Raw genomic sequence first — 72,089 nt, 5'->3', positions numbered from 1 at the left:
ACGCAGCTGTGGTGTGGAGTGTGTCGAGTTTGGTGGCAGGAGAATCTCGTCTCTGCATTTTGCGGATGATGTGGTCCTCCTAGCTTCATCCAGCTCTGACCTTCAGCTCTTGCTGGGTAGGTTCGCGGCCGAATGTGAAGTGGCTGGGATGAGGATCAGCACCTCCAAATCTGAGACCATGGTTCTCGACCGGAAAAGGGTGGCTTGCCACCTCCGGGTCGGGGGAGAGGTCCTACCTCAAGTGGAGGAGTTTAAGTATCTCGGGGTCTTGTTCACGAGTGAGGGTAGGAGGGATCGGGAGATCGACAGGCGGATTGGTTCGGCGTCTGCAGTGATGCGGACGCTGAGCCGATCTGTCGTGGGGAAGAGGGAGCTGAGCCAGAAAGCCAGGCACTCGATTTACCGGACGATCTACGTCCCAATCCTCACCTATGGTCATGAGCTTTGGGTAATGACCGAAAGAACGAGATCGCGGATACAAGCGGCCGAAATGAGTTTCCTCCGTAGGGTGGCCGGGCTCAGCCTTAGAGATAGGGTGAGGAGCTCGGACATTCGGGAGGGACTCGGAGTAGAACCGCTGCTCCTCCGGATCGAAAGGAGCCAGTTGAGGTGGTTTGGGCATCTGGTCAGGATGCCTCCTGGACGCCTCCCCGGGGAGGTGTTTCGGGCATGTCCTGCCGGCAGAAGGCCCCCGGGTCGACCCAGGACACGTTGGAGAGGTTACATCTCCAATCTGGTCCGGGAACGCCTTGGGGTCCTGCCGGAGGAGCTGGTGGACAAGGCCGGGGAGAGGACGGCCTGGAGCTCCCTAATTGGGATGCTGCCCCCGCGACCCGGACCCGGATAAGCGGAGGAAGACGACGACGATGTAGCTTCAGATTAAAAATTATGTGGTACAAGACATATATATATATGATGTTGACTAGTGCGTGTCACGTGTGTGTGCGCGCGCGCGTGTGTGTGTATGTGCGTGTGCACGCGCACGTGTGAGCATGCGTGTGTGTGTGTTAAGCCCCGGATCTTCTTCAGTCCTAAATCTGCCCCTGCAATCAATTATTTATTTTTGTGTATTGCATTGTTTTCTTTTGCCTCTTCCTTTCTTTTTCACCTCTGTCTCCGTGTCTTGTCAGAATTAAGAAGCATCCAAAAACAATGACATTAAAGTTTTAAGTATCAGGCATGACATTAAAGCAGCAGCAGCTTTGATGCCCAAACTGAGAGTAAATCTGTAAGGCTTGTCACCAGCATTCAGACATTAATTCCGTTTGCTCCACAGCCAGGCATGACACGGGGAAAACAAGAAAATAATAAAAAAAAAAGAAAACAGACGGTGAAACTCTAGGATTAGAAAAGCCTGTCAGAAATGTCACACTGTCACTTAACATTCATGTGCTCACCCACCTTAACTCACGACCGGGAAGGCTGTTGTTGGTTTAGTGTCCAGGAAATAGCATTTCTCAGTTAGTAGAAGCTAATCATTAGCATTAATATTAGCATTTTTTTTCTTGCACAATTTCCAATTTCCAGATATTGTGATTCACGCATATATGGCAATAAAACCCTTCTGATTCTCATTCTAACAACTCATCCACACAGCAGAACTCCTTCAGGCTTGAGTTATTTGTGGAGATAAAACATAAACATTGCAGAGCAATCAGAGTGAGTAGAAGAGTTGTGTTGCTGTTAGCCAATCAGAGGAGAGATGTCCAAATATCAGGAAATAAGACTCCAGATCTTGCCTTGTTCAGCACTCCTCTGATGTGTATCTGAGCATTTTTCCACCAGAGTACGACTGCCGAAGCTCTCATTCCTAGTAGAGACCACTGCAGATGTATTGAATAAACAAGTGTCCCACACCAGTAATATATTTTCTAATGGATTTGTGTTTTTGCTGATGGAAAAGGTTTGAAACCAGCGACAAGACAAAAACCCTTGCCCGTGTTAAATTGAGTTTAGTTGGAAACATGTAAAAAACATTATTTGGTTTTAAAGGAACATGATGAAGGGATTTTTTTCTTCTCACATCAAACATTGTGTAAGACGGCTTGGAAATCATGCCATGCTGTTTTATTTACGTTTCCAGCAGCAATCCCAACTTGTTCTGAAACAAGGGCTGTATCAATGTCTCTGCAGGGATACATTTAAAAATCTAGAGTCATTTACTGAAACATAACATTTTTAAGTGTTGACATCATTTTTTTTCCATATTTTGCATGGAGATATTGTTTCTTTCCATGCTCATGTGTCAGTGTCAGAATCCATTTGGATGCACTGACTGACAGCACATCTGCACTTGAGTGTTATGGAGCCCGGCTCAGTATGGGCCTTGGATCTAAAATGTGAAGCAAGTGTGCACACTAAGCCAGCCATGAGTGGCGTAAACTGTCTTCCTCCAAGATCTTTGCCTCTCTTTATCTCTGCCTCCCTCCCCCATCTCTAACACTCTCCCCCTTTTCTCTCGTTGTCTGTTGTTGTGATGAGCCACTGCAGTGGGAAAAGGACTTTGATCCAGTGGCTTGACAGCAGCCTGCCAAATTCCTTTTCCCCACGCAAAAATGCACAGATCCTGCCTTCCAGCAGCAAGGCCCACTTATTTGTAATCCCACAGATTACTGTCCCCAGGCTTAAGTGTAATGAGCCACATGCATCCAGGAAAAGCACATTATTTATTTTTTTCTTTTAACTTGAAGGTAGAGTACAAAAATGCTCTCTAGTCACAATTTTGCTCACTAGCAAAGTACATCTTTTGAAAAGTGGAAACAAAACCAAGCTGAATCAAAGACTTTGTGCATTCACGTGTTTGGAGCAAAAACGTGAGGCTCTATGGCGTTGCCTGAGATTGACAGATTGTACAAAGTTGTTCCCAAAGTCCAAAACAGAAACAAACCTTCAAAGGAAAACTTACAAACACTGTAGTGGACTTCCTGAGAGATGAGACCGGGGTTAACTCTTCTTCAGGGATTATTTTTCATCCTTAACCCTCCCACTGCCTTTGTGAGTGACCCCGCGAGGAAAGTTGAGCATTGAGCAGGATTGATGGTGTATCCCTTGAGGTCCACGTGACAGGGGTGAGGAGGTGCTCACTCCTCACCCCTGTCACGTGGACCCAATGGATAAACCATCAATCCTGCTCAATGGTCAACTTTCCTCGTGGGGTCACACCCATTAGAACAGTGGGAGGGAGGGTTAAAAGGATATTCCACCCCTAAGTGAAACTGAGACTCCTTCCATCTTCCCCAGAGATAGATTAGTGGGGGAAACACTTTGTAACCAGTCATTCTTCTGATCTGAAGTATTTTGTTAGCTTTAGCTTAGCGTGAACAATGTATGTGAATTTTAACAGCTACCATTTTGTGTGGAAAAATTATGGAAATGACTCAACAGTATTCCTAAGTTTTGGTGACCTCAACAGTCATACTGACAGCAAATGAAAGTAATTACCATTGTGGTGTTTGTTGGTGTTTTAGAAATTTAAAACTGTTTAATTGTACTGTTGCTGTCTCAACAAAAATACCCACAAGAACTTTTGGGATTTATGTTTTTTTATGGTAAACATGTCGTATGTTCCAGACTATAAGGGGCACCTGAATATAAGCTGCACCAGCTAAATTTGGGGGAAATTAAAGATTGTTCCTGTAACGTTGGGAAAGGCCAACAAAGTTATTTGTCCATTTAATTGTCAGAGGTCAAATAGATAGTCGGGTGTCCAGCAGATTTCCTCTGCTAGGAATGTTGTGCTCTTCCCTGTACCAAAACAATTCCATGCTTAAAGAGCAAGTCGCCCCCAAATCAACTTTTTTTCCCTGATAAACTATATAAATGCGTGTCTAATCATGCTGCAGACACGTGCAGTCAATAGTTTTACACTTTAGTGCATTTTAGTAAAAAAATTTATTTTCTGCCTAAAACTGTCAGTGTTGTTCCGTTGTCAGGTAAAAAATCTGCACTGCATTTGAATTTAAATCTGCTATCGCTATTGGCTAAGAGGTACCCTAGAACGTTAGCTGGTACCATATGATGTCACAATGTCATTGTGAGTCTGTGTGTGTGTGTATTTGTTAGCGGCTACGCTCTCTCGGTCTGCTAGGCAACAGCATTTGTTGCATTTTTCCAACAGGAAGTGGGAGTTGAGTAAGAATCTGGTAGGAGGTGACTTGCTCTTTCACCATTCCCAGCAGCACCATCTGGAAACTAAGCCATAAAAAAAATCCCTCTCCTGACTCTCTTGTCTGACCTGCACCTCCAAAGTTTCATGCAGAAAATGAGATTTTTACTCTTTTGAATAAAATAATTCTTGTTTTAGACTCATAAAATTATTTCTTTCAATCTACAGGCGCACAATCATATTCTGTGTTCTCTACAAAGAATGTTTTATCTAAAGTGATTTAATAATTACTTAATCAACATAAAAGTTTCTTTTTTATGACTTCTTTCACTTTTTAAATACACTTGAGAATATAAAAAGGATTCATTATCAGTTGCATTCCCATATTAATATCAGTGTACTAACCAACGAATACATGTAGATTGACTCCACGTACTAAATGAAATGAGCTTTCTAAGCAGCTCAGAAAGGGGAGGGTTTGAGAACGCTTGATATATGCCTATACAAATTTGTCAGATTCGGTTGGTCAAAGTTAATAAACTTTCACTTCTTAAAAGTGAAATCAAATCACTTCCTATATTTTCCAGTTCCAGCCGGAGCTCCGAGCTCAGCAAAAGCTCACAGGTCCTGCTAAATGACCATCCTATGGGGAATCAAACCAGATTTTTATGTGGAATCATTTTAGCGGCATTAAAGAACTGTCCTTTTGAATCAACAATTATTATTTGCTCAGTCCACCACCCACTCATCAGACAAGAAACCGTCCGCCAGAAGCCACCTGGGAAGTAGCTTGACCTTCGTGGGTGCCTCTACAACTTTCTGATTCCTCAGAAGTCCACTCACTCGCTCTGCCAAGACGACTTCGCTGCAGACCGGATCGCCAAGAATGTCCACGATCCTGGTGCTTACGTCATCCAATGGCATCAGAGTGGTTAATATTAATATGATAACTTGTTAAATTACGTCCAACAAACAGCCAAATTTATTTTATAAACCAAGACATCACACCTTTCTGAGTCACTTAATAAAACACCTAAAACATACAAGGTCATGCTTCATCAGAGTTTATTCACTGTCTCATTTGATATCACTTTGAATCACTATTTTTACTCATTAGCCTTTCATCATCATTAATATAGTAATAAATTGATTTTCATAAACTATATTTTTGTCTCTGTGTCAAATTATTATAAAATGTTGTTTTCCTGGCATACCCAAAGTACCTAGTTTCATCATCAATCCAATATTAAAGGCTCAATAATATTGATATTCCATATTTTTGAATATTACATTTTATTGAATACCTTTATATTCTATTGACAATTTATTAAAAGTAACCACTTACATTCCATATAAAAGCCACAGGTGTTTTAAAGTTTAATTAGCATATGTATGGGGTTCCTGCTACCAAAGTCCAGAAATTACGATATATTGGCTTAAACATCTATATCTTGATTAAAGAAGAAACATTTATGATTTGTGTAAACATTATTGTGATTGATCAAGGAGGTGGGGGTGGTCTTCCCTGGAGGGGTGCAGTGAGGTGGTCAACAAATTTTCAAGGGGTGGCTATGGCCCCACAATTGGGAGTGCCACTAACTATTAGTGGTTTCTTTGACTTTCCTCACTTTTTAAACAAATTTCATCCACTTTGAATTTTATTTTGAAATCCAAACAAAACTAAAGTAGCAGAAAAAAGTTGCCTTGAAGTCAAAACTCTCAATCCATCAAACTGTTTCATTTAAAAGTTGCTGTGGATGTCAGATCTCACACAGCCAATAATACATGCTCTCATCGTCTCTTATGCTGAAACCATTACTGTTCCTGTCTTTCATACTAAGAAACATTTAGAACAAGTCACGGGGGCCTGTTACAGAATCAGTTTTCTGTTTTAAACCCCTGAGTTACACCAACCGCTGCAAACAATCAAACTGTCATTCTCAAATGAAGTTGCTGTATGTTTAATTAGAAGTGCTTTAATCAAATCAATTAAGCACAGAGGCTTTGACAGGACAACAAAGAACATGCTGAGAAGAGAGAAAAGCCTTGCCACAGACTGTTCAGCATAGATATGGTAATCACAATGAGTGTGACATTCTACAGAAATGCTCATTAAAATAAAAATAGCTGGGAATTTCTAAAGACCTCTATTGCAGATAAATGAGACAGAAGCCCTGAGTATGAAATCTGCAGCTCATTTCTGTCCTTCTGTCCTGATTATTGTATACGTGTAGACTGGTCCGGGTAGCGGTAGGAGGCGGAGCAGCACAAATGATGCAGAGGAGTCTTAGATAGAGTAGTTTCCCATTTTTATTTACACCAGTGCTCACAAGCTTGCAGAGCTCTGACCAGCAACAACAGTACAGATGTTCAATGGCGCTTTTTGTACTGTGGAACTCAACAGTACTCTGGACTGAAATAGTACATCTTTAATAATTAAACTTCCTTCTAAAAAATCAAATCCTGAATAATTACACTCCCTTCTCCATAATCAAATCCTAAAAACCCATACAAAGCCATCACAACAATACAAATATCTATAATTAACATTTTAACACCATAAACATCCAAAATGCAATTCCCAAACACCCCTTCCTACTCTGCCTCATGGCTCCTCCCAGGACCTTTAAAATGGTGCCCTTGTTTCAGGGGAAGCCCTTAACAGGACACCCTGGAGAAGACAAGACAGGTAAGTTCGGTTCATTTACCTATTTAAAATACAGTCCACACACAGAACACATTACTGTCAAAGAGTTATTGCCCATGGTAAAACTGACTGTTTAGGTGGAACCAAACATTCCTCCCCCCAGCTGGAACCAATCAACCAGACAGACATTTGGACAAAATGACAAAGAAATAAACAGTTTTTAAAATAAGACTTGTATCAATCGTTGCTGCTAGGATTTAAGTTAACACCATGGTGTGAAATGTAAAAATAGCCACTAGTAACAGTGTTTCCTCTGTTACAATACGTGTATGAGTTGTGTATAGTTACCAACATGCAGATGACATATTGCCATGTGGCATTAGTGATATAAGCATTGCCACTGACCTGTTTTATCTCCACTACCACTCATGTGATCTTTATCACTTTTGACTGACAGACATTTCAAAAGCAAAAAGCCTTCTTCTCATTTTTTTTCACTCCCTCTAGCAGTTTTTAGTATGTCTTCTGCTTTGCAAGCAGTCAAGTCTTGGAAAAATGATAAAAATAACTCATTAAATATTGAATGCTTGAGATTTTTTTTCAACACAGTATGTACCTTTTTTCCCAACTGGCAATTTCCCAGAAATCAATAATAATGCTGACTTTACTAAAACCTGGCCCGAACCTGAATCCTCCATTTACCTGCACTCCACTAGCTTTGATGCAAGTGTGACACAGAACGATAATAACTCCTTTGGCATTGCTAACACTGCGTACAATTGCCTCTTTTAAACTATTATTTATGTTTACAGACTCTGCAAAAAGCTGCTTCTCTTACTTTCTTTGGGGAGCAGTGCATTAACCAGGTCAGCAGGATATTTCTGGGCTGTGCGGATGATGGATTTAGTGTGTTTGAGGTGCATTCCACACTACTGGAATATAAAATATAAGAAGTATTTTCTTTAAACACTTAGAAAATGCTCTCTATGAAGACAACAAGAGTAAAAAGACCAATTCTAGTGAAGTAAGCCCGTGAAGTAAGTCTGAGTTTCATATTCAGGCTGAAAGAGAAAACAGATTTCTGCCCGTGTTTTGCGACAGGGGAGGCTGTTGTTGATTTAGCACCCAGGAGAGAGCAGAGCGTGTCTCCGCTAGTAGAAGCTAACCGTTAGCATCATAGCAATAGCAACTTCACAGAATGAAAGAACTCTTTCAGGCTTGTGTAATTTATGGGGAATAAACATCAATGTTGAAAAGCAAACAGGCAGTGGTAGAGTCACATTGCAGTTAGCCAATCATAGGTGAGATGTCTAAATATCAGGAAATAAGATTAGAAAGTCTGCAGTCTTCTGCTCACCCTTGTTCTGGCTCAATTCTAGTTCCTGAACTAGGAGCGTGAGAGCTTTTTTGTCACAGAGAGGGGCTCACAGGACAATTTATACTGGAGACCACTGCAAATGATCTGTGAATGCCTCAGCACAGTGTCTCGGTAAAATTGATGTGGTTTATGATGCCTCACTGAGGCATATTACTAACTGTAGACCACTGACCCATCACTGTGAATTTTACTCTCGAGTGGGATGGCCATCTTTGTCCATCAGGAGATTGGGACATTGGTACACTTTCATTTATAAGACCATGCTTGGATTACTACCCACCTACATGTAACCTCTCACAATCGGCGTTGTTACTTTGGGTTGCATTTGCTCGCACTGAACGGGGCAAAAGGGCTTTAGTTTATTCTGCTTCTTCTGCAACAGGCTGCAGGAAAACTGGAAATAAAACGAGCTTATCTTCTGGAATACATTTAAAACCAGAATGAGAGCCCTTAAAACAAAGTCCCTGTGTTGTAACTGCCTTCTGTAATTTTGTACATAACATGTCTGCGTAACTGAATAAATGAAAACAAGATTTTAAATCTCAATCCTTCCTGGTAAAATAAAGAATAAATAAATAAATGTCATTGAAAAAAATGAGTGAACTTGGTCTTTGCAAAAGATGCAGAATGTAAGAAAGGCTCTATGTGCTTTCAGGGGTGGTCCTAGGGTGATCCAGTGTAGGGTCATGCCTCCCTGACAACAAGCTTGACCCTCTTGTCCTACACCCCACTTGATTTGTTTGAGTTTGGGGATGTTTGTCTTTATGAGGTCCTGTGACTGACTGGAGACTTGTCCAGGGTTTTCCCCGCCTCTCGCATCGTGACTTCTGGAGAAAGGCACCAGCTCTTCAAAACGCAGGATCAGTGGTTAATAAAATGTGTGAGGGAGTAATTTAGATTGTTAGGGCCTCGAATGGTGCTAACATCACCATAGACTTGCTTCAAAGCTATAGTGTGTTAACAAAAAGGTAAAGAGTTCAAGTTGAAGGTTACAACCGCTCTTTTGTGGGGGATGATTCCCCGGTAGTTTGTGTGAAGTTTACGGTTGTGTTTTACTTTTCATGTCACACAACTTGGATCCTCTGAGCCTTTGGGGACAAGGACTCTTTGACTCTGCCAAGGACCAGCAGCCTTGTGTGAACTTTGCCCCAAATAACATCAACGGACAGCTCCAGAGCAGAAGCTGCAGCTGAGGCGGATTGGGACTGATTGCGGTTGCCACATGAGGAGGATAAAACATCGTTGGAACCATTACACGAGGAGCAACTCCTACCCATGGGTTGACTCCACTCCACGCTCCCTTTTCTCTGTTAAATGATGTAGTCTGCTAACATCTTGAGAAAGTGCTATTTTAAATGAGAGTAAATCTCTGCACTTTTCTGGTCCAAACTGTGGAGAGGATCTGTTTTAAACTTAGTGGTATTTTTGTTATTAGCTTTAGGATCTTAGTTGTTTTGTTGGTACCAGTCAAAGATAATTTGTGGGTAAAGAAATGCCACATATTGTGTTTGTTTTGTGTGTAAAACTTCCTGGTCCCAGCTGGGTTGTTTTGTTTGTAAATTCTTGTAATTATAATTGAACGCAAGGAAAGATAAATTGTTATTTTACAACCCGTTTCATTCCCTGATTTTTTTCCCCATAACTAGAGTCGAGAACGTAATAAAATGGGGGCTCGTTAGTCAGTTGCTTTGGCTGGTGTTTTGCTGACATTTGCGAGTTGGTACAGTCTCGCTCTCTTTTTTTTTCTCTCGTTATTTTTCTCAGTTTTGTGCTCTTCCCTGGGTTGTGGCTAATAATTTTTTTTTGTGTGTTTTTGTCATGTCTAGTTTTGATTTGGATGCCTTTCTGCAGGCTCCTTCCCGCGGACAGCTGGACGTGTGTCGTAAGCGAGATCTTCTGGAGGTAGCTGATCACTTCGGTCTCACTGGTGCTCAGTTGATGCTGAAGATGGACCTGAAGGAGAGGGTTGCCTCTGTGTTGGAGGAGCATGGACTACTGTCTCCGTTGGCGGATTCTGCTGTTTTGCCTTGGCAGCCAGGTGCGGGCTGTGTGGACGCTGTGGACGACGGTGTGGTCGCGGGCAGCGCGGCTGCTGGAGCGGCGGTGGAGCAGCTGTCTCCTGAAGGGGGTGCGGGTCGACGATCGCCTCCGTTGCCTCTCCCTGGCTCTGATCCGTCTTTTCCTGAGTCGAGATTTGGTTCTCCTGAACATGCCCGGCTGCAGCTGCGGTTGGCTCGTCTCAAACAGGAGGCTGAGGACAAACAGCGTGACAGAGAATACGAGTTTCGGAAACTGGAACTTGAAGCTGAAACGTCAATAAAACTTAAGCGACTGGAGCTGGAGATGCAGGCCCAGGCGCCGCGCCGATCGTGGAGCCCATCAACAGGCTTGACGGGTGAGACTGAGAAGCTGGACGTGGGGAAGTGCATGATGCTGATGCCACCGTTCCGTGAGGCCGAAGTGGACAGCTACTTCGCCGCGTTTGAGCGCATCGCTGCGGCACTCAGTTGGCCGCGGGAAGTCTGGCCTCTCCTGCTGCAATGCAAGTTAAGTGGCAAAGCACAAGAGGTAATGGCCTCATTATCTGTTCATGATTGTGCAAACTATGATTGTGTAAAAGACGCTGTGTTGCATGCCTATGAATTGGTTCCCGAAGCATATCGCCAAAAGTTCAGATCTTTAAGAAAAAGGGATGGGGAGCAGACGTTTGTGGAGTTTTCTAGGGACAAAAGTCTATTATTTGATAAATGGGTGATGTCGTCAAAGGTAACAAACTTTGCTGAATTAAGAGAACTCATTTTGCTTGAGGAGTTCAAGCGGTGTCTTCCTGAGAAAACTGTTTTGTACCTAAATGAACAGAAAGTGTCTGCCTTGTCAGCTGCTGCTGTTTTAGCAGACGAGTTTATGCTTACACATCGGGTAAAATCGGAACACAAGGCAAAACCCGAAAGGCACTATGAGGGTAGACCGCGATTGTCTGACGTGAAAGACGGGAAAAATCCAGTGAAGTGTTTCTTCTGTCACAAACCGGGTCACATTGTGAAGGATTGTCTGATTCTGAAGTGACGGAGAGAAATATCTGAAAATGAAGTGGCGTTTGTTTCGGAGACCACGACGGAACAGAAGGTCAGAAAACTGTACGACAGTTTTGAACCATTTATTTTTGAGGGCTCCGTAACCCTGGGGGGGAGTAAGTTGGACGCTGTCCCAGTTAAAATTCTGAGGGACACTGGAGCGTCACAGACACTCATTTTGGATAATTTGCTTCCTTTTGATGATACCAGTTTTACTGATGTCTCAGCGCTATTAAGATGTCTGACTTCGGAAGTGATCTCATGTCCGTTACATTCAGTAGATCTGAGAAGTGACCTTGTGTCGGGAAGATTCAAAATGGCAGTGTGCAAAACTCTGCCAATTTCAGGAGTCCATATTCTGTTGGGGAACGACATTGCAGGTGGTGCTGTTGTCCCTACACCGCAAGTGGTTGAAAAGCCTAAGAATTTACCTTGTGTGGTATCCCCCCCAGGTATTTCTCCTTCCTGTGTAGTTACAAGGTCCTGTACAAAAGGGGATGTTGAAGACTTGTTAGACATTTCTATGCTGTTTGGGGAACCAGAACCCAAACCAGTTTCACATGACGCGCCAACAGGTTTGGAACCTGAGAAAGGAGTATCATTTGGTTCAGTAAATTTGTTGGATCAAAGAAGAATTCCTCGCTCTACTTTAGTGGCTGAGCAGAAGGATGACAAAACTTTAGAAAAGTGTTTTGCTGCTGTGAAAAATGGGGCTGAGAAATCTTCTGGGTTTTATTTGGAGGATGATCTCTTAATGAGGCGTTGGAAAAATCCTTTAGAAAATAAGGCTCCATGGGGTGTTGTGCAACAGATTGTGGTACCTCAGTGTTTTAGGCACCAGATAATAGCCTTAGCACATGAGAGCAGAAGTTCGGATCATCTAGGAATAAGGAAAACTTACCTGGCGGTCCTAGATCATTTCTTTTGGCCTGGAATGAAGAAACAGATCGCGTGTTTCTGTAAAGGGTGTCATGTTTGTCAGATGGTAGGGAAACCTAACCAGCCCATTAAACCTATCCCCTTGTTTCCGATTCCTGTGATAGGAAATCCGTTTGACCATATCATTGTAGATTGTGTTGGTCCTTTGCCCCGCACAAAGACAGGAAAAAGGTATTTGTTGACGGTCATGTGCAGTGCTACTCGATTTCCTGAGGCGATACGGTTGTCTTCCATCACATCTAAGTCAGTTGTTAAAGCTTTATCCACCTTCTTCTCACTCTTTGGCTTACCCAGGGTGTTGCAAACAGACCAAGGTTCTAACTTTAAGTCAGAACTGTTCAAACAGGTTGCTAAAACATTGGGAATACAACATGTAACGTCTTCTCCTTACCACCCGGAGTCACAAGGAGCACTGGAGCGCTGGCACCAAACATTTAAGACCATGCTTAAAAAGTACTGTTATAATCCAGATCGTCAGTGGGATGAGGGTGTACCATTTCTGTTATTTGCCGCTAGAGAAGTGTCACAAGAGTCTCTAGGTTATAGTCCTGCACAACTAGTGTTCGGTCACGCCCCTAGAGGGCCACTGCAGGCACTAAAGGAGAGTTTTTTGGAAATGCAGAGTTCAAAGAAAATGAACGTCAACAAATATGTGAAAATGTTCAGAAGTCGTTTGCAGGCAGCGAATAAAGTGGCACGTGAACATTTGAGAGAGGCACAAATTAAAATGAAAATTACTTTTGACAAGAAAGCTAAACCCCGCGACTTTCTCCCAGGAGACAAAGTGCTAATGTTAACTCCTACAGCAGGGGATTCGTTAACGGCACGTTTTCAGGGGCCGTTTGAGGTCAGTCACAAGGTCAGCGAACACACATATGCCATCAAAACACCGAACCGTAGGAGAGCGACTCAGGTTTGTCACGGTAATTTGTTAAAATCTTATGTTTCTCACATTACAGATGAAGAGATGCCCAGTGATGTCCCAGTATGCGCAGCTGGATTCATCACACAAACTGAAAAACAGGAAGATCTGCTGACAAATACCTTGAGTGCCGTGAGTCCTCGACTGAAAAATTCTGAGGCTTTGCTGAGGCTAGATGAGCAGCTATCACATTTACAGAGTGATCACAAGGATGATGTTTACGGTCTTATTAATGCTCATTTATGTTTGTTTTCAGATATCCCTACTGTTACTAACGTGTGCCAGCACGACGTCGTTTTGATCAGTGATAAGCCAATTAAACAACATCCATACAGAGCGAGTCCCGAAAAACGTGCTTTGATGAAGCAGGAGACAGACTATTTGTTACAAAATGGTCTAGCTGTACCCAGCTACGGTCCCTGGAGTTCTCCGTGCTTGGTTGAGAAAAAACCTGATGGCTCACCATGATTTATAACAGATTTCAGAAAAGTGAATGCAATAACAGTTCCAGATTCATATCCATTACCACGCGTTGACGACTGCATTGACAGAGTTGGGATGTCTGATTTCATAACAAAAATTGACTTGTTGAAAGGTTACTGGCAAGTGCCCTTAACGGCTGCAGCGTCTGAAATTTCCGCTTTTGTCACCCCTGATGCTTTTCTTCAATACACAGTTATGCCATTCGGCATGAGAAATGCACCTGCGACGTTCCAAAGGCTGATAAATAAAGTTACTGCGGGCCTGACGAATTGTAGTGCCTATCTTGATGATATTGTTGTTCATACATCATCATGGAAAGAGCACATTGCCACCTTGACTGAGTTGTTCAAACGTTTGGCGGCTGCACGGTTAACAGTAAATCTTGCAAAGTGTGAGTTTGTAAAGGCTACGGTGTCATATTTAGGCAAGCAGGTTGGACATGGCTGTGTCCGAATGCTGAAGGACAAAGTGAGGAGCATCTCAGATTTCCCAGTCCCTAAGACCAGAAGGGAGCTACGACGTTTTCTAGGAGTAGTGGGTTATTACCGTTGTTTTTGTCAGAACTTTGCTACAGTGGTACATCCTCTGACTAACCTATTGAGCCCAAAGGTGCCTTTCAGATGGAGCGAAGCTGCCCAGTCAGCGTTTACATCATGCAAACTTCTTCTGACCAGTGCTCCTGTTTTGAAGGCTCCTGATTTGGCTAAACCATTTGCTGTTGAAGTTGATGCGAGTCAGGTAGGTGCAGGTGCAGTATTGCTCCAGAATGATGAGGATGGTGTGGTTCACCCAGTTGCGTATTTTTCTAAAAAGTTTACTTCTTGCCAGTCTCGGTATTCTACAATTGAGAAGGAAACTCTAGCACTAGTTTTAGTTTTCTAACTGTCCGGCGCCTCAGGAGAGGAAGGCAGCAACTCGCTCACACTGTTTACAGTGGGCATGGGGAGCTGCTGACGTCAATTGAGGCTATAGTCGGACGGTGGAAGGAATACTTTGAGGAGCTCCTCAATCCCACCAATGCGCATTCCGAGGAGGAACCAGAGCTGGGAGGCCTGGGGATGGACTGTCCGATCTCGGGGGCAGAAGTTGCTGAGGTAGTCAAACAACTACACAGCGGCGGAGCCCCGGGGGCGGATGAGGTTCGTCCTGGGTATCTCAAGGCTATGGATGTTGTAGGGCTGTCATGGTTGACACGTCTCTACAACATTGCGTGGTCATCGGGGGCAGTTCCTAGGGAGTGGCAGACCGGGGTGGTGGTCCCCATCTTTAAGAAGGGTGACCTGAGGGTGTGTTCCAACTATAGGGGGATCACACTCCTCAGCCTCCCTGGAAAGGTCTACGCCAAGGTACTGGAGAGGACGGTCCGATCGATAGTTGAATCTCAGATAGAGGAGGAGCAATGTGGTTTTCGTCCTGGCCGTGGAACGTGGACCAGCTCTATACCCTTGCAAGGGTGATGGAGGGGGCATGGGAGTTTGCCCAACCAATCCACATGTGCTTTGTGGATTTGGAGAAGGCTTATGACAGTGTCCCCAGGGGCACCCTGTGGGGGACGCTCCAGGAGTATGGGGTGGGTGGCTTTCTGTTAAGGGCCATTCAGTCCCTTTACCAGAGGAGCGTGAGTTTGGTCCGCATAGCCGGTAGTAAGTCGGACCTGTTCCCAGTGAGGGTTGGACTCCGCCAGGGCTGCCCTTTGTCACCGGTTCTGTTCATCACTTTTATGGACAGAATTTCTAGATGCAGCCGTGGTGTGGAGTGTGTCGAGTTTGGTGGCAGGAGAATCTCGTCTCTGCTTTTTGCGGATGATGTGGTCCTCCTAGCTTCATCCAGCTCTGACCTTCAGCTCTTGCTGGGTAGGTTCGCTGCCGCATGTGAAGCGGCTGGGATGAGGATCAGCACCTCCAAATCTGAGACCATGGTTCTCGACCGGAAAAGGGTGGCTTGCCACCTCCGGGTCGGGGGAGAGGTCCTACCTCAAGTGGAGGAGTTTAAGTATCTCGGGGTCTTGTTCACGAGTGAGGGTAGGAGGGATCGGGAGATCGACAGGCGGATTGGTTCGGCGTCTGCAGTGATGCGGACGCTGAGCCGATCTGTCGTGGGGAAGAGGGAGCTGAGCCAGAAAGCGAGGCTCTCGATTTACCGGTCGATCTACGTCCCAATCCTCACCTATGGTCATGAGCTTTGGGTAATGACCGAAAGAATGAGATCGCGGATACAAGCGGCCGAAATGAGTTTCCTCCGTAGGGTGGCCGGGCTCAGCCTTAGAGATAGGGTGAGGAGCTCGGACATTCGGGAGGGACTCGGAGTAGAACCGCTGCTCCTCCGGATCGAAAGGAGCCAGTTGAGGTGGTTTGGGCATCTGGTCAGGATGCCTCCTGGACGCCTCCCCGGGGAGGTGTTTCGGGCAGGTCCTGCCGGCAGAAGGCCCCCGGGTCGACCCAGGACACGTTGGAGAGGTTACATCTCCGATCTGGTCCGGGAACGCCTTGGGGTCCTGCCGGAGGAGCTGGTGGACAAGGCCGGGGAGAGGATGGCCTGGAGCTCCCTAATTGGGATGCTGCCCCCGCAACCCGGACCCGGATAAGCGGAGGAAGACGAAGACGAAGACTCTAGCACTGCTCATGGCCCTCCAACACTTTCACGTGTATGTAGGCGTCGGTGGTGAACCTTTAACGGTCTATACCGACCATAATCCATTGATTTTTCTGTCAAGGATGTTTAACCAGAACCAAAGGTTAATGCGTTGGGCTCTGCTGTTGCAAGAATATCATTTGGATATCAGACATAAGAGAGGTTCTGAAAATGTTATTGCAGACTGTCTGTCTCGCATATCTGCCTGTGAATGAAAGACGAGGGATGGTGGATGTTACTAAAGTTTGTTGTATAACAACAAACTTGTGTGAGGGGGGGTGGTGTTATGTTCCCCCGTAGTTTGTGTGAAGTTTATGGTTGTGTTTTACTTTTCATGTCACACAACTTGGATCCTCTGAGCCTTTGGGGACAAGGACTCTTTGACTCTGCCAAGGACCAGCAGCCTTGTGTGAACTTTTCCCCAAATAACATCAACGGACAGCTCCAGAGCAGAAGCTGCAGCTGAGGCGGATTGGGACTGATTGCGGTTGCCACATGAGGAGGATAAAACATCGTTGGAACCATTACACGAGGAGCAACTCCTACCCATGGGTTGACTCCACTCCACGCTCCCTTTTCTCTGTTAAATGATGTAGTCTGCTTGTCGCGTGCCCGTCCCATTTACCAGTTCCTTTAAAACCCAGTTCCGTTAGAACTTATGAGACGGTGCATCCATCAGGGTTCGGGGGTGTATCGACGAGTATAATCGTACTAGATCCGGGTTTGGACTATCTAATTAGAATCTTGTCTTTTATTTTAAAGGTGAAATGACTTGCACGAATAGCCAGCCCCAGAGTGCTACACTTCTTTTAAACTCGTTACCTTTTGGTTAAGATACTAGAGAGAAGTCTGGAGGCAAGCCAAGCCTCTCAGCAATTGTTTGGATTACCCGGAATTAATTGCGCCTCTAACAGCTTATGTGGGAGGTTGGCAACTATAAAATGATTTATGCTAGTTGATCAGGCTATCATAAGTTTATCAATTTATTTATTAATCCAACCTTCCAGCTGATTAGAGACTTTTTCAACCTGCAATCAGAGCCAAAATAACCTCGAATATTTTGCTTTTATCGCCCTTAAGACAACTCGTTACCCGCAAGGAGGGAGAAGTTAAAACTTCCCTTATCTTAAGGTTTCTTTATATTATTCTGTTATAAACTGTAAAGTAAGTCCTGATAATTCAGAGACCGATCTTCGACATGCTTACCTCTGTGCAAATTATGGCCAGGGCTCCAAACGTGAAGCTTTAGAGAAAACCTGAAAGAATCAGGATTATGTTTCTTTTTCAAAAAAGGTTTATTACAAAATCAAAATACAAAAATGGGTAAAGTGAAAAACAACTACTATCCCCCACGGAGGAATTAGTTCAAAATGATTAAATAAGAGTCAGTTTACACCAGCTCTTGTCTTCTCAGAATCTCCCCAAGAACGAAGCCTGAAGCACTCCCTCCTCGATCTGAGCTGCATCCTTTTATATCATTTCTGAGACTGCTCTAAACAATGCAAGAGTCACAAGTCATTCTCTCCTGACAGTTTAGGTCAAGGGGTCATCTACCAGATACACTTTTTTAGCTCTACATAAGACATTTAGTATCATTTCACTACATGCAGTATTCACATGAGGGCACAAAAGTTACATTCTGCACTCCTGGAATGAGAGCACAGGTCATAAATCTTCATATTGGTAGCAAATTGTAGATCTTCTTCCAGCATTCCTGAGAGCTCCTGGGTCCAGCTGGGCTTCTCCTCACTCCATGCCATTCCTTCTTTTCCCGCCAGAGGTGGAGTTAGGGGCGGGCCCAGGGGTGTGTCCATGGGTGGATCCAGAGAAGACAGCTTGTCTTTTGACCCTTTGCCTAGTTCTGTCCTCACCAGCAAGTCCTGAACTCCTGTCCTCTTGACCCTTGTGTGACCCTTGTCTCTGACCACTGTTTCTAAGTCTTGACTGGTTGCTCGGGCTTGCAACATCCCCCATGAGGACGAACTGAGGCAAAGGACCATAAAAAGATAGAGCAGCAATGCAAGCTTTCATAAATCTAGCATCCATCTCACTCAGGAACGGCTGAACACTCAGACACCTAACTGTGGCCTCCACATCAACCCTCATTCTCATCATAATGCCATCATCAGCTACGGGTAAGCACAAGGTCCCTTTGCGGGTTGTTACATAACCTTTAAACTGCTTTCTCCCATCTGTGGGATCTTCGCCCAGAAAGAATAAATATAAATCCATCACCGGAGCCTCTCCACGCGGAAGCGATCCCATCATTTGAGGTGGGAAGCTGGCGCTGAAAACCAAAACATGATTTTTCGTATCCAACAAAGGTGCGGTCCCAAAAGAGTTACAGACTTCTGGGCCGAACCATCCAGTCTTTACAGACAAAATATTCATAAACTGAAAGCAATCTATAATCTTGCCTTGACAAACAAAGTAACACCCCTTCTGGGATTTAATCCTCCATCTCATTTCTCTCCCAGGTGCAATTCGGACAGGGGAAGGAATGCCTGCTGGCTCACTACTTAGACAGACCATAGGGATTTCACGTATCACATCAGGACACGGGACGCATGTCGAAGCTGCCGTCATTACTGATACAACCTCTTCAGCCACGTCAGATGAGGGCGCCGTTGTCAGCTCCTCGTCGTGGGCCTGCTCAAGCAGGGCATCTACTCCCGGGGAGGACAACATTAGTATGTCGTCTTCCTGATCAGTCTCCCGCTTGAATCCCTTTTCCATTTGGTCTGGATGTACTGAATAAACCTGCAAGACACGCAGCGTTTATTCATCGTAGCATGTTCACACTGGAGCCCGATTGTCTTAGTCTGAGGCAATCCATCCCTCCCGCGATTCACGGTGCACAAATAGTATGCGCCATTCAGAGAGAAAACAGTTGATGGACCTGCGGAGGGGATTAATCCCTCTATGATATTCTGCCGAATCGAGTCCATCTGGAAGGAACATAAAATATGTTCCACATGAGATATATAACTCATTCCATGAAGCAATAAGTAACTGCATTACTGCATAAACACTTCTTAATTATAGGAGAAAATAGATCATCAGAAGCTGCAGGAAGAACCACACTACAATTACTATCTGCAGGCATAGTTTTACAACAATAATCCTCACAACAAGTGTACACCAGTTATGAAATGTCTACAACATCTTAAAGACAAACTGGATAAAATAGTTACAAAATCCTAACATACCTCCAGATTCAGAGCGTCAATCAGCTCAGATTCAGGGTGAGTTTGATGAGCCATTGGTTCACTTCAAGTTACAGACTGACAGTTAAGGAGCAAGTGACACGCGGTTTAGAGAGGCCTGCACTTAAACAGGAGCAACAAGAAGGGGGGCTAATACTCCCTCTACCTTGACACCTCTCTTCCCATCTTATCTGGATCTACCAGGTCCTTTCTCCTTTCTCCTAACAGCTTTCTTCTTGTCAACTGCCATTTGTTGTTTTTACAGGCCAAAATCATACCGATTATTAAAATAATCACCCCACACATTAATCCGAGAGCGCAGAGGGGCCAGAACAGAGCGTCCCAGACAGGCCTAATGATGTGCTCTCTCACTCCTTTTACCAACATGCCCATTGAATCAGAAGTTCCTTGAATTACATTGTTAGAAACCTGCACTACACTGTCACTCATAATTTCATTCACACCACGTACTATCAGACTCACATGACGTAATGTGCCATTTATGCCATATGCAAAATAATCAAACCAGTCGGCTTTTTGCTGATCTAACGATCTTCGAAATGGTGAGCAAAAACCACTTCTCAGATCCCAATTTGGGAAATTTCTGAAGTTAGGAAACTCTTTGGGTGCATCAGGGTCAATTGTGAATCTTTCAGGTTGAGGATTTTTCCCTATTCTCGGTTCATTAAAACACACATGATGGTCTATGCCTAACCCGTTAAGGTAATTGAAATTGACCAGACTAAACGCTCCCCACTTCGTCGTTCCTGGCGCTGTAAATCCAGGTGGCACTAAGTCTCCAACTTTATCATTCATAATCATTATACGATCTAAAAGACCATTTCCTGTTTTTGTATCATTTACTTCCCAAGTATTTGTTTTATCAATAGAAAACCAATTTGTTTTAACTCGAAGTTGACCATGTTCCATCACAAGAGTTTTAGTTCCCACTAATTTTCTTTCAAAGGTTTCTGCTTCAATCCTTGTGTCCTGGGGGTAATAATCATATTTTTGCTTATTATATCCCTCTCCATACCAGTATGTCATAGGATATGTCTCGTCCTGTGTAATTTGCATATTCACTATGACCTTTACGTAAGAGTCGAGCTAAGTCTGAAGTAGATCTCTTACCCCGCATACCGGGCTCTAGAAAGAGAGGAACGGTCTCTTCACCTTCCTCTGCCTCAGCCAGGGCATCAGACATTGCAGGTGGTACTTTTGATAACCATTTAATCACATTATCCTTTACTTTCTGCCACATGTGACTCTCTCCTATCATGGACAAGGAATCATATTTTAGTGTTGTGTTAGGAGGGGGGGTCGGGCAAACATCTCTTCGTTCCCTCCCTCTTGATAATCTTTGATACCAATGCGTAATATTTCCTGTTTGCCAGGAACTTAAACTACTGTCTTTGGTCTGAAAACACCCAAATTCGATTCTACGAGGCCACCATCTTTCTATCTTTATCACTTTGAAAGTGGTGAAGTTGTGTCCCCATTCTAAATCATTTCTAAGGCAATATTTGTAAACCCACAACTCTACTTCACCTGAAGTTTGATTTAAGATTTTCTTTTTCCTCAATATTATCTGACAAGATCGATCAAGCTCTGTGGATCCTGTCTGATCCATTAAGACTGCCATATACTCCGCCCATGGGCCGGTCTCACCACACTCTGTGTCATTCTTCTCCTCCTGCTCTGCTGCAGAAAATGATGTCACGGAGGGTATAGCCATGATCCGGTCAAATCCATTTTCTCCACAGGGCAAGCGCAGGCAGCCAGTTTTGTTCCCTGTTACACTACAAATCTTGAATCCAATCTGTGTTGCTATCATGCAGGTGGTTATATTCTCAGTAAAATCTTCTTTGGGCCATAACAGCTTAATTTTGGATACATTCCAATTCCCTATTAATTGTTGCGGTCCTCCGTGAGTTATGTTATATGTCACCGAGGACACATGATACGTTCGGAGATATACATGTACCCCATATGCAATCGCTATACTTAATCCTATGAGGCTAAATTCGAAAAGGATAAAAAAGGCCCATTTAATCCATTTTATTATCCAATCCTTTCCTTTCGGAATATTTACATCTCTCTTTTTAACTTTGGGGTCAACTCCCGCCGGAGTTGCATACCTGACCACTTTTCGTTTTCTGCAGGTTTCCCTCTTATGCTTCTGCGTAGATAACATCTGTAAGACAGAAGCATAAAAATCAGCAGGAAATGAAAGCGCCCTGCTCTAGTTAGGTAGAGTCAGATTGGGGACCAGCCTTCTACGAGACATTCTAGTGTGAGCAGTCCCATAAATCTTAGGCCAATATGCCTCTCCTCTCCGGGTGGTCACTATGTTAACAGCCGAGCTGCAAACGCGACCCGACAGGTCTATTACCTCTATCAAAGTTAACTGATAAGGCATGAACTTACGCTCCGCCCCTGGTCCAAGACTCTTCAGCTCAACCAGGTATGATGTAACACGCTTACGCATCCCTGGGGGCTCCTGAACAGACAATCCTGTATGCCAGTCCAGAGTCCCTGACAGATAAGTTCCCCATCTGTCGTCTTTATACTCTTGAGTTACCCCAATCTGTGTACCTGTTTCCCATGCATCAGCCAGCGTACCAAGTTGTTGTCCTAATATCAAGCTCTTAAGAGACTCAAATTTGGACCGAGCCTGAAGCTCTTCCAGTCCTTTTTCTCTGGTCTTGAGCTTGAACACAAATGGATAAGCTTCCACCCATAAATCTCTAACCGGCTTCACCAGGCTAGGATTCCTGAGCAGCTCTCCTACAAAAAACATACTTGGCTGGCTTGTCGGTAAGCAGGTAGTCAAAACACCATTCTTTGTGAAACAGCACCCATCTTTGATTTCACCTCTGTGGGTGCATTCACAGACCTGCCAGGAGATGATGCCTGGATTATTCCTCAAGCAGGTTCCGCAAAAACATATTTTAATGGGAGCAGACAGCTCCACCGCACCTGTATGCAAGTCTGTTCCTCTCTCCAGGTGAGTGGGCTTCTGCTCCCGGAGCCCCGACCATTTAATTAGGGTGCACAGATATCCGCATATCACGCATGTGCCCGGCTTCAAGCCTCCCCATTGCGCGTAACGATACGCATTTGCAGATTCTATGAAGCCCGGAAACATAGCCACTTTACAATCTTTAACACAATCCCCCTTCGTTAGCAAAATTAGGCCCGTAGCACCTGGGATCTTACAAGTCATTTCTTCACTAGATTTTGGCCCAGCCATGACCTTTAATCAAGTAATTAATTTAAAAAAAAAAATTATTTATTTATTTATTTATTTTTTTTTTCAATTAATTACTTTTATTTTTCAGAGTTATTTTATAACTTGATGAGGGTGAACGCGCAAACCAGTGTCAGTTAAAACCACGTTCCCAGTTACGTCTTTTATTATAAAGGGACCACTTACGTTATGCTTAATGCAATCTCCTTTTCGAACCGGTCCTCTTTTGACCCAAATTCTTTCACCTTTCTGTAACACAGAGACGTGTTCCGGGTTAGTTTTTTTCTCAGTTCTTTTCAGTTTCGTCATATTAAGGATCACATTTAGTTCTGAAACTCCCTCCGGTGTATCCCATCGGGAGCTCAGGTTAGTCAGGATGTGATTTTTTATCGTCCTAACTGCTCTTTCTGCTATTCCGTTAGTGTGGGACTCGTAAGGGATAGAAAAAATGTGTCTTATCCCCCTTGATTCAAGCAGACAAGAAACTTTGTCATTCTTAAATTCAGGTCCTCCATCCGAACGGAGTGACTCACACGTGAGGGGCAGGTGTAGAGACAAGGCCATGCTGACCGTATTTCCTGTGACACGTTTCAGCGGTATTATCTTGCTCTGATCACCTAGTCCATTATCTTTGATTACCAAAAAGAACTTATGTCCGTTCACCCCTCTAGAGGCACATTCACCAACATCCGTGCTGAAATGCACCCCCGGCACATCACACATGATGGGCAGATGGTCATAAATCACGGGTTGAGCCCCTCCTTTTACTTTACACGACTCACACGTCGCTTTTACTCGTGCTGTTAGTTCTTTCAGCTTTGGTACAGAAATATTTTCTTTTTTGAAAATCTCACGCAACCGTAATACTCCTACGTGTCCGTAATTTTTATGCGCAAATGTCACCAGCTCTTCATCAGCTGCAGCGCTCCTGTTCTGTAAAAACGCTGTGGGTAGAAACAAAGCGCGAGCTTGTACTAATTCATCCACTTCTGCGTTTCCGATCTCATCTTCGCTTCTTCCATTTGTATGGCTATTTACATGTGTCACCTGAATCTGTAATTTTTTCTTATAACACGATACTAAAGTCCACAAGTCAGCGTGTTCCAATCTCTCTCCATCAGTTTTCTGGAAATCTTTAGCTTCCCAAAATGCTAAATGATCATCCAGCCCGTCTTTAACGTATTTAGAGTCTGTGACCAATCTTACTGATTTGAACTTCAGCTTACACGCGTCAGCAAGCGCCATGACAACGGCCGTCAATTCTGCAGTTTGAGCGGATCCGACAGTCTGTCCAGCTTGTTGGTATTTCCTGTCCTTTAGCAGTCTCACAAACCCCCACTTACAGAAGTCTGCATCTGCTGTTTTCTTAGATCCATCAGTGTAGTAAACTGCCTCTGGTTTTATGGGTTTAACAACCTCTTTCCTGTCAGGCTTAAGTTTTGTTTCTCCTTCCACGTGAATCTGCGGGTTTGCCAATAACATCTCCCACTTTGCCCATCTGGGTAAAACAGCCCTCGCCTGTGGGAGGAGATCTTTCCGAAGTTCTTTAATCATATAATCAGTAGATTGAATTATGATTTTTTGCGATCCGGCCAGAGCGAACATCATATCTTTATGTTTCATCAGGGTGGTCAGCACCTTTTCGCTGGGCGTGTAACGGGTTTCTGTTGGTGCGAGTCTATAGCCTTTACATGTTATCAGACTCTTGCTGTCATAGTTCTGAAATAAACACTCTGTGAAATCCTGTCCTACAATCACTCTTACAGCTAACGGTTCGTGATGCTCTCTATTTGAAAGATTCACTAGATTAGCACCTATTTTAACCATCACTGCTTGGTAAGTCTCAAGCTCCTGTGAGCTCAGTTTGCGGTTGTGCGTCACCAGTTTCTGACCCACTTTGGTTCTGAGACCTTTTTTAAGTGACATTATGGGATCAATGATGTTTCGAAAATCACGGACGTTGCTGGAAATGTACTGAAGCTGTCCGATTACACCTTCCAGTGTCAGTAAGTCATGCGGGGGTGTTATGTTTTGCAAATAGGTGCAAGGTACTGACACTGAATTTGACACCTCAAAACCTAGGAACGTGACTTTTGTGCGTCCTAGCTGGCTTTTCTTCAAGTTGAGTTTGAATCCTGCATATGTCAGTCTGGTCACCACCTCGTCCAAAGTTTTCAGGTGTTCGCTTTCACAATCATGCGTGAAAAATATGTCATCAATATATTGAACGACAGGTAAACCTTCCAGATATGACTGTACGACACTTTGAAATTTATTCGCCGCATTTACCCATCCCATAGGTAGAACGCACCATTGAAAATGCTTTCCTTCAAATGTAAATCCAGTTTTAGCTCGACTTTCTTGCGCTAAAGGTACAGACCAAAAACCGTTAGCCAAATCGATGCATGTTTTATATTTTTTAATAGGCATGGTTCGGAGCTGCATGTATGGGTCAAAAGTTTTACGCACGTCGTGCGGAGTCACTCTATTTAAACCTTTTAAATTGTGTACCAGTCTGTAGGTGCCATCAGGTTTAGGAACAGCTTGAATGGGAAGACAGGTGGATAATGTATCTTTCTCTTCGATTATCCCTTTTTCTTTAAGCTCAGCGAGAGTACATCTGATCTCATCTCTTCCTTCTCTGATCGGATACTGCTTTTCCCTGGCAGGCATCGCTCCTTTAATAATGCATTGTTCTTTTACTCTGCCACAATCATTTTTGTGTGTAGCCCAATTACCTTTTTGGATTATTTCTCTGAGTTTGTGCGGGTCCAAACTAGTCTTCTCCAGTTGTTCTTTAATGAGACTATCCATATCTAATTCACCTAAAAAACTCACATGCAGTGCTGGGTCTTTCGTTATTTTAACCAAATCCTTTAAACTAATTAAGTTTTCTGCACCTTTTATGTAAAGAATTCCCTGTTCATCTTTATGAACTGCCATGTTACGTACAGAGCCGTCTGCGAGTATCACATTCTTGTATCCTATTTGTTCCATCGGATTATTTTCACGCTTTACTGATATTAATGCCCCGGTATCTAAAATGTATTTTGTATTTTCGTATTTTACTTTAAGCCACTCCCCATCCCAATGCGTATGAGATGAGAGCGCCTCAATTATTTCTACTTTTGTGGTGGCGGTCTTCTCTGATTGTGGTATTTCGCGTCCCAATCTTTGATTGATTGGATCAATTTCTCCTTCTGTTCTCTGGTCATCCGGGCCCACTCCTCCGGATTCGCTCTCCTGGGTCGAGCCACAGGGCAGCCGGGGGGTCCCATGAAAAACGGCCTTGCATTTGGGTCCATTTGGCCCCTGGTTCTCTGGTTCTGATTCGGTTCTGTTCTGGGTGGGAGTTGCCTCGGTTGAGAACTCACTGATTGGCTCCCTTGCTGTTGGTGTGGAGGGGGCAGAGGGGATGGTATCTGACCTTTCAATCTGTTTCCGGCCTGCCGTCCTAATTCGTTTTTTGACTGCTTAAATTCCCTCGTGCGATCCCACGCCTGCGCTTGTCTGATTTTTTCTGCAGGGGAGAGATTAGGCCACATCGCAGCCATCATTAATCCCCCGGGCAGATCAGCTAAAAGTTTTTCCTGCTGTACTTGGGAAAGCCCTGCGATTGTTCCTAAACACCCAGCTAATGTAACTTTTCCTGTACTGATTTCAGAGCTTAAAGCTTTCCTCCGTCGTTCACCAGAATCCTCACCAATCCCTCTGGGAGAACTCTCCGCTAGGGACATCAACGAGGCTCCTGGGGTTAAACGCAGATCGTTCTTTAATGCTATAACCTGAGAAATTTCTGGACTTGAAAGTTGTTCAATCGTCATACCTCGATCCTGAAGCCGCTGTACATACCCAGCGTCTGTCTCACCCGATGCTCTTTGTGGCAGAATGGTATGATCAAAATGTCCTAAGCTTACTCTTGACTGTTCCTGAGCTGTCTGCCAATATGGGGAATATTCCTGTTCTAGGATTCTCTCTTTAGGCATTGGATTAAGCTGTCCTCCCTGCGGAGTGCTTCGGTTTACATCCAAAGGTTGGGAGGGGCTGCACGGCGAGTAGCAGTGAGTTTTCACTGCCGAATCTCTAGCCATACATCCACCGCGATAAAAATCATATCCTTGGCCTAAATAAGCATGCTTAAAAGGTTGCCCCCATCCTGGTTGCAACATGACTTCTTCCCTACTTTTCGCTGCTTGAATTGCTGAAGCCGTGAAGCCATCTACAGGGTACCAGTCTGGAAAAGGATTTTCTGCTACTTCTCCTGCATAATTCTGGTCTCCCTCTGTATTAATTGCAAACTGGCCTCGTCCTGGTTCTGGAACCGGTCTAACTGGGCCTATGTTAGGAGGTGCCTGAGGGTCATAATATTTCATCTGTACTGGACGGCTTTTCTTATTTAGTCCTCTAATGCCATAAACTATAGGATTTGTCTCATCTCCTTTTTCTGCTCTCTGGGGTTGTTGCTCTACATTTTCTCTGTTCCCACCTTGCTCATGGGCTGTAACTGGGGATAACCAACTCACTTTTTCAGGTGTTTTGCCTCCAGGGATCCGAGTGCTGCATTTTTGATGGGATTCGCATTCTGACCTGAGCGTCCCTTTGGGTGTGCCACGCACCACCAGTTGGGAACCCTGTTCTTCCTCCGATTCAGCCTCACTCTCGCTGCTTCTGTCTCTGGCCTCAAACCAATGTTTGACTTTCTTCTCTACTCGCGGCAAGGCTGACTTATCCACTAAAATTACAACCGGGATGTCTCCTAGCCTGCTAGAGGCTTCGGAATAAATCACCAAACCTGCGCCATATGCTTCAGTTATCCGACACACCTGGGGTTTGTTATTAAGCTTAAACACTAGCCGTCGCGCTCCTAAATCCAAGGCTTCTGACACCACCCGCTCCCAAGCTTGGTGAAAAGAGATGTCGGGATTATGAGGGTCTACGTTAATTATGGAAATAGCGCTGACACGACCTTCCAGATTCCCTAATTGCTTGTCTAAGAGAGTAGTAATTTCTCCAGCTTCGTAATTACGATCTACCAGCGGAATCATAGAACTTCTGCTTTCTGCCCCTAAAAGTCTCCTCAGAGAACTTAATGAGGACGTAGTACTGGCAGAACTTTGTGGATCTTTCAGAAAGATCAACACATCTTCTTCTCGGATCTCCGCATCTATTTTCTCGCCTGACAAAATTATCACCGGTTCTTGACCTATCATAACATGATTCGGAGGAGCCGCGGGACTATGCGGTTCTAACGGGGGAAAAGGAATTGGGTTTGGAGTCCTTTCAGCCCCTGACCGTCTCTGAGTCTCGTCTTTGTCCCACGCAGCAACATGCTGTTCAGTGGGCGGTCTCTCCGCTCCTCTCATGGGCACCTGAGAAGGGGTTTGTACATGTAGAAACGGGTTCCACTGCGCCGGCCGAACCGCGTCAGGCGGGTTCGGTGGGGGTGGAGGAAATCCGCTCTCGGAACCGGGGCTCACAGGGAATTCCCCGCGGAGCGCTGGATACAAAGGGGGCGCGGTCGGAACCGATTGGGCTTCATCCCAGGAGTCCGACATTTCAACTGCAGCTCGTCTCCGGTACATTTCCGCTTGGAGCTCCGTGATCCCCAGTCGGTTACATAACGCCTGTCTCATTTGAATTGCCTCATTTTTGCTTCTAGATAAGAAGTAAATTGTTCTACTATTAGCCCGTTGAACCACGAACTCCGCCATAGCAGAGTACATCGCTCCCTGATCACATCGGTACTGCCCGACTCCAAATGGAGTGAGAACTAAAGGTTCCGGTCCAGTTGGTATTTGCTCAAGTAATCCCAGAAGGATCTCATACTGCTCGCCCGTGGGGAGTTTCGCTGGATTTTCCCAACAACACCACGCTATCTGATTAAAAACAGGATCATTTTGTTGTTCTGCTAGAATCACCAAATCACCCACTAACGGAAATACATGATTATTCTTTACTTGAGTTTCAGCATTCGGACAGCGCTCCGCTGCGGCTTGAGCCGTTTCGGCCTTGTTATGAAAGCTCCGGTTACAGGATACTGCTAAAACGCTTTGTGGTTCACCTTGAAATGTCGCTATTTCTCCGGTGACAAATCTCACATTAAGGAGAACATTTTCCGGTTTTACCGTTAAAGATCTATCTGCCATGGCTGGTTGAAAGTTTCTCTTTTTTATTATTTGTTTTATTTTTATTCGTTTTCACGTCTTATTCTTTATTCTTACTCTTTATTCCTCTTTATTTTTTGCCTAGCTTTTATCCTTGGCTTTTCTTACGTCGGAAAGCCGTGATTTCTTTATACCTCTTTGAGTTAATCGTCCGTTCTCCCAAATTTCCTTCCTTTTCGAGAAATTGGTGCGGTTTTCGCTCCAAGGTTATAAGCTTATCAGGTCCATAGTGCGTAAGCTTTTATCAGCCTAAAAGACATAGTTCTACGTCGAATAGTCCGGTATCTAATATTTAAACCTTCGCCGATTAGCCCCACGTTGCAGGCGCCATGTCGCGTGCCCGTCCCATTTACCGGTTCCTTTAAAACCCAGTTCCGTTAGAACTTATGAGACGGTGCATCCATCAGGGTTCGGGGGTGTATCGACGAGTATAATCGTACTAGATCCGGGTTTGGACTATCTAATTAGAATCTTGTCTTTTATTTTAAAGGTGAAATGACTTGCACGAATAGCCAGCCCCAGAGTGCTACACTTCTTTTAAACTCGTTACCTTTTGGTTAAGATACTAGAGAGAAGTCTGGAGGCAAGCCAAGCCTCTCAGCAATTGTTTGGATTACCCGGAATTAATTGCGCCTCTAACAGCTTATGTGGGAGGTTGGCAACTATAAAATGATTCATGCTAGTTGATCAGGCTATCATAAGTTTATCAATTTATTTATTAATCCAACCTTCCAGCTGATTAGAGACTTTTTCAACCTGCAATCAGAGCCAAAATAACCTCGAATATTTTGCTTTTATCGCCCTTAAGACAACTCGTTACCCGCAAGGAGGGAGAAGTTAAAACTTCCCTTATCTTAAGGTTTCTTTATATTATTCTGTTATAAACTGTAAAGTAAGTCCTGATAATTCAGAGACCGATCTTCGACATGCTTACCTCTGTGCAAATTATGGCCAGGGCTCCAAACGTGAAGCTTTAGAGAAAACCTGAAAGAATCAGGATTATGTTTCTTTTTCAAAAAAGGTTTATTACAAAATCAAAATACAAAAATGGGTAAAGTGAAAAACAACTACTATCCCCCACGGAGGAATTAGTTCAAAATGATTAAATAAGAGTCAGTTTACACCAGCTCTTGTCTTCTCAGAATCTCCCCAAGAACGAAGCCTGAAGCACTCCCTCCTCGATCTGAGCTGCATCCTTTTATATCATTTCTGAGACTGCTCTAAACAATGCAAGAGTCACAAGTCATTCTCTCCTGACAGTTTAGGTCAAGGGGTCATCTACCAGATACACTTTTTTAGCTCTACATAAGACATTTAGCATCATTTCACTACATGCAGTATTCACATGAGGGCACAAAAGTTACATTCTGCACTCCTGGAATGAGAGCACAGGTCATAAATCTTCATATTGGTAGCAAATTGTAGATCTTCTTCCAGCATTCCTGAGAGCTCCTGGGTCCAGCTGGGCTTCTCCTCACTCCATGCCATTCCTTCTTTTCCCGCCAGAGGTGGAGTTAGGGGCGGGCCCAGGGGTGTGTCCATGGGTGGATCCAGAGAAGACAGCTTGTCTTTTGACCCTTTGCCTAGTTCTGTCCTCACCAGCAAGTCCTGAACTCCTGTCCTCTTGACCCTTGTGTGACCCTTGTCTCTGACCACTGTTTCTAAGTCTTGACTGGTTGCTCGGGCTTGCAACATGCTAACATCTTGAGAAAGTGCTATTTTAAATGAGAGTAAATCTCTGCACTTTTCTGGTCCAAACTGTGGAGAGGATCTGTTTTAAACTTAGTGGTATTTTTGTTATTAGCTTTAGGATCTTAGTTGTTTTGTTGGTACCAGTTAAAGATAATTTGTGGGTAAAGAAATGCCACATATTGTGTTTGTTTTGTGTGTAAAACTTCCTGGTCCCAGCTGGGTTTTTGTTTTGTGTGTAAATTCTTGTAATTATAATTGAACGCAAGGAAAGATAAATTGTTATTTTACAACCCGTTTCATTCCCTGATTTTTTTCCCCATAACTAGAGTCGAGAACGTAATACACATGTTTTTGTGGTTCATTTTTGTCATGATGTTTAACTTTTTACTTCATGACCCAGTCATTAAATTAAAACATATACTTTAAATAAATTATCCAGCAGAATACATTTCAGTACCCATATTATTTAACCCAATGTCAAATTATAAAATACATAAACTGTAATAAAAAAAGTAAACTTTTATGTTGCAAGGCAATGGAAAACTGATTTAGCTGGTCTTAAAACAGAAAAGGGTAGAATGCCTTCTCTGAGTCAGGGACGAGGTCCTGCCCCAAGTGGTGGAGTTTAAGTATCTCGGGGTCTTGTTCACGAGTGAGGGAAAACTAGAGTGTGAGATCGATAGGCGGATTGGTGCTGCAACTGCAGTAATGCGGGCATTGTACCGGTCTGTCGTGGTGAAGAGAGAGCTGAGTCAGAAGGCGAAGCTCTCGATTTACCGGTTGATCTACGCTCCTACCCTCACCTATAGTCATGCAGTGGTGTGTCCAGATCTTTTAAAATGGGGTAGCCCAGGTGAGGCACAACTTTGTGCATGGGTGGCACCAATGGTTATGCTTTTTTTGTTTTACCCCCAAGCCTTTTGTGGACAATGAAAAGCCTACTTAAAGGTAAATAAGTGTGGTGGCACTTGGGGTGTCGATCTCCCGATCCCTCCTACCCTCACTCGTGAACAAGACCCCGAGATACTTAAACTCCTCCACTTGAGGTAGGACCTCTCCCCCGACCCGGAGGTGGCAAGCCACCCTTTTCCGGTCGAGAACCATGGTCTCAGATTTGGAGGTGCTGATCCTCATCCCAGCCGCTTCACATTCGGCCGCGAACCTACCCAGCAAAAGCTGAAGGTCAGAGCTGGATGAAGCTAGGAGGACCACATCATCCGCAAAAAGCAGAGACGAGATTCTCCTGCCACCAAACTCGACACACTCCACACCACGGCTGCGTCTAGAAATTCTGTTCATAAAAGTGATGAACAGAACCGGTGACAAAGGGCAGCCCTGGCGTAGTCCAACCCTCACTGGGAACAGGTCCGACTTACTACCGGCTATGCGGACCAAACTCACGCTCCTCTGGTAAAGGGACTGAATGGCCCTTAACAGAAAGCCACCCACCCCATACTCCTGGAGCGTCCCCCACAGGGTGCCCCTGGGGACACGGTCATAAGCCTTCTCCAAATCCACAAAGCACATGTGGATTGGTTGGGCAAACTCCCATGCCCCCTCCATCACCCTTGCAAGGGTATAGAGCTGGTCCACAGTTCCACGGCCAGGACGAAAACCACATTGCTCCTCCTCTATCTGAGATTCAACTATCGATCGGACCCTCCTCTCCAGTACCTTGGCGTAGACCTTTCCAGGGAGGCTGAGGAGTGTGATCCCCCTATAGTTGGAACACACCCTCAGGTCACCCTTCTTAAAGATGGGGACCACCACCCCAGTCTGCCACTCCATAGGAACTGCCCCCGATGACCACGCAATGTTGTAGAGACGTGTCAACCATGACAGCCCTACAACATCCATAGCCTTGAGATACCCAGGACGAACCTCATCCGCCCCCGGGGCTCCGCCGCTGTGTAGTGTTTGACTACCTCAGCAACTTCTGCCCCCGAGATCGGACAGTCCATCCCCAGGCCTCCCAGCTCTGGTTCCTCCTCGGAATGCGCATTGGTGGGATTGAGGAGCTCCTCAAAGTATTCCTTCCACCGTCCGACTATAGCCTCAGTTGACGTCAGCAGCTCCCCATCCCCACTGTAAACAGTGTGAGCGAGTTGCTGCCTTCCTCTCCTGAGGCGCCGGACAGTTTGCCAGAACCTCTTTGGAGCCGATCGATAGTCTTTCTCCATGGCCTCACCAAACTCCTCCCACGCCCGAGATTTTGCCTCGGCAACTGCCACTGCTGCACCCCGCTTGGCTATCCGGTACCTGTCTGCTGCCTCCGGAGACCCACAGACCAGCCACGCCCTGTAGGCCTCCTTCTTCAGCCTGACGGCTCCCCGAACCTCTGGTGTCCACCAGCGGGTACGGGGGTTGCCACCACGACTGGCACCGGCCACCTTACGACCACAGCTAGCAACAGCCGCCTCGACAATCGCAGAGTGGAACAAGGCCCACTCGGACTCAATGTCCCCCACTGCTCTCGGGACGTGGTCAAAGCTCTGCCGGAGGTGGGAGTTGAAGACCGTCTTGACAGGTTCTTCTGCCAGGCGTTCCCAGCAGACCCTCACTATGCGTTTGGGTCTGCCAGGTCTACGCGGCATGTTTCCTTGCCATGTGATCCAACTCACCACCAGGTGGTGATCAGTTGACAGCTCCGCCCCTCTCTTCACTCGGGTGTCCAAAACATACGGCCGCAGGTCAGATGATACGACTACAAAATCTATCATCGACCTGTGACCTAGGCTGCCCTGGTACCAAGTGTACCGGTGGGCATCCTTATGTTCGAACATGGTGTTCGTTATGGCCAAACTGCGGCTTGCACAGAAGTCCAATAACAAAACACCGCTCGAGTTCAGATTAGGTGGGCCGTTCCTCCCAATCACACCCCTCCAGGTCAAGCTGTCATTGCCCACGTGAGCATTGAAGTCCCCCAGCAGGACAATGGAGTCCCCTGATGGAGCACTATCTAGCACTCGTCCCAGGGACTCCAAAAAGGGTGGGTACTCTGAACTGATATTTGGCCCATAAGCACAAACAACAGTCAGGACCCGTTCCCCGACCCGAAGGCGCAAGGAAGCTACCCTCTTGTCCCCCGGGGTAAACCCCAACACACAGGCAGAGAGTCTCGGGGCTAACAAAAAGCCAACCCCTGCCCTCCGCCTCTCACCCGGAGCAACTCCAGCAAAGTAGAGTGTCCAACCCCTCTCCAGGTCTCGGGTTCCAGAGCCAATGCAATGTGTCGAGGTGAGTCCGACTATATCTAGCCGGTACCGCTCAACCTCTGCCACAAGCTCCGGCTCCTTCCCCGCCAGCGAGGTGACGTTCCATGTCCCAAAAACTAGTTTTCTTGTCCGGGGATTGGACCGCCAAGGCTCCCGCCTTGGTCTGCCAACCGATTCGCATTGCACCGGACCCTTCATGTTCCTCCTGCGGGTGGTGGGTCCACAGTTGGACGAGCCCATGTATCCGGTTCGGGCTGGGCCCGGCCGGGCCCCATGGGCGAAAGCCCGGCCACCAGGCGCTCGCTCACGGGCCCCAACCCCAGGCCTGGCTCCAAGGTGGGACCCCGGTAACCCTCCGGTCCGGGTACTCCGACTCTTCGTTTTAACCGCCATGAAAGATCCTTCGAACCGTTCTTTGTCTCACCCTTCACCTAAGACCAATTTGTCATGGGAGACCCTACCAGGGGCACTAAGTGCCCCAGACAACATAGCTCCTAGGATCATTAGGGCACTCAAACTCCTCCACCACAATAAGGTGACGGTTCGAGGATTGGTTCGGCGTCTGCAGTGATGCGGATGCTGAGCCGATCTGTCGTGGGGAAGAGGGAGCTGAGCCAGAAAGCCAGGCTCTCGATTTACCGGTCGATCTACGTCCCAATCCTCACCTATGGTCATGAGCTTTGGGTAATGACCGAAAGAACGAGATCGCTGATACAAGCGGCCGAAATGAGTTTCCTCCGTAGGATGGCCGGGCTCAGCCTTAGAGATAGGGTGAGGAGCTCGGACATTCGGGAGGGACTCGGAGTAGAACCGCTGCTCCTCTGGATCGAAAGGAGCCAGTTGAGGTGGTTTGGGCATCTGGTCAGGATGCCTCCTGGACGCCTCCCCGGGGAGGTGTTTCGGGCATGTCCTGCCGGCAGAAGGCCCCCGGGTCGACCCAGGACACGTTGGAGAGGTTACATCTCCAATCTGGTCTGGGAACGCCTTGGGGTCCTGCCGGAGGAGCTGGTGGACAAGGCCGGGGAGAGGACGGCCTGGAGCTCCCTAATTGGGATGCTGCCCCGCGACCCGGACCCGGATAGGCGGAGGAAGACGAAGACGAAGACGAAGGCACTTGGGGTGGCCAGTCAGATTCCAAGGGTGGCATGTGCTACCCCAGGCCACTCCCTGGACACGCCCCTGGGGTCATGAGCTTTGGGTAGTGATCAAAAGAACAAGACTGCGAATACAAGCGGCCAAAATGAGTTTTCTTCGAAGATTGGCTGGGCTCTCCCTTAGAGATAGGGTGAGAAGCTTGGTCATTCGAGAGGAGCCAGTTGTGGTGGCTCAGGCATCTGGTCAGGATGCCTCCTGGACGCCTCCCTGGTGAGGTTTTCCGGGCACGTCCAACTGGGAGGAGACCTAAAGGTAGACCCAGGACACGGTGGAGAGACTATGTCTCTCACCTGGCCAGGGAACGCCTTGGGAATCCCCTGGAGGAGCTAGCCCAAGTGGCTGGGGAGAGGGAAGTCTGGGCCTCTCGCCTTAGGCTACTGCCCCGCGACCCGACTCAGGATAAGCGGAGGAAAATGGATGGATGGATGGATGGATGGGTTCATGAAATTACAATGTTTTCAACAAGGACAAAAAAAAACTTCAGAAATTATTCTAATATTTTTCTGCTTTTTCATCAGTAGAGTCCAGTGTCACTAAAAGCTTTTGTTTAGTTTACATAAGTTTTGTTGGCAAAATGTCCTCTATTTTACATACGTCTTCAAAGCAGATACATTATGATAATTATACAGGCAGGAGACAAACATGTAATGAGGATTGCTGTAAAGACTCTGACACTAGTCAGTAACTCGATGCAACCTGCTGGGTTCCTTATATAGGAAACTTTTTACTGATTGGCTTAATGAACTGAGCTGTATTGGAATGTTTATTATGTGAATGTCCTTGAGACGACTCTGGTCCTGATTTGACGCTATATAATTAAACTTGCATTGAATTAAACAGAATAGCCCTTATTGTCGTTGTACAGGGTACAGCTATATTGGAGTGCACACTCCCTTTGGTGCAAAATGTAAAAGAATACAAGATATAGAACAAGATAAAACAGTATAAATGTGAAATCAACAGTAATATTTACAAATATATACACAGAATAGCAGCATTTATGATGTAGCAGCTTTAGTTGGGTTCTGTGCAGTTCACTGTTGCAAGCAGAATTTTAGCATATTGAATAAAAACAAATAGCACATAAAAATGTTATTGCACCTGGTCAGCATTGAAACAGTAAATGTGATGTTCGGGTTTACAGGTTTTCTAGACACAGAACATCCAGAAACAAAAGCCAGAAGATTTGTTCAATCAAGTTATTTCTTTATATCCTAAAAATCGGATATCAGACATTTTTGAAATGCAACGGCAAAAGTGAAATAGGGCCTATCTATCTTGTTAATACCAAATTCTGTTTTGTGGGTGCACATTTTTGAAAGGTTCTAAATTGTAGTTACCGCTCGTTAACTGCACGCTCTGGAGTTGGCGTTAGAAATTAAATAATGACTGATAAAGCCAACTTTACTTTTCATTATGTCCTCTCACAATAATATCAGTTTTCTTTTGAGCCCGAATAAGTAGACTGATGGATGCTAAAAAGAACCCAGTTATATGTGTAGTGCATGTTTGCTATCATTGGTGCATATATTAACCTTCAAATCTACAAGGAGCTGCAGAGTAGTTCATGTGATCAATCCAACCATTAAATGTGCTGTGAGATCAAAATTTTCCTTAGCACTACCAGAGCCCCAGACCCCAGGCTTTAAGTAGAACTGACATTAATAGATACCTAGCGTCAGCGACAGAGCTTAACTGCAACAGCCCTTCAGTCAGCTCTCAGTCCTGATCTGGATGTGCACACCCCTTACCCCTCTCATCTATGTGACGAATGATTTGCTTAGCCTTGTCTATGCAGAGCCAGAGTTATAAACGCTTCCTCATTTTCTGGTGTGGAGTGAAAGCTAGCTTCTGATTGCTATTACAACCCACCATTTTCCATGACCTTACCTGGCCTCAGGAAAATTCACTGCTCTAAGATGAGAAACGTGTAGTTGACTTTGACCTGAGGAGTTGTGAAGCTGACCAAAACAAATTCACAACAAGCTGATTATATTTTTTTTATTATATTTTGATAATTTATCAAGTTTTATCAAAGTCTGAAACACAAACTTTTATTAAATCCATGTAATCTAACAAACACCATGTCACTTTAATTCTATTATAATCTTCGGTACAGCGTCCTGCTATTGCAAACCACTGGTATCTCAATGTGCCACACAAGCACTCGATGATTTTCAGGTAGTCTAGATGACTGGACCAAGATGGAAGGCATTATGGGATGTGAGGGACAGAATGTATTAGCAGGAAACATGATGAGTGTGACCCTCCCTCCAGCACAGACAGAAGTGACAACAAGTACTTGGCAACAGCCACACACAGATTGACTCCTCTCCACAGATAAGTCTCTGTCACCGCTTGACTCACAGTGCCAAAACACTGAACTTGTTTTTTTCCTTTGGTTTTTCACAGCATTAAAATGTAATCAGTGTGACTTATTGAAGTCACCTGTGCATTGAGCCAAGATCACCTAAGACTTTTCAGACAATTGACTTAATGGTGAACTCCAGCTACAGTGAAGGGCGCAGAAAGGGCCTTTTTATGCAAATGTCTGTAGAAGTTGTATACAAGGCAGGACAACTTGAAGTACCTTAAATTAGATTAGATATGCGCCTTTCTTTCAAGGTGTTATGGCTACCAGCCTGGCCATTGGGATGCAGGAGCCAGGATCACCCAGCCCCGGTCATCAGCCTGACACTGCCCCTCCTCCTCCTCCTCTCTTCCAGGCTGCTGAGGAGCACAGCTGATCTGAATCCTGCTGATGACCCACACCTGGATAAAAAGGCTGTGCCTTCAGCAGCAGTGCAGGGGTTCTGCTGTCCTCCAGGCCTCATTTTGTTTTCAACCCCTTTGATTGGAAGAGGGTTCCAAGCCCACTGTTGTACATCCCTTGGCGTCGCTAGGAGCTCGATGGATATTAAGGGAGCAAAGAAATTATGTACAGGAATGAAACAAACTAATTTAAAACTCTTAGAAGGAAGTTTAATAAAACAAACAGCACCCTGGGCTGAAAAGGGAAACAAATGTCATCCAATGTACTGGGAATAGACAAACAAAGGGATCTCTAACAAATTAAATGGTTTCTAATAAACAAAAGCGCAGCGCAAAAGGGCTGGAATAAACTTAAGGAAATAACACAAAAGCTGCACCAAAAGGGTGAGCAAAGTCTCATTTAATGAGGACACACGATCTACTATTATTAATATAACCAAAAATACCACTCAGGTTGCAAAAGAAAGAAATACCACTCAGGTAACGAACTAGAACCACTAAGGTGTCAAAACGAAGGAAATGCCACTCAGGCAACACACAAGACTTTAACATCTTGAACAAGGAGAGAGAGAGAGAGAGAGGAGAGTTAACACCTGTGTGCCAACGCCCAACTGATGTCCCTTCCAGAATGACAGCCAGAGCTCCCTTTGGTTAAGGTCAACTTAGTTGACTCAGTTTTAAGGTTAACTCGTTTTTAGTTTTTAGACTTTTATCAACTTCATTGGGGTTTTAAACACCTTCAGTTTTGGTAAAACTTGAGAAAGTTTTAACCAGGTGTTTTATATAGTTGAAAATTTGTCTTTTAACTGTTAACCTTATAGTGACATTTTCGTTTTGCATTATTTTAATAATGCTCGCCATCTGTTTACATTTGTTTTTACAACCTTTTATCACAATTAAACCCATTTTATATCCACTGTCGCAATTCTTATGTTACCCCCTCCTTCACATTTTAACACCTCCTGTCGGGGACGTAACACAAGGAAGCTCCGATCATGTGATTGGGCCCAATCACATGATATGCAAAGCATCAGCATCATGTGAAAAAGGTTTGATTTAACCTTATAAAACAACAAAATTACTGTTTAAATTCATCATGAGATAGAGATTTTCAAATGAAACAACAATGGCCTAGTTTTATCTCAACAAGTTCCTCTATATCAGTATTCTTTGTATTCATAGCATGCAGCTGCTAGCTAGTAGGCTAATGCAGAACTAATGTGCCTCCACAGGAGAGCAAAAAATGTGGTGGTATTATGGCCTAGTCCACACGTAGCCGGGGTTTTTTTAAAAACGAATATCCGCCCCTCCAAAAACTTGCATCCACACCACCGCGTTTTAAAAACAAACTCTGTCCACACATATCCGGATAAATACGTTGTTAAGGATATGCCAGACCTGTAGGCGGCAGTACTTCCCCCGTTCTTAACCTCGGCCTTCGTCTGTGGTCTTCCGCAAGGAGCAGTAATTCCGCTTGCAAAAACAAACAAGAAGAAAGCGCTTGGACAATTGATGGATCGGGTAGTGACAGAGCGCAGCTCCGAGGGCTTCCATGATGCCGGCTAGTGTAAACACAGGTCGCACACGTGATGTCAACATTTTTTTGTCGCGGAAAGTGACGTTGCGGACCTTAAAACTCCGGTTTTGTCTGTCCACACGCAGACACCCAAAACGGAAAAAAACGCAGATCTTCACTTTGGCCGGAGTTTTTAAAAAGGTCCGTTTTCGTGTGAAAAAACTCAGTTTTCGTGTGATGACAGGCCAAAACGTAGGAAAATATCTACATTTTGGCAGATCCCCGGCTACGTGTGGACAGGGCCTATAATTCAGACAGCAAAAGTTGTGTAACAGCCACTTGTAATGTGTGTGTACTGGGCATTCAACCAGCTGGAGAAGACAGCCGCATGATAAGCAGCCTTCAAAACAAACACTTTCTCCTTTGGCTTTTTCCATTCAAAAATCCAGAATATTTTTTTATTGTCATTTTATTAGCATTCCAGTACAACGAAATTACAGTTTCAGAGCAACCCATCCAAGATTTGACATACAAGAAGAAGACGCAACATATTAGAATCAGACTGAACTGTGGGCACTTAGCGCTCCCATATGCAGAAGTGAAAAGGGGTAACATGAGGAAAGTATGGGAAGAAGGGAGAAAGACATTCCAGAGTTACCCCCAAATTCAGGCATCGCCACAGCGAATCATCCGTCTGTAATAAGTCCCAGTTCATAGTGGCATCTCTGACAAAAACATGGAGCCAGCAAATAGTGAAATATATGTTAATAAACAGAAAATTTGCAGATGGACAGCAAAACGTTGGGGTTTCTCATTCTGCAGCACCCGAGTTGTCTACACCAGTAGCTACAAGTGTTGTGCAGATAAATGGTAGCCTGCTGGCATTGGCACCGCGTGCCTCCCCGTCATGGGAATGCACAACATTTAATAGAGCTGCATAATGAGGAAGTGAACTATTTAAAATCTGAGCAACTCTGCTACTTTTAAATATATTAATAATATTACCACATTTTTTATCAATGTACTTTCTAAACAAGTGATGTTTTGTGGCAGATAAACTAAGGAAATGACATAAATACAGAAAAAAAGAACCCAAATAATAATAAAAAAAAAGGAAAACTTTGGAAGTGTTTTCTCCTTTTTCTTCTTATTTTAATGCTTTGCTGAAGTATCAGACCAGGACTCGATATCAGCACACACTCAAAATCAATGACTAGGACTAACAAATGTGATCGGAACATCCCTTCTTCCTTGATTTCCTGATGCCAATGTTCCATGTCCCTTGGTTAGGGTAATACTGACTTCAGTTCAGTTTTTTCTGTAAACCTTCACAAGTTATTTTCAGATAGTATTCTGTCACACAAAGGAAAGTAAACTATAGGTTTCACAGTTATTGTCAATTTAAAACATCACCTCACAAAAGCCCTTTCGCCTTCAAAACTGCTTTAATTCTACTATGCATTGATTCAGCAAGGTGCTGAAAGCATTCTTTAGAAATGTTGGACCGTCCAGATAGAATAGCATCTTGCTGTTGATGGAGATTTGTGGGATGCACATCCAGGGCACGAAGCTCCTGTTCCACCACATCCCAAAGATGCTCTATCGGGTTGAGATCTGGTGACTGTTTGGGCCGTTGTAGTACAGTGAACTCATTGTCATGTTCAAGAAACCAATTTGAAATGATTGGAGCTTTATCAATCAATCAATCAATCAATCCTTTATTAATCCCAGAGGGAAATTAGAGTATTATGACATGGTGCCTTATCCTGCTGGAAGTAGCCATCAGAGGATGGGTACATGGTGGTCATGAAGGGATGGACATGGTCAGAAACAATGCTCGGGTAACCCGTGGCATTTAAACCATGCCCAATTGGCACTAAGGGGCCTAAAGTGGGCCAAGAAAACATCCCCCACACCATTATACCACCACCACCAGCCTGCACAGTGGTAACAAGGCATGATGGATCCATGTTCTCATTCTGTTTACACCAAATTCTGACTCTACCATTTGAATGTCTCAACAGAAATGGAGACTCATCAGACCAGGCAACATTTTTCCAGTCTTCAACTGTCCAGTTTTGGTGAGCTTGTGCAAATTGTAGCCTCTTTATCCTATTTGTAGTGGAGATGAGTGGTACCCGGTGGGGTCTTCTGCTGTTGTAGCCCACCCACCTCAAGGTTGTGTTTGTTGTGGCTTCACAAACGCTTTGCTGCATTCCTCGGTTGTAACGAGTGGTTATTTCAGTCAAAGTTGCTCTTCTGTCACCATGAATCAGTCGGCACATTCTCCTCTGACCTCAAGCATCAACAAGGCATTTTTGCCCACAGGACTGCCAAATACTGGATGCTTTTCCCTTTTCACACCATTCTTTGTTAACCCTAGAAATGGTTGTGGGTGAAAATCCCAGTAACTGAGCAGATTGTGAAATACTCAGACCGGTCCGTCTGGCACCACCAACCATGCCATGCTCAGAATAGCTTAAATCACCTTTCTTTCCCATTCTGACATTCAGTTTGGAGTTCAGGAGATCGTCTTGACCAGGACCACACCCCTAAATGCATTGAAGCAACTGCAATGTGATTGATCGATTAGATAATTACATTAAGGAGAAGTTAAACAGGTGTTCCTAATGATCCTTTAGGTGAGTGTATATGGAATCAGATTTGGTGTGAAATTATGTCAAGTTAATCAACAAAGGTCAAAGGTGTTAGCTGTTCTCCGACCGTGTCTCTGCTCCAAGGCTACAAGCTTAACAAATATTTAATTGGTGTTGTCAGGTTTTCCTAATAATGTTTGTTCATTTTCCAACTATTTTGCCTGGGGACCTGTTTAACTCAATGAGAGGAGTCATTTTCATAATCCTAGAAAAAAAATCTAATAATGAATGTAAAAAATGGCAAACATGCTAAAAATGAACTTTATTTATAAAAATAGCCCGGGGTTCTTTATGCGCTGCACCCAGTGTTTGTTTTTTCTTTTAGCAGAAATTGCAAGACTTAAAGATTGTGTCGTGTTTCTACAGTCTCACTGTGTGTTTAGTAAATGCAAGAAACCTTTTAATAAAACTGAGGTTTCCAATTAGGGGTGGGAATAAAAAAAAATTACAGCAACACTAAACCAAACAAGAAGATGACTCTACCTTCACAAGAGGCATAAAAGAGAACATTTTGAAAGATCTTACTTAATAATGCCAGGTACAATTGATTATTTATCATTAATAAACTGACAGTGTTATTAATATTTTGCCACCTATTAAACAATTCCAGAATTGATAAGGGATATGGACTGATAGACAGAATTGACAATGGAACTGATATTGATAAAAACTTACTAGTTCCCACCCCAGTATTTAAACATTAGTTATTTTGCTTGAGTTTATGTTCGTTATGCCGGTTAGTCAAATGTTTACTGCATAAAATACCCAGCACAGTGCATCAAGTCTCTGACTTGTTGTGTCAGACTTAATAGCAATCCACGTTCTAAGCAAGCATGTAGCAACAGTGGAGAGGAAAACTCTTCTTTAACAGGAAGAAACATCCAACCGAACCTGGCACAGGATAAGCAGCCATCCTCTATAAGTGACTGGGACTTTGGGAAGACAGAGCAGATACACACCAGATGTATATGTGGATGAGTGTAATTAATTAAGAACACACCAAGTAAAAACTCACAACATCAGACTTTAAGGATTTTGTTGTTGTAGATGAGCATTTAACCACATGTACAAATTTCGCATGACCTAATGAGCATGTTTTTCCTGCATGGTCAGCAGAGCATACTGCCCCACCCGGAGCATTTAAAATTGACAGCAAAAGTGTTTCACACTAGCCTGGCAAGCCAGGCGGGTTTTACCATTGTCTTTCAATCAATCTCTGCATGCTACTGGACAATAAGCAACGTCACATACTCACTGCATTGGATGTTGGTAAATGAGGCGGTCCGCAGTTGAAGAAGGCAAAAATGCATTCTTTTTTCTAAAAACATAACTTAAATACATATATCTGCTCCTGGTTCTAACAAAGGCCAAGTCCAAATAGTCCAAAACGGATGTAAAAGCCATTTCAATCGAGCTGTTGCCGTCTTGTTCCATTCTGTTGCATCATCCCGCCCACCAGACTAATAGAGGGCCCTGATTGGCATACAAAGCAGATCAAGCGCTGTGATTAGTCCACAAAGCAGATAGAGTGATATCACAGCTCTCTCTGTGCTTGAAACCCCTATAGAGAGCTGTGACTGGCCAGCCAGAATGCTGCTAGGGGCTGCGGGGGTTCCAAAGGATCGTTCCTAGACCAAACTTTGAAAAGCAAGAATTTGGTCTAGTTCACCAGGCTAGTTCCACACAGCTTGTCCAACGAGGACAAAACAATCACTGCAGAATTAAAAGATCATGCGTGATTTCGGCAGGTTATTTAATAACTAGCAAAGAGAAAGATTTCTTTGTCATCTTTTTTTACTAGTTACTTCTCTTTACAGATAATGTGGTCCTGTTGGCTTCATCAGACCATGAGCTTCAGCTTGCACTGGAGGGGTTTTGCAGCCAAGGGTGAAGCAGCTGGGATAAGAATCAGCTCCTTCTAAATCTTATACCATGATCTTGAGTTGGAAAAGGGTAGAAAGCCTTCTCCAGGTCAGGGTTGAGGTTCTCTGGGTCTTGTTCACAAGTAAGGGAAAGATGGAGCACAAAATCGATAAGCTGATTGGTGCTGTGTCTGAAGTGACGCTGGCGTTGTACTGGTCTGTCATGGTGAAGAGAGAGCTGAACCAGAAGGCGAAGCTCTCGATTTGCTGGTTGTTCTATGTTCATATTTGTGCACTATTCTGAAAAAGACTGCCTTGAGAAAATGTTATAATGAGACATATTACATGTTTTGGTGACCTAAGGATCAGGTCTCTGCTTTTTGCAGATGATGCCGTCCTATTGGCTTCATCACACAGTGAACTCCAGCTTTTGCTGGAGCGGTCCACAGCAGAGTGTGAAGCGGCTGGGATGAAAATCACCTCCTCTAAATCCGAGACCATTGTCTTGAAACGGAGAAGGGTAGAATGCCTTCTACAGGTCAGGGGCGATTGATCTATAGGCGAATTGGTGCAGTGTCTGCAGTAATGCAGGCATTGTACCAATCTGTCGTGGTGAGGAGAGAGCTGAGGCGCAAGGCAAAGCTCTCAGTTTACCCTTCGATCTACATTCCTACCCTCACCTATGGTCAAAGGCTCCCCCAACTCCTATCCATTTCATCTTCCTCCTCAACTTGAACAAAACATGAAACATGGTGCCTAGCTTGTTTGTGTGGACCGATAAGGAGGTAGAATTATTGAAATTCAAAAAGCGCTTGGCCGATTGATAACATGAGCACAGTTCTGAGGGCATCATGTAAACATAGGCCATCAGCATTTTTGTTGCACAGTGACGTTGTGAAACCCAAAACTCCAGTTATTTCTGTCCTCACACAAATGCTTAAAATGGAGAAAACGCAAATTTTCTCTTTTTAAGTTTTTAAAGGTACATTTACGTTACATAAATCTGCGTTTTCATCTGGATGACAGGCTAAATCGCAGAAAGATATCTTTGTTGTGGGAGATAAACAGCTATGTGTGGACAGGGCCTCAGTCTTTACTTAACTAATAACATTTCACTGCTACCAGTAGTAGACTTTATGTACTCACCCCTAAACCCAAACATATGGATATGAAAAAAAATTAGCTACAGATAAAAATTCAGATGATAAAGATCAATTTTAATTAAAGCATTAAATAAAATCTTTCACAAGTTTTTTCCCTCATATTTAAATTCAATTAGAAACATTTTATCTTTCATTAAAACTCTAACTGGACAGCAGTAGCTCAACAGGTTGAGCGGGTTGTCCAGTAATCAGAAGTTTGCAGGTTCAATCCTGGCTCCGGACAGAGAATTCTGCTGTTGTGTCCTTGGGCAAGACACAACCCACCTTGCCTGCTGGTGGTCGTTGGAGGGACTGGTGGCGCCTGTGCTCGGCAGCCTCGCCTCTGTCAGTGCGCCCCAGGGCAGCTGTGGCTACATCGTAGCTCATCACACTCAGTGTGTGAATATGTGTGTGAATGGATGATTGATGCACTGTAGTGTAAAGCACTTTGGAGTCCTTACTCTGCGAGGCGCTATACAATGGCCTGTATTTGATATAGTGCGGGTCATTTAAAATTCAGCTTTTCAGGAGCATTCAACACAATTTGTTAACTTTATTTAATGAGCACATGAGGCATTTATTCCTGAAACACCAACATTTCTCTCCAGGAAATTTTCAATAAGTCCATCTCAAACATACTGCCATTGCAGCGCTTTGCATTCATGCTCCATGCAGAGTGCTACCAATTCTTTACCTTAATAAAACTCCTCGCACATGCAGTCTCACAAGGCACATCATAGATCTCTCTCCTCCTTCCTACACTGTTGATTCATTGTCAGCTGGATTGAGAAGCGTCACTTGCAATTTGAGCAAATAATGTAATCTCAAGACCGGCAGAATAGTTGGACCCGCTCCGAGATTTTTCTCTCCTGTGTATCTGGGTGATTACTGATCCTGGATAAAAGAAAGAAAAAGATGTCCACCATCAATTACGTGTTTCTCTTTTCATTCTCACCTCATCCGTCTGCTGGGAGATTTTTTTCTTTAGGTCCTGGGAACTACAGGCCTCTTCTTCATTCCTTAGTGTCCCTGTTTGCAGAGTGGCATTGTTAAAAGTTCAAAAACGTAGTGTATTCCAACTTGGATCGACTTGGGCTGAAATGTAATCACTGTTAGAGAAACAAGGTGCTTTGGCATTTTCTCAGACAAATTTGAATTTGGGAGATATTTGCTCTTATTGTGTTTTTAACACTTTGACTTTGAGAATTGTTTATTGTCCTTTGTGCTTGAAGGCACCTGGAGTGTGGGAACTGTGGTATGGTCAATCCTTTATTTACTGTTCAAGAGATTGGGAACAAGGCTCAATTTCCCCTCCAATGACTTTTGCGCACATGTTTCAGATTCATTACAGTTGCTTCCTTTATTCCTGAGTTCTCGTTGACTCTGATCAAGACACAGAACTGTGGATCCAAATTTCTTTTGCACAATTAGGAAGCTGTAGGATTGATCTTCAGTCAGCTCAAACCTTTCTTTGTTTGTTGTTTTCCAGCCGTGAGGACCTTGTTTCAGCTCAATGTGACTCTGTTCTCTGGATTTGTGTGTATGTGTGTGAGTGCATGCATGCGAGTCATTAAAATAACTGTAAATCTGAAAAATCATAAAAATCAATATAGACATGTTGTAAAGATACGAGCATTTTATGGGACCAATAAAAATGTGCAAAATGTCCAACTGTACATATCTCCATACATGTACGAATGTTTCAAATTTAACACGCCACAGGGGAGATTAATAAAAATCCATTCACTTTAATTCACACCCATTTCCCCCCCATCTGTCTCCTTACTGCGTAAAGGTAGAAATAAGAATGTGGCCTACTGTACCGGGGAGGAGAAAATGCCTTCGGCAGTAAAGGTGGAGATATAATCAGAGGTGTGTGTGAAGGACTAGGTTTGAATTTGGGGTTGGACAGAAAAACCCACTCATCAATATATCAAGAATAGTCTTTCCAAAAGTTAATGGCCCAATTAAAACGTCCATCCTAGTGAGAAATTCCTTTGAAGCCAGGCACTGAACTCCAAATCACAGAGGCTCCTCTTGGAGAGGATCAGAGAGTGCACTTCAGCATTCATGCCCAGCATTAAACGATTTCATCTGTTGAGAGTTTCAGTGATAAATGGTAAAAGTAAAGGCAGGATGAGAGGGGTGTTGGGACAGAATTGCTGTCTTGCGTCAATGTAGACCAAAGAGAGAAGAGAGAGTGTGGCCATTACGTTTTCTGACATGGTTAGATTGATGTTGCTCTTTTTTGCCATCAGATTAGCGAAGCTAGGCGAAGTGTGGCTTTCAGCCAGTGCCTCACATAGGCATAATTAAATGAAAGAGAACACTGAAAGCTCCTTTGAGCCTAGTTGTATAGTAAACAGAAAGACCTGAACAGGTAGAACAATGTGTACTGATTGATCCCCTCTCATGAGGATGCAGGTATATCTGGAAGCACAATCAGAACAAGACCAAACAAAAGCATGGCTCAGATAAACCACACTACCCAGCTGCTGAGGAGGACCAAGCCTAATAACGCATTATCGCTAATTGTTCCATAAATGTTTTATTGCATTGAATTCTGAGGAAGTACATTTAAAACATCCAGTTTCTATTTTACAACAAAGAAAAATAAGAACCATTAGTGAAGATAGTTACAGAGCGCCAACCAGTTCATTATGTGCTGAATTGCATGAATTCAATTTGGTTATCTAGTTGATCAGCCTTGATATATAAAGCTCATAAGAAATTAAAAAGAAATATCTAAATGAAATAAGAAAAAGTTATAATTTAATAGGAAGTGAGTTATTTATAAAAACAAAATTCATGACTGAAGTGTTGGTTTATGGAAGAATCCTGAGTCAGAAATTAAAGAAGCTAAATCAATGATAGTGTTTTAAAACACTGTTAATCACTATGATAAGAACATTTAAGCAATAAAGCTGTTTTGGTTTGTAGTGTACCAAATGTAAATTTTGTCTTTTGTTTTGCACCTCCATTAATTGTAGATGTTGCAAAAACAAATTAAATGAAGTATCGGTTTAAGAATCACTGGCATGTTGGTCACTAGCTGTCTTTAGTTCCATTTTATTCATTTAACACGTTTTATTTAGTACTGATTTAATGTCTGGTGTTTGTTTATCTAAGGGATTTTCTTCCATTCAAGTATTTGTAAGTCATGATGTATTTGTTTGTTTAATTCGCTATTATTTCTAAATAGAATGAAGTTAATAGAAAATATTAATATCCAAAAATGTAACTATGTTAGCCTTCTAATAGAAACACACACACACACACACACACACACACGCGCACACGCACACGCACACACGCACACACACACATATCCATCGACATGTTGAAAATTATTGAAAATATTGGCGGCTTCATAACATATCATAAAAATCAGGTCACAAATACATTGGCGCAAGTCTGTGGGTGTTTCTCAGTATCAAGGCTCCTGGGCGCCTTGCTTACGAGGACACTGTCCTTCCTTGGTCAAAGAAAACGGTTAAATGGAACAGACTTGTGTAGTATCATATATAGGGTGTAAATATTGTGCTTTTAAGCTTATTAGATTACCTTTACTAATAACCAATAAGCTGTGATACTCTATGTAAATAAAGAATATCAACCTGCTTGGTCTTTGAATGGTTAATCAGAAGAGTCTAGGATTCTTTGCTTTTTCTGGTGCACAGGAATGTCCTTTGACTTTATGCCAATAGATCTGCATGTCATGTGATGTCGCCAGGGAATCACAAGCCATGAAAAGGTCTTGATGTTTAGCAGGCTTCCGGTTAGAGGTTAAGAACCCATTACTTTTCCAAGAAGGTAGATGCAAGCAACCGTCAACCTCCCCTAGGGCAGGTGGTTTTCCCACCCCAGGGTGAAGGGAACCTGCTGCAGAGACGACACAGACTCTGTGGGTGTCACTGACCTTGGAGGTACTGGATCGACTGGTCACTCTGGTGGCGCCGTTGTAGTTAACAACACCTAAAGAGGGAATGGCATGAACATGAAAGAGAGCACGGAGCTCAGGAACGGAGTCAAGCTCGACAGAAGAAGGTAGATGAGCTGTTGGATCAGAAAGGTACAGGATCATCCTGCTGATAGCAGGGTCCTGGGACTGAAGACTGACAAGGTCGTTTTCAGAAAAGACGGGTTGAACAGACACAAAACCATCGGATGGTCGAGAGGTGGACGCATTAGCGGCCTGAGCTCGAGTCACGACCCACACATGGGGTAGGTCTGACCGAGAACACACATCGTCAGGGAGCCATAAGGGGTTGAATGACCATGGGGTACCAACAGCTGCACCTTGTTTGGCAAGAGAGTCTGCAAAGTCGTTCAGATCTTTATCAGTTCCGGGTGCACGAGAATGACCTTTGACTTTACGCCAAGAAATCTGCATGTCATGTGTTGTCGCTGGGGCATCACAAGCCATGAAAAGGTTTTTTGTTTAACGGGCTTCTGGTTAGAGGTTAAGAGCCCATTGCTTTTCCAAGAAGGTAGATGACAAGTGAAACTGAGACGTGTGTAGCGTACTTCAATGTCGAAGCCCTGAAGAGCAAGCAGCTATGACGCAATGTGTGCGTTGGTCACCACACCATCTCTGATGCGTTGAATGTTAAGGAAGGTTGTAATGGTTTTCAGGTTTTGCTTTATTGACTCAATGAAAATGGACGTTGGGCGCCAGTCAGGTCTCCCTCCTGACACATGGGATAAAATAACAAAAAGCAGGCGTACAAGTTGCAATGGTGAATAAAATAAAAACTCCCGTTACACAAGGAAATATATTACCAGACATATACCCTTATGTTAAGTTTTCTGACCAAGAAATGAATGGAGGTAATAGTCCAGTAGAAAATCAGGTTTGGGCAATTTCACAGATTCACGTTTATTTAGCTGACTTTGTCCATAAAGGAGAAGCGGTGCTTTCAGGTGAGTGCAGAATTTTACTCCCGTATAGGAAAAGTTGACTGGGGTCGTTTAACAAATCAGAGTGATGAGCAGTTTGAAAAACACGTTCTCAGTTTTAGTAGATTGTTTACGTGACGGAAGAATCTCTTCAATTGGCTATCCGGTGACGTTAAGCAATCCATCAGTTGTCAAGTTGCAGTGAATATGGTGCGTCCAGATGATGACATCACTGTTGAAAATAGCGAACTTATAAACTTGTTTGTTGAGCGTTTCTTCCGTCTTCCAGATCGGTCTGTGTCAATCCTTGAGGGATTAACAGACTCTTTGATTAGAAAAACAGCCCGTTTACTTGGTAGAAATCACTATGTGCGCCTGCGTTCACGCCACTCTGTTCACATGTGAAGAGAGAAAGTCTGTGGAGCTTGAAGGCACTTTCTATTTTTTTCTTTTAGGGTGCGGCAGCCGAGTGCGCACAGGTGCAGCGGATTTATAATCAAGAAAGTGAAGGTGAGAGGAGCGGTGGAGTGCTTAGCTCTATGTTGTCATGACAATTACAGATTTGTTACAAGGTCACTGGCTGATGTTGAGTTTCAATGATGATTTTCTGGTCCACTGATGTAGCTGGAAAAGTGTTTAACTGCCCACATGGTGGAAAGCAAAGCTTTTTCACAGAGTATTTTAACTCAGGACCGGACAAGAGCTTACTAGCATAGGCTATGACACACCTGTCACAGTCATATACTTGATAGAGACCAGCACTCAAGCAGTTAGATGAGAACCCGACCTCAATGTGGAACTCTTTGTCACAATCAGGAAGTGCCAGGCACGGAGCTGAGCATAATGCGGCCTTCAGGTCGTCCATGGCCTGTTGCTGCTGCTCAGTCCACTCGAAAGGCACATCCTTTTTCAGCAGGGTGGTCAGAGGTCTCGCCCTCTCAGCGTAGTGTTCGACGAACTGGCAAGAGTAGTTGCACAAACCTAGAAAACTCCGAAGTTCAGAGACATTCGTAGGAGGTTTGATGGTGGCTGAATTTTTGTCCCAGTCCAGCCCTGGCTATAGCCTTTGTGCTAAGCTAGCTAACGGGAATATATGCACGCTTTCCAGTAACATGTCAACTTGACTTATTGTCACGGCTTCAGACAAACGTCTAGATGATAACCAAAAGGTATATCTCTCCGGTATGAATCCTCGGATAAAACCACGGTTGATCAGACCTGGTTAAAGGTGGCTTGGTGCTACCGGTGGAGAATAGGAATTTACCCGTCTCCTAGCTACACACAAATTTAAACAGAAGTGACAATATCACATTCAAAAAACACACATTCACTTTTAACACAACTTTCATATATTCACCTTGGTGCAGACAGAGTTGCAAAGAGAGAAAGAGAGACAACGTCCTCGAAGGTAAACAGATTAGTATGAGACAGACTTGGTAGACAAAGAGTCAGCGCACATCGAGATAACACCCACCCCCCCCCCCCCCCCCCCCACCCCTTCAGAGAGGAAGTACAAAGAGTCACTTACTCTTCAAGATAAAAACCGCCCCAGGCCTTTGGCTTGGGAGAGGAAAAGAGAGAGTGAGGAAATTTCACAGCTCAGCTTTTAAGGTTGAAAGAATTACCACAGAGTGTTTACTGATATGAATAAAGATCGGCTGGCTTATGCCATTATATGTAGTATCATATATAGGGTGTAAATGTTGTGTTTAAGCTTATTATATTACCTTTACCAAAGAACAATAAGCTGTGATACACTGTAAGTATAAAATATCAACCTGCTTGGTCTTTGAATGGTTAATCAGAAGATTCTAGGATTCTTTGCTTTTTCAGTGATCAAACACACTTCGTATTAATTCAAAGTCAGGTTTATAAAAGATAGGAAATTTATTTTACAAACAATTTAAAACATGACAAGTTACTTAGACTATTGTGATGGATGGATCTAGGTGGATGGGATGTGATGTATGGTGACTATGTGTGAAAGTGAGGTTATCAGAAACTTTGTATTTAGAAGACTTGAGTTCAGGGTGAAAAGCATTTGGTTGCACTAAACAATGAAGTTGGTTCTTATCAAAAAGGAATCAGATGCAATCTGTCATGTCTACATACCCCAAGTGGAGACTCTCTTTTGGATCCGAGATGTCAGGGGGTCGGGTGACCCCAAGGTACCGAAGTCCGTAGGAAAACCGCAGTATGACCAGGTCAGTCCAGAATCGTCTCCAGGTCACGACAGGTTGTAACTAGTTTGTGTCTCGAATGGATTCTTAAGGAATCTTGCATCAGCTTTGTTCTGCAGGAACCGTTTGCTGTGTCAGCTTTGTGTAGCAGGTTTTTGACAGCTTGTCAAAAATGCTCTGGGTTTAAGAGGTTCCGCTTTGGATGGCCTATCCATAGCTTTCTCTAGAACTGAATGCTTAATAAAGGAATGCTGAAATGTGACTGCCAAATCACCTGAGTGATTCTGTTTCAATATTCTCAAATTATGATTTGCTAACAAATCAGAATCGGCCATGTAAGAAGAGTTTTACCAACGAACCTCAGAAAACATGCCTCACGTCAGATACAGGAGTTCTGATGCATGGAACAGAAAGCAATGTGTCATGATATTAGCTTAACCTTGGCATCGTCACATGTCTGAGTGTGTGAGCTGTCAGAAAATAGTGATTCACTTTTTAACCCAGCATTATTGATCATAATATCAAAATGTTTCATTTCAAATAATAATATTCAATTCAAACTTCAGTAATTTAAGCACAGATTAATTAAAACATTGTTATTAACATTTGTTAATTTCATTTCATGATTAATTGACTCATATGAGCTGAAAACGTTCACTTTATTCAGAGAGTGGGCAGTGTAATCAAAGAAGGCTTTGTTTGGGAACACAGGCTGACTTCGTGTTCCTCCTGAAATGTCAACAAGGTTGCAGTATCCTTCTGGGCTTGTAGGAAGATAGAGTTTAAAATTCACCTTGGAGGATGGAATTAGGCCTGCGTATGGCCAGTGGTATGTAGGTCAATCTGTATGTGAAAATTGACCATTTCTGGTCATTACACTTGCATCACGTGACCACGGCTTCCACGGCGGTCACTTAATGTCACGTGACACAGGAGACAAAGTTATATTTTATACGTATTTGTTTCAATATAAATATATAACGAGCCTTTAACTTTTTAAATTGTGTATATGTTTATTAAATTAAGAATACAAGTAAGCTACTACCTGCTAGTCACTGAAGCTGCAACTACTAAGCAACTAACCAACCATAGATAACTTATTTGGATCTAAAAAAACATTTTAAATTAGTTGATGTTGGTTTTTTATATTTCACTTCTCTTAAATGTTCTTTTTAAGTAATCATATGTTAATGTAAGGTTATGAAGTTCATTATTTTCAGCTCCACACAGCTGCCCCTGTACACAGTAACACCCGTGTATAAAAGCCAAGGTCGGGTGTTCCTCAGACTGTTTACATTCCAGGAGAAGAGTCCGAAGGAGAAGAAGAACGCTTTTACTTAATCAAAGTACTTTATTTGTGATTAAAAAAAGCAAGCAAAACATATGTTGATCAGTAATAATCAAGTGAATGATCTGTGGAATAAAGATGTCATGATTTATGTGTTTAATGAAAACAGGACTATTGCACAGACAGACTGATCCTCATCTCCATAGAAACGCATGACACATTGTTCCAACCAATCAGAGCTTTCGGCTGCCGCAGGAGAATCTGGCTTGTTGACTTAAAGTATCCAATCCACTTTACTAAAACTTATCAACAATTCAGAGATATAAAACAAGGCAACGCCATTTTAAGCTCAGTTCCATTTTGACTTCAGTTCTATTCACCGTCATCCCAAAGAAAAGCACAGCCTGGCCAGATGTGTTTTCTTCTTTAAACTAAGAACTGTGAAGTTGGAGATTTTCGTCGTTTAACAACCAGACGACATCCTTTCAAAATAAGAGCACCTGCTGACGCTGCCGATTGGTACCGGGGTCAACCCTTCAGACGGGCTTTGACGTGCTGCGACCGCTGCTCCGACAGCTCCAGTACACATCCGAGGTTCTTGGACCTGGCATTTCCTGATCTACCTGGGAGGCCCCCCACTGGGTATGTACACGGCAAAATAGCAGCTCATGTCATCATTTTATAAGCCTCGTGATATCTAGTCATAACAAAGATGACCAGATTCAATGACGTCAGCCTAAGGAGTCTGAACCAACCACACACACATACACACACGCACCAACACAACATCCAAATCCATTTTCATCCATCACAGAGTTAGTCCTGGTAGATTGTTAAGAATTTATAATTAAGAAATTAAAGATTCTCAAACGATCCCAACTTTCTCTCTTTTCTTGTCTCAAAGTCAATACAGAGTGTTTAATTAAACTCCCTGATGATAAAAACAGCCTATCTTCTGATTATAACAAGTGATCTACTTAAAGTGTATTAAAATACAACTCTAGATAGTTACATCACTCTATTCCGTTACATAAATCATATGTTATGATTGTGATAAAAGCTACAGGACTTTCTCCTTTCCTCTGGGCTGTGGTATGCAGCCTGATAAACATGGGGGTTGGGGAATGATCTGCCTGACAACAGGAAAGTTAGCAGGCTGAAAGAGACACCCCTGTAACTTGAGACTTCCTTTTTGGAAGGTCCCGCCTTAGATAGAAGCAACAGTGTTATTGGTTAAGTGTGGACAGTGATGGATTGTTCTTTGTCCTTGTTGCCCTGTGTTTCAATAAAACCATCTGTGGTGCAGAGGGGAGGCCAGAGTTGATCGGACATGGGCCTCTGCAGGCTTTTGGCCGGTTGCTCTCCGCTGCCTCTGACAGCTTAAAAAAAACCTACTGACTTCTCTTCCATGTGATTCATTTCAGGATATAAAAATACCCAACGGTTGACTTATTTTTAAACTTAAAAATTGTCCCCAAAGTAGCTGCCGGCTACTGATCCGCCGTCCTTTTTAAAATAACGTGGTGTAATCTGGGTAATTTTTGACCAAGGCTAGGCTACAAGACACCTCCCATGTATCCTCGCTCAGCTAGCTAAACGGCTAACAAACGGAGAACACATGCCTTGGAAGAACATGAACACTGGAACATGTCTTGGTGGCTCTCGATGACGTTTCTCCTAGGCAACCGGGGTGGGGCCAAGACATCAAGGCAAGGTTCCTTGGCATTGAGAAGCACCCTAAATCTTTGGACGATGCCATATTGGATGATATGTTTCCTTCTATGGGGGCCAGTGAGGACAAAACGCATTTACTGATTTGTCACCAGCGGTTACGCTCCCTGGGATTTTTGACCCTAATGGCCATCCATTGGTAATTTCTAACTCAAACACAAAAATACTGCTTGCTTGAAATGATTTAGGTATGTACAGCCCCCATTGCCAGGGAAAAACACACGGTAGCTTGTTCTGTAGATTCTCTAGCAGTTTTACGGTTGCTACATTTTGTTGAAAACACTTTAATGTTGATTGAATAAGAAAATGAAGTCACATTTTTGTTTTTACATCTAAATATTTGGCCTTTGATGAAGAACTTATCTCCAGTTGTTCACATGATCTTTTCTAAATGAGATTGTAAGTCATAAATTATCCATAAATGATCTTAAAAATTAATGTCAGGAACAAACTGACCCATAGTGAAGCCATAATATTATATTTTACCAGCAGACGTAAAATAGTCAAGCCAGCTCTTTACATCCAGCCTCTGTTTCAGCTGAGTGTGTCTCACTTGGTGGCTGATTAGGCATTAAGAGGGCCAGGGTAAGGGCACATAGACTCCTCTCCCTTGGGATTTACTTTTACTCCACATATTGGGAAGCCCAGTATGCCAGCTCTCATTTGAGCACAACGAAAGGTTCCTTGCACTTTTCTGATCTTGTAAGCTTTATATTATGCCTGCCAGCAGTCTGGCCTTAACTATTATTCTGGTCATATCAAATCTCAACGTTGAGGTTTTACTTATTGTGACATGGCTGGCATATAACAGCTTTGGGGTTAGAGAGTACACCGCCCTAGAAAACACATAGAAAATGAAACATTTTAATTGGATTGCCGTATCGTAATATCCTAGTGTTTACATTACAATAAAGTTGATTTCTGTTTTTATGTCAGATGCTGATGTCCTCATGTTGACACTGATCTACTGATGATATTTTTGATATTTTCTCAAACAAATGTTCATTTGGAGAAAGTTGGCCCCTGTGTGATGTAGAAGAAGAAAAAGATCATGTACATTTTGTTTAATTTAATTTAATTTAGTTTTATATAGTACCTCGCAAGATAAAAATCACGAGGTGCTTCACAAGAATATATATATGCGTGTGTGTGTACCACTTAATCCAACAGGATAGAGGAAGTCCTTCAGTTACATTTTAATGACATTAAGCGCAATCAAATATGTGTCAAGTTTATTTTTCTATTAGTTCTGTTCTTTATTTGTTTTTGCAACTTAAAGTGTAAGATTGTATTCCTTTGATTTATTTTTCAGTGTTTTATATTTTATTATCAGATCTTCCTGGGAAAATAAATCACAACTCCAATAAAATGTTGTGTTTGATTTAAAAAAATAAATAAATAAAAAATGAATTTTTTTGAAGCAATTTCCATCACTGAATGTCAGAGAGAATGTAGAAAAATTTCCATCTGCCAGTGTGAAGAGTGTACTGGAAGTCTAAACTATGAAGGAGTGAAGCCAGCAGGTGGTTGATGGGAGACTTTCAGCTGACTCTAACCAGGTTTCCTATTGGTAATGGGGAGGTGAAGAATCATGAGTCTTTCATAGACAGAGTTGTTTCCAGGGAGCAGCTGTTTCAAGGATTACAGATAGAAATATCACATGCAATAGTAGCAGTAATGATTTTGTGTAAATGGATTTAGTTGAGAAGCTGGGAAATACTAAGAAGAGAAAAATTAAAATAAATAAATTGGCAAGTAAAGATCTCATTTCCCAAATCTTGTCCATTCTGACTATTATTAGTGAGTGATGACCAAAGGCTTATGTCACAAATGATGTTTCTGTTTGGTAAAGATGTTGTTTTTGTTGTTGTTCTTGGACTTGGATGGTGTTTATCTCCCTTCTCTCATCTTTTTTCCCCCTTTTCCTTCTGTATTTTCTCCCTACTCTGCTCACAGGTGGCTCAAGGCTGATTTGTTCTCTCTGCTTGATGGAGCTGCCTATTTAGATGTCACATCTGTCATGAATGCTCTCGTCAAGCTGTCCAGTTCATCTACCTGGCAACATCTACACATAGACGCTAGGATGTTGAGTCACCTTGGTGAATATCTAGGCCACTTTGTAATTTTATTATCTTTCTGACTTCAAATACTCAGTAGTGCCCCCTACTGATGAATACATTTAAGGCATGAATGAATGTTAAACTGCTAATGTCAAATTATAATAGATTTATACAGTACAGGCCAAAAGTTTGGAAACACATTCTCATTCAGTGTCTTTATTTTCATGGCCATTTACATTGGGATATTCTCACTGAAGGCATCAAAACTATGAATGAACACGTGAAGCTCAAGAGACTGCCAAGAGTGTGCACCACAGGAATCAGAGTAAAAGGGTGGCCCAGGCCTTTATTTACTCAAGCGTATCCTGGTTCAGGCCTTTATTGGAAAAAGGCCAGAATTAGAGGCAGGCCTCAATTTCAGTTTGAGCAAAATAAACTACCAATAGAATGAATAAAAATAAGATTTTGTGTCTATTTTAGACACAGAGGCGGATGCGCCACACCCGCGATTTTGAGAAGTCAAGTGGTCACATAACACGCGTCGCGGTGCACTTCTTGAAAAGTCATGTGATAGTCACATCCGGTGGTTAGGTTGTGTCGTAAAGCCGGCCACTATTAGAGACCGGCCTTTATTTACCCTCACTGACAGCGAGACCGGCTAATGTAGGAGACCCAGTTGGTAATGGAATACAGGCCAATATTAGATGATTTACCATATATATATATATATATATAGTATTATATTGTCTACTAATATACTTGAAACAAAGTAAACACGTCCTCACCACACCGGAAAACATTTTCTTACTGTTTGTTGCTGAAATGATCCATGTATCAGTGGTGCCCCTAGGGATTAGCCAAGGGGGACCATGGCCACCCCTGGAAAATTACTGGCCACCCCTAGGCCCCCCCGCTGGAAAATTACTGGCCACCCCTATGCAGACAGCTACAGTTTATAAGCGTGACCCTCTCATATTCCAGTCAGAATTTACAAAGCTCCTCGGCTGAGAAGCGAAACGTCTTCTAGAAATCAGAAAAGTCCTGTTGCCTTCATTTGAACCCCTTTGGATTGTCCCTAATCTTTTTTGATTGTTTTCCATAAAATCATCTCAATGTTGATTTAGCTAACAAACATTAAAGGCTACATCCTTTAGGTCAATGAAAGACCACCCAGCCCCCATCTGTCCCAGATTATTCCACTTGCATGTTCAGACTGGTGGTCCGGTCTGTTGAGACTTGTGAGAAAAAATAGGGACAAATTTAGCTGACATACATGGGGAGACATTTCAGCTCGTTAGATTAATGTTTTAAAAAGACAAACACACAGCGAAGAGATAGGTTTTGATTTCTGTTCTACACACTAGAAGGTGCTAAAGGCAAGCCAAGACTGCCTAGTTCCCCTTTAAACACTGTCAGTTGTTCCATCTCTAACAATTGTAAAATTACTCAATTATTAATAATTGGTTTAAAATGTGTACATTATTTATCAACAATTGTATAATATATGTGTGCTTAGCATAGTCACAAACAGTACATAATTTGTTTAGTGAATAAACCGAAGGCCACTGATAAGCATTTTTGCCACCTCATTAGAGGGAGACATTATTTCACTGACATATCTACTTTGTGTTTAAAAAAACCTGTAAATTTGATATCCTAGAGCTAAAATATGTTGGTGACTTTCCAGAGTAGTACAAGTGACCACTATACACACCAAAATGCTGCAGTTCAGTTAAATATCCTATTTAAATGCATGGGCTGCAGTTGATGAAGACGGTAGATTGTTGAGCTGAGGTAAGTGGAAATACAGAAGGTGGGCTGAGATCCTGAATGCTGGTATAAGAGAAGGATAAACTCATGTTTTATAACTTCAATCACTGTAACAGTCTCTCCTCTTTGTCTCACCAGTGAGACGAATTTAACAGAGTTGACGGCTCCTTCCTCTAACATCCTGGAGGGTGAGGAAGACATAAATATTTGTTATGACTTATGACACATTTTGAACACTGTTGTTCAGAACACCTGAGAGAAAGGATGATAACCCGCAGTGTCACGTATAATTAGATTTATTAGATTGATGTTCCAACTGCTGGCAAAGTGACTAATGTGTGGTGTAATTACACTCCCTCTTATTCAGCACAAGTCAGTTACTTGGCTGTCTAAAGTCCCAACGTTTTAAATAAAAGTTAGTTTTATAAAAGGCCAAGTTAACTGAGAAACCTTTTTGTTACATATTTTTGAAATATGATTGGTCACTCTGAGTTAAGCATGCAGGCTAAAAGTGAAAACGGTCTTCTACACTTGTTTCCTGTATTAGCCGCAGATAAAGAACAGACGGGAAAACACTTGGATTAGAAAAACTAGTCAATTCTAGGGCTGGACGATATAGAAATAAGTATATCGCTAAAAATGTTTTTCTATAGATCAATATTGATAAAGATAGAAAAATATTTTAAAAATAGTAGAAAATATTTTACGTGCATCCCTGGACATTTTATTTTTGGTATTTTGATTTTTTCCCCCTCCGCCTCTTCTCGCTGTAACATCTTTAGGCTGCCACAAACGACTAATTTAGTAGTCGACTAATCGTGTCATTCATAAAAGTTTAGCTTGTTGCACCAGGATGCTCTAATATACCATCATTAGTGTCTAGTCTGAAGTGTGATCAGCTATGTACCATCTAATAAAGACAAGATGATCGCTTATCAAACAACATTGTAACCTGTTAATACAAATGATACAGTCAGATGGAGGTAGACCACTAAAACTAAAAATACATTGTGCAGAAAATGACTTGTGTTCAGAGGCATGGTGGTATGGTGGAAGCGCTTCATCTTCCAATCTTAACTCAAGAAAAGGCAGGACACACCAGGGTGCGCCTCTATAGCACGGCTGGTCCACATGTCAGCAGTCAGGGGATCATCGACAGCTCTGAGGGTCTGCTTTACCGTAAAGATAAAAGATATTAAAGTTAGTTTATTTACCAGATTAATAATCCTGTTAAATTACATAAAGTAGGCTAAGTTTTAACAGAAATAAAATGTTTAAATATGTTAGTTTCTTGTTGTTCAGTCAGCAACCTTTTTATTTTATCATAAAATGCATTTTATTCTAATGATTATTTTATTTGTGTCCAGAGAGAAACTGAGACACACACACACACACACACACACACACACACATACATTTAAAGCGGTTTAATTCTTCTTTTCCGTGGGGTCAGCCTGGTAGGTAGTTGTCATATATATGTCTGTAACTGCCACTGTACCGTAGCGGGATGAAATAAATCCCTAGCATTTGTAATTAGAGCAAAAATACATGACACACAAATGTGTTCTAAAGGTAATAACATCACCGTCTCTGCTGGTGTTGGTACAGCTATAAATACAAGTCTGCTTGTGTTTTGTAGACTTGGAGAAGGTATTCGACCAGGGATGATTCTAGCATCAGAGGTTTAGGGGTGCTGAGCACCCATTGTGCTGCCCGTCCAGGCAAGATTAGTTTTGTACATTTTAACGCAATTTCATTGCCACATTTGTAAATTAAAAGCAAAACACTCTTTTCCACAACACAAAAAAGATTTCACAAATCACAACAATGTGGATTTTGCTCTGGGTGCTTTTTTCTTCTTCTTTTTTAATACATCACACTAAGTGGTATCAGAACAGGACTCAGAATAGGAAGATACAAAAAAATCAAGCAACTTGGACTCAGATCAGGGGCAAACATGTGTTTGTAAAATCTCTAGATATAAGTCATCTTTCAAAACCAAATCAGTTATTTATGAACTAACATTACCCTTCAATTAATGACATTAAATGAAATAATTGTCCTAGTTTGTATTACGTTGTTTAAACTCTTTCATTGTCTGATTTTTCTAACTTGTTGGATCATGAATCTGTTTAAAATTTTGCTCTATATGTGCCCCTTTTTTAACTTTGAGCACCCGCCGCATTAAAGGTCTTTGCACGGCACTGCTCAGGAGGGTGGCACACAGAGGCTCAGAGCCCGACTCTGGTAAAGGTGAACAGGATCAAACCACTTTTGCAGCGGGGAGGTTTGCTGCATTTTTTGTTGTTGAAATATAATGTTTCAAAAAAGCACTGTTTGCTTTTAATACTTTACAAGTGTATTTAGAAAACATAATAAAAATAAACATTTTAAATTCTCAAATTTTAGGGGTGCTGGGAGTTGATTTGGGGGTGCTTCAGCAGGATGGGAGGCAGATCTTTTAGTTATCAGGCTCCTCTCCTGTGGAACCAACTCCCAGCCTTAGTCCGTGAGGCAGACACTTTGTCTACTTTTAAAAATAGGCTTAAAACATTTTTATTTGATAGGGCTTATGGTTAAAATCTGATGTTAGCCTAAATTTGGACACGTTGGGGAGTAGAGGGAGGTGGAGTGTACAGTCGGTAAAGACGGCTCTCTCTTGCCCTGCCTCCAACATGCCTCCATCTACCCCCGGGTTTCCACAGGAGCCGTCAGCAGCACGTTACTGCGGCAGCACGTCTAGCTGCCGGCCCTTCCCATGAGACGCAAAGCAGCAGGGGAGCAGCTGTCACCGACCGAGCACGAAGTCACACAAGTGACTTCGTCAGTAAACACAACAACAAGCAGGAGAAAACTACAACATGGTTTGTGTTTTACGTTCTGTCCATTTTATAATCGCCAATACGGACCTGAAAAACAAAGGAGACCGCTAGCTATGTGATAACTTCTCATGGGGACGCACAGTTAGTAACATTTTTTAAAAGTAAAGCAACCGGAAGGCAGCACGTTCTTTATTCTGAAAATCTCGGGAGCTTCTCTCCATTTCCGCGTCCGATTTCCTGTCTTTCCTTCCCCAAAAATGTCGAACTTGACCCGTTTCAGAGGCGTCGTGCATAGAAAATTAGAACCGGCGCGTAAAGGCCGCGACATGCTGCTCCTGAGACGCGGCCGACTCACGCTGCTGACGGCTCCAGTGGAAAAGGTTCTGTTGACCACAGCGGTTCCTATCAGCAGCTATGACGTGCTGCTGCAGTAACGTGCTGCTAACGGCTCCCGTGGAAAGCCGGGGTGAATGAGATAGATTATCCTGAGTTATCTCTGTAGTTATGCTGCTATAGGCTTAGACTGCTGGAGGATACACTGACCTCTTTTCACACTCTACTACTTTCTTCTACAATCTGCTCTTTAACTGTATTATTTTCTGCAATTTCAGCTGTTAACTTAATTTTCTCTCTAAGTGTTTTTCTCCCCAGAAGAAGCTACAATGATGTTCTACTGAGCTGTGGTGGCCTCATGGAGGGGGCCATCGTCTAGCACACTGCTGATAACCACTTAAACATTCTCCCTCTCCTGATAATAACTTTTTGCTTTCCTTGACGTTGGCTGTGCTACTACTAGTTTACCCGTTTAATTATAGATTCACTAGGATAAATACAATAAAGTTTATCTCTCCCCAAATAGAATATTTACTAAGAAATCACAATATAACCATAGAAACACTACTTAGTATATATTGTGTGTGTGTGTGTGTGTGTGTGTGTGTGTGTGTGTGTGTGTGTGTGTGTGTGTGTGTGTGTGTGTGTGTGTTCTGCCTTCTCGATCCCCAGTGAGTCGTGGAGGATTGCTGCTTATACTGAGCCAGGATTCTCTGGAGGTTACTTCCTGTTAAAAGGGAGTTTTCCTCTCCACTGTCGCTTTATGCTTGCTTAGTATGAGGATTGCTGTAAAGTCACTGACACTAGTCAGTGACTTGATGCGATTTGCTGGGTTCCTTATATAGGAAACATTACTTCTGATTGGCTTAATGAACTGACCTGAATTGGAATGTTTATTATGTGAAGTGCCTTGATACGACTCTTGTCGTGATTTGGCGCTATATAAATAAAATTGAATTGAATTGAATTGTAAGATATGAAACGGGTCGAGTTTCTAACCCAACAATCACTGAGATCAATGTTAAAGCTCTAGCTTATCTGTTGTTATTTTAATAAACCAATCATCAGTGCTTGACGACGTTTTGAGGGTAAATTCACACAAAAGCAACATTTGCACTTTTATGTTGATGTTTTCCCTCTCTCTTGAAAATAAATTGAGCGAACAAACCCACGATAATTAAGGGAAATATTATGTAAGACAACCTGCTGTACTCATGTTGCTGTTTTTAAACATGGCTCTTTAAACAGTAAAAACTCTAAACAATGTTGCTGGGCCTTAAACTTATTCAAACTAATCAGATAAAACATCGAAGCAAGGTAAAAACTTAATGTTGAGTTTGTATTGTTGGATTCAGACATGTGCTAAGCAGTGTAGAGGGCATTGTACCCTGGGTTAAATTATGCCACCAATCCAGGAGTCCTGGTCAGTTTGTGTCTCTCAGCCACCTCTGTGGACTCCAAAGCAGATGCTCATCATTTGTTTTAGACAAGCACCCCGCTAGAGAAGGTCAAGGAGAGTGAGTGTACCATGCTATGCATGGAGTCTGTATTCTTATTAAACTTTACGCTGTGGAGACTAATTGCTGCCACAGAACACTGTGTGTCATGTCTGCTCTGCCTGTTTTGGCCACTTTCCAGATATAGCATCCTTAGATCAGGCAAACTGCTAAAAGTAACAGTGAAGTTTGGGATTTCATCCTAACTTTGGATTTAATGAGGGTTTTTTTTAGCTCTGGGGAAAAGGCAGGCTTATCTAGCACTTTTATGAGATCTTTAATTGAGAAACACTCGTATAATTCACCCATAGATGTTGGACAAAAGTGTCAGAGCTCTGAAGTAATTTGATGAAAGGACAGGTGAGAGGAGTCTAAATGGCTCAACATAAGCTGCAGTGAGACAGAAAAGGAATCCAGATTTCATTTGTCCTTTTGGTGCATACACATACAAAAATAAATCATCACTGTTACGTCCCCGACGTGTGTTGTTAAAATGTGAAGGAAGGGGTAACAGAAATGTGACAGTGGATTTAAAATGGGTTTAATTGTTATAAAAGGTTCTAAAAACTCACAAAAATAAACAATAATTAACAAGAGTCTGCTTCTAGACCTGCAGAAAGAAAGAATGGAAAAAAATGGGACACACAACAATACATCAGGAGCAAGCTATCACTGCGTCAACCTGATGATGAAATATAAAACCAACATTGTTTAACCGAACAATCACATGATAATAAATCACAGTGCATTAAGTGCCCACCATAGCCTTAAGACATGTGTTGAACGTGCCCAAGCCCATACTTTTGAGAGCACCATGTGAGCACCTGTGTGTACACGCGCTTGTTTATGTAAGGTTTCTCTATAGGAGCGTCCAATAGAGAGTGTGAGGGACCACAGATCTGCCCCCCAAAGATGTGTAGGAGACGGGGGGAGCTCCAAGTCCTAGAGATCCAGGCGCTGCCCCAGAACACAGGAACCCCAAGGAGACTGCAACCAGAAAGGCCCCCGCCCCCCTCGAGGTGCAAATAAAATTGGAGGGCAGGTTGCCACAGGAATGCGGAAATGGGGTCCATACCCGCACTCCTTGACTTGTCCACCCCCCAAGGTCTTATGTGCATGTTTGTGTGATGATGTGAGGGAGTAGGAGGAGAAAAATATGCGGGGATGGGGAAGAATGGCTTGTTGGGCTTAGCCCTCCAGGGAGCCAGCTCCCCCACTGGCCCCAATAGGCATCTCCGTTGTCAAATTGCCACCCAGGGCATGGAGACCCCAGCCGATCCTGCCAGGGCCCAAAGCAGCAGCGTTGCAGAGCCTCACGGAGTCCGAGGGCACCAACCCAGCCCCACCCCAGCAGAATATCTATGCCCATCCCTGCATTTGCACAACTTCCAGAATATATAAGACATGGGACATCCAGGTAAGGTTGGGTCCTCCCCCTCCTGGACCTCCCCCTCTCCTGTGATGGGCCAGGCATTGCTGCATGTGCCTGCCTTCTTCCTGGCACCATACATGTCAGGACCCAACCCAGATCCCCACACGAGGCCGGCCACCCCCACACCCCGAGCCCTCAGGCCCCCACCCAGACCGGCCCAGGGGTAATGCAGCTGCCAGGCAGTGACCCATGGCCGCCGCCAAGACCTCCAAGGGGCCCCACTCACAACCACCAGTAGTCCACCCCCCGAGGCAACCCAAACACCTCCAGAGGGGGGCAACGGCCCCCCAGTCCCAGACACCCCCAGTGAACCCACCTCCAGGGAACGTCCAGATACTCCAAACTCAGACCCTCCAAACCCCCCAGTTTAAACTTTTACTGAAGAATATTGCGTGTCAAGACATGCTGGAGAGAAAGTTCAAATTGGAAAAGTGAGTCATGAAATCTCTACAGCCAACAGTGTCATATTGTTCCTGTTATATTGATAAGAAATATACTTGAGAATATTTGAGTTCATTTTGTGCAATGAAGTTATTAAATTCTCACTCACTCCACCTTGACATCTTTCTCACGAGCACGTTGACTGATTGTTACATAGATTTTAGTTTTGCTAGACATATTCTGAATTTGGTTATTCAAAATCCAGGCTTTCTAAAGTGCAAAAACAAGGACTCATTGGGTCCATGCTATCATCAGCAGCGGGGCGGTTTACTCACAGGCTTTGCAGCGCGTCAATCCACACAGGGGGAGCTTCTCAGCTGCGGAGTTGTTTCTCCGACGTCCGTATTGCTGGACTGTGAGATCACAAAATCACCCTGAGACATCAAAGGTTACGGTTTGTTTATGCCATCTGCCATTAAACCAAAAGAAGGAGATCACATTTGATATCACTGTTTGATGTCACGTATAACCTTCCTTTCCAATTAAAACCATGAAAAATACAGTTATTTCTCAAACACTGCTGGGAGTAAATGAGCCATTAGGTCACATGTATATGCATAATTTATTTAGATAAGCAATCACTTCTCTGCAATAGACTGTTCATTTGAAAATGACTTTACACTAAAACTGCATGTTCCAGATTCGGGTCGCAGCAAAATTAGAACCCAATCCTACCTTGAGGGGCGCGACGTGGGGTTTCTGGGATGCGCTTGAAATGAACCGCACCACGGCAAGTTTGAATCAACACATGGACTGTAAAGGATTCTATCTGAAGCACAGACATTCCACTGCAGTTCCGGGCCGCTGGTGCAGGGAGGAACTCATCTTTCCCCAGGGGAATGATGATGATCACTTGTTGCGCCGTATCGATGAGTGGATCCTAAATCAAATCGAAATAGTGTGACTGAATCTGAGATCGTCAAACATGGAATTGTAATTCACTGTATCAATACTAGGGGTGGAGAGATTCACCGCTCTGAACTGGTGGTTCGTTAATGACATCAGCGATGTGACTGCACCGGTAGCTTCAATGTGCATTGGTTACAACTGAAGGCTATATCGCAGTGTATCTTTCCATGCATGTCTGTCATTGGTAAAAACCATGGTTGCATCAATTACTTCTTACTTTACCTAGTCTATGTGATTTTTATCTTGAGAGGCGCTATATAAAAGATCATTTTCTTTCTTTACCTGCTATGTCTTCATTATTTTTAAATTAACAGGAAAGAGGGAAAGCAATGGATCCCAGGAATGGCAGAATAAGAACACAGGATCTTTCATGGATGTGAATTCAAAGAGTCGGAGTACCCGGCCCGGAGGGTTACCGGGGTCCCACCCTGGAGCCAGGCCTGGGGTTGGGGCCCGTGAGCGAGTGCCTGGTGGCCGGACTTTCGCCCATGGGGCCCGGCCGGGCCAAGCCGAAACCGGATACATGGGCTCATCCAACTGTGGACCCACCACCCGCAGGAGGAACATGAAGGGTCCGGTGCAATGTGGATCGGGCGGCAGACCAAGGCGGGAGCCTTGGCGGTCCGATCCCCGGACAAGAAAACTGGTTTTTGGGACATGGGACGTCATCTCGCTGGCGGGCAAGGAGCAGGAGCTTGTGGCAGAGGTTGAGCGGTACCGGCTAGATATAGTCGGACTCACCTCGACACATAGCATTGGCTCTGGAACCCAAGTCCTTGAGAGGGGTTGGACACTCTCCTTTGCTGGAGTTGCTCCAGGTGAGAGGCGGAGGGCTGGGGTTGACTTTTTGTTAACCCCCAAGACTCTCTGCATGTGTGTTGGGGTTTACCCCAGGGGATGAGAGGGTAGCTTCCCTGCGCCTTCGGGTTGGGGAACGGGTCCTGACTATTGTTTGTGCTTATGGGCCAAATACCAGTTCAGAGTACCCACCCTTTTTGGAGTCCCTGGGACAAGTGCTAGATAGTGCTCCATCAGGGGACTCCATTGTCCAGCTGGGGGACTGCAATGCTCACGTGGTCAATGACAGCATGACCTGGAGGGGTGTGATTGGGAGGAACGGCCCACCTGATCTGAACTCGAGTGGTGTTTCGTTATTGGACGTCTGTGCAAGCCGCAGTTTGGCCATAACGAACACCATGTTCGAACATAAGGATGCCCATCGGTACACTTGGTACCAGGGCAGCCTAGGTTGCAGGTCGATGATAGACTTTGTAGTCGTATCATCTGACCTGCGGCCATATGTTTTGGACACCCGAGTGAAGAGAGGAGCAGAGCTGTCAACTGATCACCACCTGGTGGTGAGTTGGATCAGATGGCAGGGGAAGATGCCGCGTAGACCTGGCAGACCAAAACGCATAGTGAGGGTCTGCTGGGAACGCCTGGCAGAAGAACCTGTTAAGACGGTCTTCAATTCCCACCTCCGGCAGAACTTTGACCGCGTCCCGAGAGCAGTGGGAGACATTGACCCCGAGTGGGCCTTGTTCCACTCTGCGATTGTTAAGGCGGCTGTTGCTAGCTGTGGTCACAAGGTGGCCGGTGCTAGTTGTGGTGGCAACCCCCGTACACGCTGGTGGACACCAGAGGTTCGGGGAGCAGTGAGGCTGAAGAAGGAGGCCTACAGGGCATGGCTGGTCTGTGGGTCTCCGGAGGCAGCAGACAGGTACCGGATAGCCAAGCGGGATGCAGCAGTGGCAGTTGCCAAGGCAAAATCTCGGGCATGGGAGGTGTTTGGTGAGGCCACGGAGAAAGACTATTGATCGGCTCCAACGAGGTTCTGGCAAACTGTCCGGCGCCTCAGGAGAGAAAGAAAGCAACTCGCTCACACTGTTTACAGTGGGGATGGGGAGCTGCTGACGTCAACTGGGGCTATAGTCAGACGGTGGAAGGAATACTTTGAGGAGCTCCTCAAACCCACCTATGCGCATTCCGAGGAGGAACCAGAACCAGGAGGCCTGGGGATGGACTGTCCAATCTCGGGGGCAGAAGTTGCTGAGGTAGTCAAACAACTACACAGCGGCGGATCCCCGGGGGCGGACGAGGTTTGTCCTGGGTATCTCAAGGCTATGGATGTTGTAGGGCTGTCATGGTTGACACGTCTCTGCAACATTGCGTGGTCATCGGGGGCAGTTCCTGTAGAGTGGCAGACCGGGGTGGTGGTCCCCATCTTTAAGAAGGGTGACCTGAGGGTGTGTTCCAACTATAGGGGGATCACACTCCTCAGCCTCCCTGGAAAGGTCTACTCCAAGGTACTGGAGAGGAGGGTCCGATCGATAGTTGAATCTCAGATAGAGGAGGAGCAATGTGGTTTTCGTCCTGGCCGTGGAACTGTGGACCAGTTCTATACCCTTGCAAGGGTGATGGAGGGGGCATGGGAGTTTGCCCAACCAATCCACATGTGTTTTGTGGATTTGGAGAAGGCGTATGACCGTGTCCCCAGGGACACCCTGTGGGGGACGCTCCAGGAGTATGGAGTGGGTGGCTTTCTGTTAAGGGCCATTCAGTCCCTTTACCAGAGGAGCGTGAGTTTGGTCCGTATAGCCGGTAGTAAGTCGGACCTGTTCCCGGTGAGGGTTGGACTCCGCCAGGGTTGCCCTTTGTCACCGGTTCTGTTCATTACCTTTATGGACATAATTTTTAGGCACAGCTGTGGTGTGGAGTGTGTCGAGTTTGGTGGCAGGAGAATCTCGTCTCTGGTTTTTGCGGATGATGTGGTCCTCCTAGCTTCATCCACCTCTGACCTTCAGCTCTTGCTGGGTAGGTTCACGGCCGAGTGTGAAGCGGCTGGGATGAGGATCAGCACCCCCAAATCTGAGACCATGGTTCTCGACCGGAAAAGGGTGGCTTGCCAACTTCGGGTCGGGGGAGAGGTCCTACCTCAAGTGGAGGAGTTTAAGTATCTCGGGGTCTTGTCCACAAGTGAGGGTAGGAGGGATCGGGAGATCGACAGGCGGATTGGTTCAGCGTCTGCAGTGATGCAGACGCTGAGCCGATCTGTCGTGGTGAAGAGGGAGCTGAGCCAGAACGCCAGGCTCTCGATTTATCGGTCGATCTATGTCCTAATCCTCACCTACGGTCATGAGCCTTGGGTAATGACCGAAAGAACAAGATCGCGGATACAAGCGGCCGAAATGAGTATCCTCCGTAGGGTGGCCGGGCTCAGCCTTAGAGATAGGGTGAGGAGCTTGAACATTCGGGAGGGAGTCGGAGAAGAACCGCTGCTCCTCCGGATCGAAAGGAGCCAGTTGAGGTGGTTTGGGCATGTGGTCAGGATGCCTCCTGGACGCCTCCCCGGGGAGGTGTTTCGGGCATGTCCTGTCGGCAGGAGGCCCCCGGGTCGATCCAGGACACGTTGGAGAGGTTACATCTCCAATCTGGTCCGGGAACGCCTTGGGGTCCTGCCAGAGGAGCTGGTGGAGAAGGCCGGGGAGAGGACGGTCTGGAGCTCCCTAGTTTGGATGCTGCCCCCGCGACCCGGATAAGCGGAGGAAGATGACGACGAAGAACTGAATAAGGAGAGGGTTGTGATGAAGGTCACACCAAACCTATGTGAACAGGTGAGTTTTCAGCTGCTTCTAAAGGAGTTCACTGATCTCAGACTCAGGGGGAGAGAGGTCCAGAGTCTGGGGGCCACAGCAGCAAATGATCTGTCACCTTTGGTCTTTAGCCTGGAGTGCTGCACTTACACTTACAGTGTTTCATAATAACTCCTAATAATTATAAGATGACCGCTAATCATTTTCTGATTCTGTTGGTTTATTTTTCTGAGCAGAGTGACTGTCCGAACCTCATTTCAACCCTCCTATTTCAACAGAGTACTGTAGCAACAAAAAAAGTATATGTAAATATCACTGATGAAGTGCGTCTTTTCATGTTGAATTGATTGATAAATCAAACAATAGAGGATCAAATACCTCCTTCACAGAGGAGGGAAAAACATTTTGATAATGTTTAAAAACCAGATGTGGGCTTGCAAAGTATTTTTAATTTGTTGAATTGTTTCCATTCACAACCCTAATCGATACATCATATCATGATCAAACTGAAGATTTACACTCCCAATCAATTAATCACTCATTAAAGCACCTTACACATATGGAGTGACCAAAGTGCTGTACATGATTTCTGCTCATTTAAGATTAAAAGCCAATAATTAGAAATTATACATGTTAGGAGTGATGAAACTGAAAATATTACAAGATTAAAAATTTCAAAGCTCAACAATCGTATCTACCAAGAAAATTGAGATGCAGGCATTAAATGCAGAAAACAAATTGGTCCATTGTTCTGTGGCAGCAGATTTGCAGGTACTATGTCTAATTTTGCAGATTCATAGAATACTCTCAGGAGTGTTCGTTTATGCTGGAGAAGACTTGCCCTGTCTGTATTGTTTGCATTAGTTTCTCCTTACTTATAAGAGATCATGAACTACTTTTCCGAGTTGTTTGACTGACAAACGTCAAGGTGTAGATGTAAAATGAAAATCTGTTTGCAGAAGAAATAATATGGTTGGTGTTGGGTGTGGAGTGTTGTTTACCTTGGTGTGAGGATATTACAGAGGCTTCACTGAGTAAGAGACTGCTCCGATATGACTGATGCAAGCACATAAGAATGGAAAAGACTGCTTGTGCAAGCAAAACACTGACAGTACAGAAAGCAAAGGCGGTGTGTGAAGAACACTCTCACTTTTGATGCAAGTATTTTGCAGTTGGCTGCCATCAAACACATGCATCAATCACACATGGCATAGATGTGGACTGTGATGAATAGAGCCTTGAGCAAGATGTGGCGATGAAAAGAAGCTTGACAAAGCACTTGAATGATTGTGACAGCCAAGATGAAAAAGGCAGAAAAAGGGGGGAATAAAAGTTTTTGTTTCAAGTTCCAAATTACTTCCTCGGAAAGCCTTAATTCACATGTTTTCATTTAATATATTCTGGGATCAATTTTGCCATGAGAAACTCTAATCTTAAACACGAAAGAGCTATGAGCCAATCAGCATTGCTTTTTTGTCTTGATTTTCGTCATCATTTGCATAATGCTATTTGGATTTAAGATTATTTTAAAGTGGAAAAGCAATTTCAATGGCTAAGTCACTCTGCTTGCTTATGTAGTCATAATGGTCATCCAACTGTGTAATTGGACATTTTAAACTGTTAAGGAAGTAAGTTACAAGCAACAGAGAGGAGGTCGTGCATTGAAAATGAACGACAGTTGAATGCCTAAAGGAAAGTGGCCATCACTGTCCACAGCTTCCGTGTTTTATGTTTAAACTCCATCGTTGATGCAGATTATGTCAAAATGTCCATTAAGAGAACAGAATCATGAATAATATTTCTGCCATAAGCCTGAAATCATCATACACGAAGCACAATGATTGTCAAAAGACCTAAATGGGAATCTGTTATGAATTATTCCTCGAGATTTCTTGACCCACTCTTTTATTTTCTATCTCCGTGTTCTTTTAGAATATCTGCTTGGGAGATTAGTAGCTCAGAATCAGTTAGCGTTAACTATGACAAGAGAATGACAGTTCATTTAGATGGTGAAAATTGCTGGTGGGATTTCCACAGGAGTGCCACCAAGCTGGGCTAATGCTGTTTGCGATATCCACTGACAGGACGCCATTTGGGAAAGAACATTTGGGATTCTGACCTTTCATTTCGACAGGGGTCATGGTTCATTCTTTACGTCAGTAGTTAAACCTCCAGTTTGGCTGCCTTGACAGTTGGACAAGTTTAAAAACCCCAAAGAAAGGAAAAGACTAGTTTTTCTAAAATCTCACGAGCAGCCTTAACGTAGTCATAACATGTGACTCAAAGTGAAGAAAGTTGTAAATGACCTTACATTTATTTGACAAG

This window comes from Nothobranchius furzeri, chromosome 3 (genome assembly GCF_043380555.1).
Source record: "Nothobranchius furzeri strain GRZ-AD chromosome 3, NfurGRZ-RIMD1, whole genome shotgun sequence".
Classification (NCBI taxonomy): domain Eukaryota; kingdom Metazoa; phylum Chordata; class Actinopteri; order Cyprinodontiformes; family Nothobranchiidae; genus Nothobranchius; species Nothobranchius furzeri.
Note: the sequence above shows the minus strand (reverse complement) of the source record.